At 30.8% G+C, this 71,563-nt stretch overlaps 7 protein-coding genes across 12 annotated transcripts in view; 5 read left to right on the top strand and 2 right to left on the bottom strand.

Annotated features, from left to right (window-relative positions):
- LOC118046236 (pentatricopeptide repeat-containing protein At3g16010) overlaps positions 1 to 2,959 on the top strand; it is a 6,011-nt gene extending 3,052 nt beyond the window's left edge. Inside the window, exons 3-4 of one of the 2 annotated variants that reach the window (XR_012168857.1) lie at positions 581 to 674; positions 1,347 to 2,959. The gene's annotated coding sequence lies outside the window, so the exon portion shown is untranslated. The remainder of the gene's footprint in view (positions 1 to 580; positions 675 to 1,346) is intronic. The other variant, XM_035055055.2, reaches the window with a different exon arrangement.
- A 4,782-nt stretch (positions 2,960 to 7,741) lies between these two features.
- On the bottom strand, positions 7,742 to 9,931 carry LOC118046237 (trihelix transcription factor ENAP2). Its single transcript, XM_035055056.2, has one exon. The coding sequence runs from the start codon at positions 9,117 to 9,119 to the stop codon at positions 7,917 to 7,919; it is 1,203 nt and encodes a 400-aa protein (XP_034910947.1). The 5' UTR covers positions 9,120 to 9,931; the 3' UTR covers positions 7,742 to 7,916.
- Positions 9,932 to 27,317: 17,386 nt separating this feature from the next.
- On the top strand, positions 27,318 to 30,323 carry LOC118046238 (FCS-Like Zinc finger 10). 2 transcript variants are annotated; one of them, XM_035055058.2, is made up of 3 exons: positions 27,318 to 27,519; positions 28,692 to 29,726; positions 29,810 to 30,323. In XM_035055058.2, the coding sequence occupies exons 2-3, from the start codon at positions 28,756 to 28,758 to the stop codon at positions 29,961 to 29,963; spliced, it is 1,125 nt and encodes a 374-aa protein (XP_034910949.1). In that variant the 5' UTR covers positions 27,318 to 27,519; positions 28,692 to 28,755; the 3' UTR covers positions 29,964 to 30,323. The 2 variants fall into 2 exon arrangements, with proteins under 2 accessions (XP_034910949.1, XP_034910948.1); XM_035055057.2 differs by having other exon boundaries at positions 28,683 to 29,726.
- Positions 30,324 to 37,366: 7,043 nt separating this feature from the next.
- Positions 37,367 to 43,531, top strand: LOC118046240 (MAR-binding filament-like protein 1-1). 3 transcript variants are annotated; one of them, XM_035055059.2, is made up of 5 exons: positions 37,367 to 37,743; positions 39,509 to 39,601; positions 41,030 to 41,073; positions 41,180 to 41,320; positions 41,527 to 43,531. In XM_035055059.2, the coding sequence occupies exons 1-5, from the start codon at positions 37,467 to 37,469 to the stop codon at positions 43,333 to 43,335; spliced, it is 2,364 nt and encodes a 787-aa protein (XP_034910950.1). In that variant the 5' UTR covers positions 37,367 to 37,466; the 3' UTR covers positions 43,336 to 43,531. The 3 variants fall into 3 exon arrangements, with proteins under 3 accessions (XP_034910950.1, XP_034910952.1, XP_034910951.1); XM_035055061.2 differs by having other exon boundaries at positions 37,368 to 37,743; positions 39,504 to 39,601; XM_035055060.2 differs by lacking the exon at positions 39,509 to 39,601 and having other exon boundaries at positions 37,368 to 37,743.
- Positions 43,532 to 44,724: 1,193 nt separating this feature from the next.
- On the top strand, positions 44,725 to 47,097 carry LOC118046244 (uncharacterized). Its single transcript, XM_035055067.2, has 3 exons — positions 44,725 to 45,266; positions 45,386 to 45,612; positions 46,637 to 47,097. Exons 1-3 carry the CDS (start codon positions 45,043 to 45,045, stop codon positions 46,642 to 46,644), a joined length of 459 nt encoding a protein of 152 aa, XP_034910958.1. The 5' UTR covers positions 44,725 to 45,042; the 3' UTR covers positions 46,645 to 47,097.
- A 14,173-nt stretch (positions 47,098 to 61,270) lies between these two features.
- On the top strand, positions 61,271 to 62,283 carry LOC140955466 (uncharacterized). The gene is made up of 2 exons (XM_073408452.1): positions 61,271 to 61,616; positions 61,719 to 62,283. Exons 1-2 carry the CDS (start codon positions 61,284 to 61,286, stop codon positions 62,238 to 62,240), a joined length of 855 nt encoding a protein of 284 aa, XP_073264553.1. The 5' UTR covers positions 61,271 to 61,283; the 3' UTR covers positions 62,241 to 62,283.
- Positions 62,284 to 64,896: 2,613 nt separating this feature from the next.
- On the bottom strand, positions 64,897 to 69,520 carry LOC118046242 (probable sulfate transporter 3.4). 2 transcript variants are annotated; one of them, XM_035055064.2, is made up of 13 exons: positions 69,156 to 69,520; positions 68,570 to 68,618; positions 68,233 to 68,440; positions 67,763 to 67,934; positions 67,417 to 67,482; positions 67,208 to 67,321; positions 66,979 to 67,095; positions 66,656 to 66,782; positions 66,293 to 66,579; positions 66,021 to 66,211; positions 65,721 to 65,806; positions 65,406 to 65,482; positions 64,897 to 65,307 (listed from the first exon to the last, which is right to left on the bottom strand). In XM_035055064.2, exons 1-13 carry the CDS (start codon positions 69,474 to 69,476, stop codon positions 65,113 to 65,115), a joined length of 2,010 nt encoding a protein of 669 aa, XP_034910955.2. In that variant the 5' UTR covers positions 69,477 to 69,520; the 3' UTR covers positions 64,897 to 65,112. The 2 variants fall into 2 exon arrangements, with proteins under 2 accessions (XP_034910955.2, XP_034910957.1); XM_035055066.2 differs by lacking the exon at positions 68,570 to 68,618 and having other exon boundaries at positions 69,156 to 69,258.
- Between the last annotated feature and the right edge of the window lie 2,043 nt (positions 69,521 to 71,563).

Here is a 71,563-nt window from a genome sequence, read left to right as displayed (position 1 = left end):
TTTGTAGTTTTTTGGAACCATGCCTCGGCTTCTGATGACATCTAGTCTTGCATGATTAAATTGTGTCATGAAAGACTTCCTGAAACTGCATCTGTGGTTTGGTCATCATCATACCTACCATATGGCCCTTGCATGATTAAATTGTGATAGACTTCCTGAAGCAGTTTTCTGTTTTTGGACATCATTGCATCTCTTATACTGTTGTGAAGTGATGGACTTCTTGAGTGCATGTCAAACTGCTAGACATGGTTCTTACAATTGCAATGAAAACCAATAGAGCAGCGTTATTTTCAACTACTATAAATGTGTTATAGAGGCCCACCAAGCTCCAATAATGGATTCAAAGTCAGTATTCTTCAAAACAGCTGAGCACCTGTAGTGTTGTTCAAATATGATGTTGTGGAAATTTTGTTTGTTGCAAAGTAGAAGAGGAACAAAATCTCTCTATCTTTCTGAAAGAAGTGGCTATGTGCTTCTTGCTGCTGTGTGGTATTATTTATCCTTGCTCTGTTGCTCCATTTTCTGCTTTGTCTTGTGGGATGAATTAAAGGGATCACAAATTGGGTCATTCAACTGGCAGATTCTTTATGGTAACGGGCCCTTTTGGTTTGTTCACCTAGACTTTGGAGGAATGCAATCTTCACCAAGTTGAAAAAACCCTTAACAGCTTAAGGGTATATATCCTTCCACTTTCATCAGATTGCTGACCTTTTCTTTTATTGCATTTTTCTCTGCAGTTTCATTTTTTTTCCTTGTTCTTTTTGTGGTTTCATTTCTGGTTGTGTTTGTTTTTCTTGCAATTTTATATTTTGATTCTTAGATTTTATTATTGTGTTGAGCAATGACACTAATAAACAGTGACATGCTTATTTGATTCCATTAAGAGGTAATCAATAAGCTTGAACCAAACTTAATTCAAATGCTGCTTATTTGACGAATGACAATTTGAAGCATGCATCAATCATGATTTATGGGTCTTGCTGCTTTCATGGATTTATTTACAAGGGATTTTGAGTATTGAGGCATATGCTGATGACTCTAGTTACAGTTATATTTGACAGTGTGCTTGGGTTGTGCATGCCAGTATAATGGAATTTGAATGGCTTGCGACTCTGAAAAAGAACGAAATTTTAACTTATGTTGATGATTGCATATTATCTGGGTGTTATTTTACATTCCAGGGTGATCCATGTTTCATTTATTTCCACTTGTGAGATTGTTTGTTGATGGATTGTAGTAATCAGTCATGTAATCAATCCATCAACAATGATTTATAGTGATTATGTTCTTTTCTCACTGCTTCAATTATTCTGTAGTCAATTTTGATTCATGATTGCTTTATGCAGGTTGCCCCTTGCTTTACTAGGACCACCAGTTTATCAAATAAATCGACGAACTTTTTACCAAGCATGAACTTTCACCAAGCACGAGTGTGATTGGTTTTGATTTGGGCTGAGAACTGCACTGTTGCTGTTACCGGGCAAAGTGGCATTAGTGTTGTGCTTAACAATGAATCAAAGCATTCGGAAATGGAGGGATAACTGGTTAGAGGGTTTTGGGCCGCTGGAGCAACATGCTACTCAAATCATTCCGGAGGAGTTGGTTAATGCTTCTGTTGCGGATACGGTGATCAATAATGAGCAATGGAGCTGGGAATCTTTTCTCACTTGCTCCCCATGCAGATAGTGTTGATCATGGCTAATTACCTTCCCCCCTCAAGTGGTATGGAAAAGGATGCGGTTTATTGGCGAAACACCACATCAGGTACATTTACTACTAAGTCTGCATATGATGCACAGATTAATGAAGTGAATTCTAGTCATCGCAAGGATCCTATTTGGCGATTGGTTTTGAAATGGAAAGGTCTAGAGTGGATCAAGGCATTCTTATGGACAGTGGCTCAAAATGGTTTGTTGACAAATGAGGCTATAGTGCGTTGACATTTTACAGAGAATCCTAGTTGCCATCATTGCTTAGGGTAAACAGAGAGCATGTTGCATGCACTTAGAGACTGCCCTATTACTACTATTATTTGGAATTCTCTTGTTAAACCACGGGACAAGGAAATGCTTTTTAGTGCAGGAGAGACTACTTGGCTGTTAAGAAGCCTCTTGGCTTGTGATGAGGCCACAGCAGTAGTTACTTGGTCTACAGTATTTGGAGTAACAATCTGGTACTGCCGGAGGTTTAGAAACCAAAGAATTTTTGCCAATGATTCTATGTCTCACACTTGTCCCTTGAACGTGATTCAGAGTCTAGTAGCAGACATAAAACGTACCAATGAGGTAGATGGCGGAGCTTGTAGCAACATGAAGTGAGTTGGATTGGTTGGAAATACCCTCCAAGGGAGTTGATGAAGCTTAACGTTGATGATAGTAGAAAGGGAAATTCTGGGTGCTCCGGAGCAGATGGACTCATTCGGGACAGTAATGGATCTTGAATTGTTGGATTTGCTATAAATACTGGTGTGGGAATCTCAGTTAGAGCTGAGCTATGTGCAATTACTGCTGGATTAGAGATTGCATGGTCTCGAGGTATTACCAAACTGATTATTGAATGGGAATCTGAGCTGGTGATAGATTGCATTAAAAAACAATTACAAAAAACCATCTTTAAAAATGCAAAAACCCTCTCTAAAAATGCAGACGTCAGTGCCAATGAGATTGCTGGAGTTGGCCGGTGGTGCTGTTCCGCCAGCTTCTACAAAACCAGCGGTAATACTGAGAAGTCAAAGCAACAATAGAGCTGGTCGGTCACCTTCATTTGAGAATCTTGTTGGTAGAATCAAAACTACTTCGTGCTAGAGAATAGAGATAAACTATCCAGACGGCTGCCATGAGAGAGAGAGAGAGAGAGAGAGAGAGAGGATAAATTTCTTGTTCAAGAACTAATTATGCTAGTGAAAGTCCGCTTGAAAGTGGGAAGTATTTTGGTTTATGCAAGTAATTATGATTTCTCATCTCCGAGTTTACTTGACAAGCAGTCCTAGCTCACCCACATTTTTCTATTGGCTAGAGTAAAAGTCTTCCTAATACACCTCCAACGTATTTTATAAGACTTCAAATTTCTTTCGGAGCAAGAATTACTACTATTCTTTTTAAAATAATATAAATTATATTTTAAATCTCATTTAATAATTTAAATTAATTTTTTAACATAATATCATAACTCTTCAAAAATTTTATTTTCATCCTATTTAATAGAATTTAAAAACAATACTGTGCTTGTTTTGGTTTCAAAATCATTATTACTTTTATGGTATGTTATAAATTTTAAAAATTTATAATAAAAATTAATGTAAATCAAATTAAAGAAAAAACATGATTTATCATGAAATTTTATTAAGCAACTTATAGATTGAAAAAACTATAAATAAAAAATAAAAAGAACTTAAAAGAAAAAAACAAAAAAAAAACATGATATTTGACACATAATATTCAAATTAACTTAATTATAAGTTATTCAAATTGATGGAAAAAACAAAAATAAGTAACAAATAAAAAAAAATAAGTTATTCAAATGATATGTTGTCTTTCCCTTAAAAAGATTAAAAAAAATAGGCCCAAACATACGAGCCTAGACTTGAAAGCTCATATAAACTCTTTCTTAAAATGATCAAGTGTGTTAAATTTATTTGTCGACATACTTATCAGACTTTTCATGCATTATTTAGATACTTTTATCAAATCATATAATAACTTGAAAGGCTTATGAACTTTTTTTTCTCCGCCCAATAACAAACCTTTGATGTTATTTCATATAGATTTTTTTATCGGCGTCACCTTTTAAGAAAGCTATTTTTATATTTATTTAATATATTTTAAACTTGTTAATAGTTACAATGACTATTGATGTTTATATGAAAGTTGTTCTTGACGCGAGTGAGAAGGTGTCAAAATAGTCCAAACCTTCTTATTATTTAAAACATTTCACAATAAGTCTTGTTTTATATTTATCAATAGTTTTATCAACTTTTATCTTTCTTTTAAAGATCTATTTATGGCCTAATAATTTACTTCTACATGGAAGATTCACTAGTTCACATTATAATTTTGCATAATAGATTCAATTTATATATTGATTTCCTCTTTCATATAAGAAGCTTCAAGATAAGACATGACCTCGGAGTAGCTTTAAGGTTCATTTTTAGCAAGAAAGTTAGAAGATCATGATCGAATGTTTTATTTGTTTTCATCCTCTTATCTTATCTCAATCTCATCATCTTCTATTTAATGATTACAGCTCAAGCTTGTCTCATTCGTCTGTTTAAGTGAATGAGTTTTTTATGTTTCTTTAAAAAAAAAACACATCTTCAAATAATATAGCATTAATTGATTATATTATTATATTAGAATGAATATTCTCAATACTTAACTTGTGACAAGAAACAAATATAAACCACTATTATAAAAATATCCAATGAATACACAAACCATAGATTTAGGTCCTATATGGAATATTTTGGGATTATGTATTGCAAAATACTTCCATACTTTAAGGCATTTATAAAAAGATCCTATACCTTTACATATCTCATATGATGTCTTTTTTAACTTCTTATGAGGTATTTTGTTAAATATATAATTCGTAGTCAAAATTGCAACTCATTCTTGCAATTCTTAAACATTTCAGGAGTCTTATCTTTGTTTCTTAACAAATACATATAATAATACTTTTTGAATCATTTATAAAAGTAATGCAATATTTTTTACCATCTTTATTTTTCATAAATTTTAAATCACTTATATTAGTGAATTAAATCTAGAAGTTCGTAACTTCTTTTGTTTGATTCTACACAAACTTCACATTAATAACTTTTTCTCAAAAACTATAATTAATAATTCAAGATTAATTGATCTTTTAATATAATTATAATTCACATGTCCAATATGTTGTGTCACATATCTTAAGCAAGTAAGAACAAAAGACATTCTTATTATTATTAACCTCATCATTGATTATAATAATCATTATATAATTTAAAAGGTAATCAACATAAATAACTTTTTTCTATAAATATCTCACTTTAGTGAGTATAAATTTATTACTTTTAAATAACATCTTATAACCTTTTTTGCTCAATAATAAGTTAGATACAAAGTTTTTTCTAATGTCAACTATATGAAGCACATTGTTAAGTGTTAAGGACAAGAAGCTTTTCGGATGTTATTTTTAAAATGACATTTTTAATGCCTAGTATTTTAGAGAATAATAAATTCCTCATGTATGTTCACCATCTATTTCTTTGTAAGTAGAGAACATCTTCTTCTCAACTCATATATGTCTTATAGTACTAGTATTAACCCACCACTACTTATAGTGATTATTGATTAGATTGACTTTGAAGGTAATTATATACAAACTCATCCTTAACATTTCATTTATGATGTTATCGACCTCAAATACATTAGCTTGAATAACCTGTAATCTCTTCATGTTGCCTTGTTAAGTCTTGCTTTTACAATCATTAACTTGATATTCAATTTTATTGTAGATGAAATACAATTGTCCTTTTCTATTCTCAACTTTAGCATGAGATATTCAATTTTCATCTCTTTTTACTCATGTTTAAAGTAGTTATTGAAGTTTTTTCAAGATAATGATAATTTCTCAATAATAATAACCATTGTTAAAATATTCTAGTATCAATTTTTCATTCATCCTTGTTAACATTTCATGTTAAAGTATTTATTTTGCATAACAATTCAAGTATTTATGTTGCAGAACAATTTACAGCAAATCTAAACCCAAATTATAAGTGGATTCTAAAATTAAATTGATCTCAGATATACTCACTAACCTGCTTTTAAACCAATTTTTCTAAAAACTGTTGGGAGACACTATGGAATCGCTCTAATTCAGTTGTGAAGGCGCGATACTTGAGCTCTAGATTAACTTGAGGATTCTTCAGAACCTCCAAAGGGGTTTTAGTAAGTATCCCGATGGAAGCACTTTATATTTTCAAGGTCTTTGTTGCGTATCAAAATAAGCCTTCCGACATCGTTAGCATTGGAAAATAGGAGCACGCTTCTTCGTTTTCTTGCTGGTTTCAAGACAGATAAACAGGATGAACAATTTGAGACAAACAAAGCTCAAGTCATGAAAGAAATAGTTGCTCTTGAGCCTAGAGATCAGCGCTATGATATGAGGGAGATCGGTTGCTGCTTGGAGTAATCTGGTGTTTTTCACATAACTTTGTTTTTGTGTCAAATTATGTAAAAACTATATCAGTTGAAAGCGAAACATAATATTTTTTTTACGAGTAATGCTGAATGTTCTTTATTTTTTGAATGATAAAGGAATATAAAGAGATCATTGAAACATGCATCAGTATATGATTTATCGCCTTCACTACTTTCATGGATTCATGTGATTATGCACATGGTAAATGGTTCTGGTTACAGTTCTATTTTATGTTGTCCATGGCAACTAATGTACTGGAATCGGAATGGCTTGCATGGGAAGGTAATATCTTAATTTATATATGCTGATGTTGAATGCATAGTATCTGGTTGTCAGTTTCCTTTCAAATTCAGCGTGATCCATGTTCATGTGGTTTGGAAGACTGTTTATAAACATGTTGAATCCAGGTGAAAAGATGCAGATTCATCTATTAAGGTACTTGTTTCCTTCCGATTGTGGTTGAAGAAGCCTGATGATGCACAGATTGTAGTAATCATTTATCCAAATCAATCCCTCAGCAATGATTTATTGTGATAATGATCTCCTCTCATTTCACTCATCCTTCTGTCGAGATTCCATTTGTGATTGTTCCATGCCGGTTGCCCCTTTGCTTTATTGTCCAGTAGTTTATCAAACAGATAGGAAAGTTTTTACAAAGTGCAAATATGGTTGGTTTTGATTTGGACAATGAGATCTGCACTCTTTTTTGTTGCAAGGATTAGTAGAATTGATGTTGTGCTTGACAATGAATCGAAGTGCGAAACTTCCAATGTTGCATGCTCTCGCTGCTAACAGCTGGTTCTTTGGACTGCGGGAGAAGGGGAGTTGCCTCTGACATTGATGAGCCCTATAACCTCCATCTTGCATATCGAGTGTTCTGTTGGCTGCTAACTTTTTATCCTAAGTTGCAAAAGGTTCTCAAGTCATCGCACTTTGCTGCCACCGGAGGTTTGTTGTGATTCATTTCTCATGTCATTGCAGTCTTCTGTGAATTTGGGACCAACTTTGGATATTGATAACCTTAAAGATCCAGACCAATTCTTCTTCGCTTTTGAAAGGCTTGAAGGTGAGTTTGCACATTGTTGTTGTTTTCAAGAACATGTTTTGCAATCAGTTGTTTGTATTTGGTTGTTGTTTAGATGCTGACTTTGGAGCCAGTTAGAAAGCCAAAGTTGCCAGTGGTGAGGTTCCGCTAGTTTCTGCAGAACCGATGAAGACTGTCAACAATGTCGAGCTTGGTGCTCCGGTAGCGTTTCCCAGGAAAGTCGAGCAATAAAACTCATTTTCCTAATTTATAAAGGGCATTCAGTGCGATTGTTTACTGGACAAAACTCAGAAAGAATTAAAGTATTAAACTGATTCTTATCATGAAACATGATAACGCAGATTTAGGGTACTGAAATTTACTATGGCATCTGCACTTGCATGCAAAGAAACTAGCTGAATTTATTTGCTGCCAATGTCAGAGAATCAAGGGTGCTCAAGTATCAACAAACCATAGACAGATATCCAACCACAAGTAAGAAATTGAACAAAGAAGACACCATAACCACAATCGTCAGGAGCAATCATCTTCTTTTCCCATTTCTTCTATTACAGCGAATACAATAAGCTATTCAATAGCGTTTACAACATGGGAACGAAAGAGCAAAAGACCCCAATATCGTACAGCTAGAAGCAGAAAGTATGCTAATTACATTTTGCTCAGAAAACCAGATACAGAATCACGCATGCTAAGCACTATTGGCAGAGATGCTGTCCTCCTCTTCACCGACTTGATGGATTTTGGCTATCGCTGCCTGTGCTCTCTCAATGATTTGCCTCTTCTGCATTTCCAAATCTCTCTGAAAATCCATCCTCATCTTCTCTAGTTCCAACATCTGCTGCCTTTTACTATTCTCAATCTTCTCATATATCTCACTAAATTTATAAATAGAATCTGCAAGCAATCCGAAAGAGGACTGCTCAATACAATCTCTTCCAAGCCTTCTCTTCTTGGGTGGGAGTCCATCTGAATCATCCTCATCACGAGCTAATTCTGAATTCCCTGGACTATCCCTCATCTCATCCAACCCATTGGAATGGTTTGAATATACTCTTGGGTTCATGGAAACATACTCTCCCGAGTCCATCCCACAAGAGAGTCCACCTTGCTGAGCCGATGTCGACATTAGAACATCCATCTTCTTGAAATAAACCCATTTGCTAGCACCACCACCATCCTCTGCTAGCTTAATCCTCTCAATCTTGTACTTCTTTTTCAATGTATCCAAACGATTCCTACATTGTGTGTCTGTCCTCTCAATCTTTGATTTATCCGAAACCTTCTCTGCAACTTCTTGCCATTCATCAGATCGAAGACTCTTCTTCCCACGTTGCAAAAACTTCTCACCCCAAGCATCTAGCAAAACAAATGTTTCATGCTCAGTCCAGTCTGTAAGTGGATTTCGTCCACCAACTGATGGTTTTGGCACTGCTAGAGCTGCAACAGGAGGTAATGGAACACGAGGAGCAAATTCATAACTAGAAACTAAACTCTTTAGTTTTCGCTTTTTCGGATGCCTTTCTATATCATCATCCTCCTCCTCCTCGTCATCAATCCCCCTACTATACTTTTCATTATCATCCCCATCCTCCTCATCATCAACACCCTCCTCCTCCTCCTCCTCATCATCATCATCATCATCCACATCTTTTTCCACATAATGGATGCCATTATTCTGATTATTCTCCCCATCTTCATCTCCTAACTCATGCTCACCTTCTTCTTCATCATCACTATCCTCATCTTCACTAACAGCATATTGATTATCGACTGGCCTAGAATAGGTAGCATTCCCCACAGGAAGCTTGTGACGGTTAGAGCCATAACTCCGCTGGTTGTTCTCACCGTATGGATTTTGTGGGTACCTTGCATCATCCTCAGTATCATCCATTTTTACACACGCTTTAAACTCAAACGATATAAAAACCCTAAATTGTAATCGCCAAGTAACTCTCGAGACCAACTACAAACACCCGATTTCACCTAATCAAATGATCAAAACAACTCACAACAAAGCTCTTTCCACCCTAAAACGCCACAATTTCAACCCCCAAATCCAAATTCCCTTACTTTCAAGAAATCAATTATACCACAAAATCCCAGACAAAAATTTTCCTATCTCGAGATCATTACCTCCTCCATCAAACCCAAATCTACCAAAACAACAAAGCCTCAAACTTTCTGTTTCAAAACACTTTCAAAATAAGAGCTCCAAATTTACCACATCCGCTCTTCACAAATAATCAAAACTCTAAGAAAAGCAAAACCCATGATTCAATATTATCGATAATGACCTCAAGAATGCAAGATTCTGAAGCCATATCAAAATCGAAGATAAATAAAAACCATGGTTGGTTCTTACCTCAGAAAAAATAATCACTTTCGAGAGTGGAAAGAAATCCAAATTGTTAGATTCTCTGAAGTCAAACTGTAAATGAAGCTTCCAAGAAGGCCAAACTTAGATGTTTCAAAGAAATCGGAACTTATTTATAAAAGCGCAAATCAAAGATGTGAAAGTGAAGAGAGACGGGTTTGAGGGTGGTAATCAGAGGATCTCTTCAAAGGGAGATGGAAGAGAGTGGCCTCTAACACACGCCCTGTGCTTTCTTTCAGATGTGATTTTGATGGAGGCAATAATAGTTCGTCCCTGTAGTTTATTGAAACAAGTTGAATAATTCTTTCAAGTTAGATAATCCCTTGACCATCTTTTTGTTTCAAAAAATTCATTCTTGCTAATCAAATTTTCTCAAATTCTATTTTCTCTTTTATATATTGCAACAAAAAAATAAATTAAAAAAACATGAAATTTAGGCGAGCTCTAAGTTATGAACACACTTAAAAAATACATATTTTAACATTGATAAAAAATAAATTAACAAAACAACTAAATGTTACGAGTAATTTAACTGGTCGAATTAATTTGATATATTAATTTATAGCATGTTTGACAATGTAGTTATAATTGATTTTCAAATAATTTTTCGTGTCAAAATACATGTCAATGATATTTTTTTTATTTTTTAAAAATTATTTTGGATATAAGCGCATCAAAATGAGTTGAAAACACTAAAAACATATTAATTTGAAGTTAATAAAAAAAATTAAATTTTTTTTAAAAACATTTTAAAACACAAAAATAAATCGTTAGAGTGTAGGTCAAAGTCGAGGTTGCAGGTTTGAATGGTGGAAGGCGTAGATAACGTTTTGGACACGTCCAACCTAGCATGATGTGGCTCCTATTTATTGGCTAATTTTTTTATCTTTTTTTTAATTTAATTCTTTATAGTATAGTTTTTATTGAATTTTATTTTCATAGATGTTAAATCATTTTTTATTTTATTTTTTTATCATATAAACAAATAAAAAAATTAACTCAACCCAATATATTTTATAATAGAATCGCGAGTTTAATAGGTTAATTAGAGTTAATTTTTATTTTTTTGGATTTGTTTAATTGATAAAGTCACATCGATCAACTTTTATATAATTTAATTTAAAAAAAAAAAAAAACAAAAACTTAGATGGACTTTTTTTAAGTTCTAATGGTTATACAGTTTCAATAATAATACTTAAAATTTTATATAATTTAGATATTATTTTTATTTTCAAAACAATTTTAATTAAAGTCGTAGCTAAAGTGAGAAATAAACTAGGTAAATAAATAAAGGAGAATTGTGTTTTATTATAGATCTTTCCTAGCAGTAGTCATTTATACTATGAATTGTTAATATTATTTAGGGGAGTTTTAAAACGGGTGTCATATTATTAAATAATAAAAAACATTATCGTATCATTAAGACTCATAAACATTTTCTCTCTTTCAATATTTTTTTTTTCTCATTTTCTTTTAACATACTCTTTCTCTCCATCTCTAACTGAGTCTCTTTCTCTCCATCTTTCTCTATTTAAACAAGTAAATTTTGATGGGTTTTCTTGTTAATTAATAAAAAGCGTGAATTAGGAGTTGGATTCACAAAGGTAAAAGGTAGAGTTATAGTCTATATTTTTCGAGTTTGTTTGAGAATGTAGTTACAGTTGTTTTTTAAAATATTTTTCATGCTAAAATATATTAAAATAATTTTTTTATTTAAAAAAAATTATTTTTAAAATCAGTACATCAAAACAATCTAAAACATATATAAAAAAAATATTTTAATTTAAAAAAATATTAAATTAATATTTTTGAAAATATAGTTAGAACCGCATTTCCAAATATTCTCTTCATCTACTTTAATTTTAGGATTTTAATTAAGCGTCCAATTGACATAAATAAATGTTGTTGTTCTTTTCATTTGTTTTCAATTTTTTTTTTTTTTTTTTTTTAAAGATGGAGAGGAAGAAATGGAGGGAAATAGAAAGAAAAAGAATATGTGTATGTCTTTCTAATGATGTGACAGTTTTTCAATTTTCTTTAATGACGTGACACCAATCTTAGTGGGGGATCAATTTATAGGACTTAATTAGCTATAATGGAGGAGGGAGAAAACAACATCTAGTTATATTTTGGAGAAATTTCACTGGTTTTTATAAAATAAATAAATAGTGATATTTTGTTAATTATTATCTAAACTCACTTTAAAAATTGATTGGTTTTTTTTTTAGTATTTTTAGTTAATCAAAATGCAATTTAAAATCAGAAATGAATCTTTAAGAATTTATGGGATGATTTTGGGTATTTGGCGTGAAAGATAACAAACAAAATGGGTTTTGAGAGCCAAAACTTGCAACTCGATTTTTATGTGTTTTTAATATATTTCTACTTTCTTAAATCTTTTAGTTCTCATAAACTAATTCCTATTTGTACATAACCTTGCAATATTTTTATAATATATTTTACATGATGTACATCCTTATTTATAATTATTTATGGTTTTTAAAATATTTGTGATAATAAATGTTGAAAAGGTTACTATAACACCAATATTGTTTTTATGAAAAAACTAGATTTATGTGAAACAACTCATAGATTTCCTATGAATTTAAACTATATATATAACAAAAGAACGAATTGGCCCTATTACTCAACAATAGAGTGTTCACGGTTCGGTTCGGTTTGGTTTAAACTTAAAAAACCAACCGAACTGAATTATATTAATTTTGTGAAATATTAACCAAACCAGACCGAAAACCAGTTCAAACCAAACCAATCCGGTTCGGTTAAATCTGGTTTTTTTGGCAAAAAAAACCGGAAAACCTAATCCTAGGCACATAAAGAAGATAGATTTTACAGCCATGGTTTCCACTGTCATTAGTCCCATCGATCTTAGCCACTACCATGAATAGTTACCACAAGAAAGACAACTAAAAATGAAAAGGGAGGAAAGATAAGAACAAGAAAAAGATACAAGTGACAAAGATGCGCAAAGATATTGTCGTAACTTTGTTCTTCTCCTATGGAGTGTTTATAGCAAGTACATGCTACTATAAATTTTCAAGTTACAAAGGCTTATAAATATACAGAAGCAAGGGAGAGAAACAATTGTTAACTCCTATTTTCTTTACTATGCTTTCGTTGAAGATCACTATTGGATGTGTATATAATGTTGAAAACTATGACCTTCGCATTGAAAGCTCGTTCAACAACCTGCTCACTGGAAAGGAAGATTGGGAAACTGAGAAGGAAGATTTGGGAATTAATTGAGAGGAAGATTGAGAATTTTTCTAGGGCAAGCGGTGACTTGTTGTGAGAGGTAGGAAGGTTATATTAACTTTTAGGGTTAGGTTACATTTTAAGTATTTATACCTCAAAGATTTGTGTAACTTTTGGCTTTTAGTGGGTCTAGTTCGATTTGAGTCGGTTTCTGGTTCAAAACCGAAACCGAACCGGACCTGTTAAAATTTATGGTTTTGACAATCGGTTTAATCGGTTTTTCATTTCGGTTCGGTTTTTTCAGTTAATTTTTTTTTATTTTCTCGGTTTTCTCAGTTAATCGGTTATTTTGAACACCCCTACTCAATAATATCCATAATTCAAATTTCTAGTCCAAAAAACTAGGAAAACAGCTCTCCTGGCCTCTGCAAAGACTAAGAAAGACTACCTCCTTAGAAATTATACAAACCACAACTTTAAATCAGTTTTGAATAAGTCTAGCTCCTTCATATATATATATATAAAAGATAATGTTGAATTTGTTCCTCCATGAACAGTAAACACAAAGTAACAAATATAATACTTACCCTCAACTTGAATTGTGTTCATCTAGAGACAACGATGAAGCGATTTGCAATTCCATTCCATTCTGCTGTAATTAATTTAAAGAAATATTATATACAATAATAAAATTTTTATTTTATGTGTGATTTTTTTTTTAACTTTAGTTGTAATTATGATATACCTCAAATAACTTTAGATTTAATGTCCGTAAAGTTCTATTATAATTACTAATTAAATTGATACAAATACACTAAAGTTAAATAAATGTTGTTAAATGTATAATAAAGACAATTGCTATAAATATCATTTCATAACATGTACTTACAATAATATTTTACTCAAATTCTATAGCTATGGAATGATTAACAAAAAATAAAATAAAATTGAGAGGCAACACTGTTCACTTGAACATTAAACCTCCTGCCCAGTTTTTTATTCTTAATTTTTATTTTCTTAAATTGTCTCATTATAGTAGAAATACAAAAATAAAAGATAATTGTTAAACTTTTTTTTTTCTTTCAATTACATCCTTTTACAATCTAATTATATGAAATTAGGTTTCAAATTATAGTTGAAATAAAAATTAAAAGGTAGAGGACTAAAATATAAAACACATAAAAAATACATAGCTTAACCCAAAATTTATGATAATATTTATTTTGATCTAAAAATTTATTTTGTTTATTTTCTAGTTTTTGAGTTAGAAATAGGAGAAAGAGAGAGTTGTTGAAAAACAATGAAAGAAAAAAAATAATTGGTTGTCGCAATTCTAGCAAAATAAATTACCAATCTTGGTGTCAACAGATTCTATTTGATAAGGAAAGTTCGATGACAAAAAGGTTTTCCTTGTAAACATTCCTGAAAAGGAGACCGAGTTTTATTTTGATTTATAGGGTTCAATTGATTTTGGTTTTCTTGAGTGATTTTATGATATTTTGAGTTTAGTAGGTGATTTAAAAAGGCTTTTATGGTGGTTATTAGGTGTTGTTTGGTGAAAATGGGTTGAAAAATGAGTTTTTAATTAAAAAAACCTCACCTCACAATTCTTCAACCACCACAGTGATGCTCGAATTCTAAGTTGGGCAGTAACAGGTAACCCATTACATGTTTCTTTGTTTTTCTTTTTAAAAAAATAAGGGACAGATAACATGTCGTTCGTCCTTTATAATAGAAAAAAATGGCCAAGAATCGCAAGCTTGACCTAGGCCTTGCCTGGGCTAAAGATGGTCAAAAATATTTTTTTGACACGACATAGAAAATATAATATAAACTCGGATCATAAAAACATATTGTAAAATTATAAAATCATAAAATAATGTTTTTTTATACATGGTTCATACAAACAATTAATAAGTTATTCAATGAACAAAGATGTGGTGTATTTGTTCATGCATGATAAAATTCTACCAAGCAAGATCCAAGGGAAAAAGTCAGAAGTAGTTGGTAAGACTCTGCATCTAAAAAAAAAATATTGAAAATAGATGTCTTCACAACTATGCTTCTTTTTTGGCGAACAACAGTTTCAATGCTTCCTCCAAATGCATGACCATTTGTCATGATAGTTTAAACTTATCTGATGTCTTTTTCCTTGTTGAAAACACATCACTTTTAGATGTTGTTATGCTTTTATAAGTTTTAGATATTATTTGTTATACACCATGAATCTCTACAAATAGATTAATAAAGAATTGTAGGCTTTATACGAACTAAAAAGAATGAATCAAACAATTTAAAGTAATACCTTTTCTTTTAATCTTAAATTCTAGTTTCTTGTTAGATTATGTCTTAAACAAGTTATAAGATTTTCTATAGAGAAATCATAATGTTGTAAACTTGTTGAAAATAATATGGTATTAGACATAAACACATAATGGATCATACTTCAGAGTATCAGCTATCACTCTTGTCTGTAAAGAAATCCTTATGGAATAAGAATTTTCAAAGTCCTCTCCTATAATAATTTTTTATTTTTTGTTAGGAAGGGTTTAAGCAATAGTATATTTTCTTTATCCTTGCACTATTGATTGAAGAAAAAATTCATGGATATAAGCACTTGTGAGGCTCATGTGTTAGTGAGTAAACACAAGATTATGTAGCGAGGAAGACAAGAATTTGGAACTTGGAATTGTCGTAAAATCATGGTTTTACTTGATTTTACATGATTTTACACAATTTCAGTCTAATTTTATTATTTTTAATTTTGACATGATTTTGCACGATAAGTACATGTTGACTCGTAAAATCATATGATTTTATGAGTTAAGTTGTGATTTTAAAAACCTTGCATAGGCTTTTTTAAGGATCTAACACATTAGGCAACTTAGGCTCGAGCATAGTATGATCTTTTTTTTTTTAACCTTCAACATTGGGTTTTTTTATGAATGTTTTTATTATTATTATTATTTTGCTCACTTTCATCTTTAATATTTAGTTTATTTTGAATTGGCCTTCATTTTTGTTTTATCAAATAACTAAAAAAAAAAAAAATGTTTTTGCAACCATTACTTGGGACATAGATCTGATAAGTTAGCCCGGCTTGACCAAAATCGATCAAATATGTCATTGTCTCAATGTTAAAAAATATGTCAGCTTTAATGTTTTTTTTTAAGTCAATCGCTTTTTACCGGTCATCTATGTTGCTTTTGAACCCACACATATAGTCTTTTTTGTCATTTTTTTTGTTCTTTGATTTTTTTTTCTTTGGATGTGATAAGTCGATTAGGTCACATTAGAAATGACATAAATTATTTTATAAAGTAAAAAAATAAAGTTTAATTTTTCAGAATTGTTTTGTAAAAAGTTTTCAAAAAAATCAAATCTTTCTGATTTTAAGTAGATCCATGAGATAATGCAAGGCTATGAGTGTTTATTTGCAAGTATATAAGAAAAAAAGAGAGAGGAAGAGCATATAAAGAGAATCTTTGGTGAAAACTTCCTTTTATTGATAAGATAAAAACTTGTACACTTATACATAATACTTCTTTACAAAATTAAAATTTATAGGTCTAGACAAATCTTCTCCATCCGTTATAGTTTGTATGAGTGTTATTCCTAAGAAAATTTTCTTTACCTCATGTAGATCCTTATAGTTTGGTGCTTATTTACTTTGATTTTCTTTTAGTAATGGCATAATAGTTTTCAATACCAATTCTTCTTCTTCAAACTCTCTTGAGCAAACTTTCTTATTATATGTCTTATCCATCCTTTTCTAGTATAACAAATAGTGACAAGTTACATCTAACCTTGTTTTATTGATCATGTTCAACTACTCATGTTGTATTTTAGCATATTCTGACTCTTCTAATTATATTCTCATCAAAACTCCTAAAGAGGGAATTTCTACTTTAAGAGGCATCATTGTGTTTATCCCATATACATGTGAATATGGTGTAGATCTAGTTGATGTCTTTAATGCATTATGATATACATAAAGAGCATAGAAAAACATCCAATGTTGGTTTTTACATGTAGCTACCATGTTTTGGACAATGTTTTTGATGTTCTTGTTGGCATTCTCTATAATATCATTCATATTTGGCATGTATGGGTTGCGTTCGAGTGTTTAATCTTTCTCAAATAACCTTACAATCATCTTTCCATTAAATTTCTAGGTATTGTCTATTACTATAGTTTTTTATTAGTCGTGTTGGTAAAGCCCTTACAAATTGGATCTTATCTTGGCCCAAATGTGTGAATGTTATTTCCTCAAATTTATTTGATACGGTATAAGATTTTAATCTTTAGTTTATCATTCACCTTTTACCTAGTAGATGATTAACATTAAATCTCTGTATACATCTAGCTTCTAAACTCATTTTTCCAAAAAAAACCCTCCAAACTATGAATACATGCCTTATATTTAGCTTTATTATTAGTGTAATCAAGGTGTAACTTGATTAAGATGGTGTATTGTCTTCTACATGGAGAGATTATCATTGTATTGGTATCATTCATGGACATATTTATTGTATTGTTAAAGTACATTGTCCACTATCCATCTTTATATGAAAAATAACATTCAATGGCTCATAGTCGATAATAACATTGTCTACAAGATGATCAACAGTGACACTACCTTTGTTTTTTAGTTATGTAGACAATGTCATATTCTTCTAGAATCATCATGTTGATCTAGTAAGCAACCTATAATTACTTTAATCACCGTTAAGTACAAGAAAAAGGGCTTTCAAGGCACATGTGGTATTAAAATATGTGTATTTGAGATGAAGAAAAACCATCTTTGATAGATCATTCACAAATAAAATATATCCATTGTTATCCCTCTTTGAATCTAAAATATGCTTTTTTTTAAGTAACTCATACTAGGATCACCCCTCATATTGGGAACAAGTTTTGGAAATTCTTTAAATAAAAAAAAATCATTAAAAGGACAAAAATTCTTACAAAAGAGAGCAATAAAAAAATATTAGCTCTTTAAAGTGTTCTAATGATGGGTCAAAGCCCATAAACATAGGCAAAATATCAAGTGAGATCAATTACTAAAATATCAAAATCGAGGTAACAGGCCTAAAAGATCACAATAGATAAACAAGTGATCCCATGTTTATATACCCCTACACACCTTTTAAGCCTTATGCATATCCTATATATATATATTTTTTTTTCATAAATATAAAACTTAGCCTACATTAATGTTTTTAAAAACCCTTTTTAATCAAGGACAATTTATTTATGTTTATAAATAATGGTCTCTAAAAAGAGACGAAAATGTTTTTCAAAAGAAATAATAATCTATTGCATGTTACGTATCATTGTTTATGACATTAAATCATGAATTCTCACTAATAAAAAGGAAATCCACATAGCAAAAAGTTATGTTTCATTCTTTTTAAGAAAGTCAAAACTATTATTTTAGAACCCAAAATTTTTTATTGGAGAATTAATTTGAGACATTCATATACAAACTTTTAGGGTAAATGTTAATTTTTACAATTTCAACCAACAACTATTTCATAATATATCTATATCCATATTTGCATCTTAGCACTTAAAATGACATGTTTTAGAATTTAGACCAAATAAATTGAAGAACCTATTTGTTGAAAAAACTTTCAAATTTACATCTTAATTATTTCATTTTAATAATATGACCTATGTGGATACAATAATTATAATTTACGATTTAGTCCCAAAGCATATATAATGATATTTTACAACAAAATTTTATCCTTGACTGAATTTGCAATGTTTTTTGCAAAAATATGCATTAGACGACTACTAGGGAGATAAGCATAATTAAAATATTTAAGGGCAACTTTGATCGAAAGATTTCTTGTGATGACAATAGTTAACTAATATTTTAAAAAATCCCATTATAAGATGAGTGATAAAGAGAAACCTCTATATAGTGGTATAAAAAATAAGCATTAATGAACACATATATTTTTATTGTACTTGAGGTAAATAACATGAAAAATCAATATGGGCCAAGTTAAGACGATGCATTAATCATACATTTCTAGTGGTCAGAGACAAAGAACATAGAAAGACAAACTTATGATGAGCCTACAAGTTATTTATGTCACTTAAATAATTGAAACAAGTTAGTGACTAAATTCATAGATACTAAGGACCAAAGATCTTTAAAGATGCAAATGATATAAAAAAGAAAGACTGAACTTTAAAAATATATAATTTGTGTTTTCCCTCAACTATAGGTAGTATCACTCAAAGATAAGATCAGAATAAGTCGTTACATATAAGACGATATCAAAATAATAAGGTAAATAACTAGTTTAAGTCAAACTCTACAATCAGGACATCTTTGACAACATCTCATTGCTAGGTAATTCAAACTAAATTCTTCAATAGAGACCATTTTTAAATTTCATGTCAAGGTTAGTTACTTAACAATTTGGACCTATTTTTTAATTTTTTACATTAAGGTTTGTCACCTAACAATTTAGATTTATTTAAATTCCTTTTTAAATTATATACTGAGGATGGTTACCTAAGAATCTAAACCCATAAAAAATATCAAGATTGGTCACCTAACAATTTGGACCTTAAATTTCATGTCAAAGTTAATCATCTAATAATTTAGATCAATTTTTAAATTTTATATCAAGGTTCATCACTTAATAATTTGAACTCATTTTTAAATTTCATTTCTAGGTTGATCATCTGATAATTTAAACTCATTTTTTAATTTCATATTAAGGCTAATCTTCTAACAACTTAGATCTATTTTTAAATTTTATATTGAGGTTGATTACCTGGTAATTTGGATCCATTTTAAATTTCATGTTGATATTGATCACCTAGTAATTTGGACTCATTTTTAAATTTCATACTTAGGTTGGTCACCTAATAACTTGAACTTATTTTAAAATTTGATGTTGAGACTAATCACCTATTTTGACCTATTGAAATTTTTTTATTTCAATGTTGATCACTTAACAATTTGAGCCATCTAAATTTCATTTCAAGGTTCGTCTCTATTTCTAAATTTTAATGTCAAGGTTGATCATCTAACAATTTGAACTCATTTAGATTTCATTTCGAGGTTGATCAACTAACAATTTGGATCCATTTTAAAATTTTATTTTGAAGTTGGTCACCTAATAATTTTAACCCGATTTTAAATTTCATATCAAGGTTTGTCACGATAATTTAGACCCATGTAAATTTTATTTTTTTAGGTTGATCATGTAACAATTTGAACCTATTAAACTCCTTGCAGATTTCATGTTGAGGTTGGTCATCTAATAATTTTGATCCATTTAGATTTTATGTTGTGTCATGCTTCTTTTCTTTATAAACTTAATATACAAAGTTAAAGGAAAATGAAATCTCCAATGTCTTGGTATCACAAGTAATGTAAAGAGAAGATAATTGTCATAACCTATTTTGACCCCTTGATTTTATAATGTATTGTCAAAATAAATAAATAAACATAATAAAAAAACTATTTGGGAGTGAAAATGACAGGCAAGAAAAAAGTTGATCAAGATATATGGAATCAAATAATATAATATAATAAAGGAAAAAATAATAAAATATGGGAGGAATTAATATTTATATAAATGAAGAGATTTTGAACTTAATGAGAATATTACATTATTTTTAAAAAGGAAGTGAAAAGATCTAGCCCTATCTAATAATGGAAAATTTGACTTTTTTTGAATTCTTGCACAGGAAAAATAAAATATGATAGTTATTGAAAAAAATAAAAATGTTTTGTGCATTTAAAATAGAATTTTCACTAAATAAAAAATAATCTTTAACTAATTTTTTCATTCATTCATTATTGATTTTGACATGATAAATATGGAGAAAAAAAGTAAAGGGCATTACCTCTTTGGCAAAAGAATCTACCATAAAAAAAAAAAAAAAAAAACTTTTCCTTTTGCTAAATTACCTAACTTATATGTATACAAAAAAAAAAAAAAAAGGTTTCTTCCTTTCACATTTTCTAAACCCTAACTGCCAACCATAATCTACCTTTCAGTTTCGTAACTCTAGCAACCATTGCATTTTCTCCTCCCTCTCACGCATTTCCCAAGCTATACATCATTGATCATAAGCCTCATAACAACATGCCAATCTCTGCAATATAAACTTCCTTTCTTCTAACCACTGTAACAAAATCATGGACACCATACCATGATTACCATTACCATTACCATCTTTATCTCTTTCATTCATGTTAGCTACTATCAAATCTAGTAACAACATTGATTGAGCCTCAATCCTCTATTCTCCTTGAACCAAATTCTTGACCCCACAACATCATCAAACCATACTAAATTTTTTTACCTCCATAACAATGCAGGCCTTCAACATTTCTCAGCCTTTTCATCCCCTATCAACCAAAACACAATTTTAAAGACAACACAATCTAAAAAATATACGTGAGGCTCTTTTAATTTTAAAATCTTAAATGAATTGGAATTCTTGTTATATACCCCATGAAAATACCATTGACATGTTGGTTCATGCTTACATTGTAACTATGCATAAGTTATGGTTATGCATTACACATTGTATTGTAATGAATTCTTTATGTGTCATCGCTTAACTGCATTAATTAAAGCCTTGGTTTGGAACATTTATCCAACCTCCAACTCAGTAGTTAAGTTTGAATTTATATGACATAAAGCCCAATCAAAGCTTATCTTACGAGCAAACCCAATAATGTCCTCAAATTTAGAAATAGAAGGTCTTATTATTTAGTTTATTAGCTTAGCTTAGCTTGCTTATTTTCCTCTACTACATCATTGACATGATAATTATCTTCCTTAACTATATAATTGGCACAACAATCATCTTCCTCGTCACTCAGTTTAGATTTGTCATAATAATTTAGAGTCATTACCATACTTAACTGTGATTTCACATGTATATTTCTTGAGTCAATGTTAGATTTATTGCATCACCACCTTTCGTAGATAGACCTGTTGCGTATGATAATTGTGTGGTTCTTTAATTGTAATTTGAGATCCAGATTAACTCCAAACTTTAGGAGTTTTCTTATTTAGGTATGCTATTCAAGTATAGCTCTAACATATGCAACCTATTTGAGGTGATCAACCCAATCATTGTATTAAAACTCACATAACTGGTAATAGACACAACGACATGACATTTCAGATAGCCCCCACCTTATTAATTTAATATACCCTGTAACCAATCGGTTGGTTACACGTGATATTATTATATTAATGTAAATATATATTTATTATTAATAAAAGATTAATTTATATTTAATATTCATATAATATTATATTAATGAATTTAGAGTAAAGATAAAATTCATAGGACAAAAATGCTTTGCAAAGAGAATTATAAAATTGTTATAACTATGAGATTTCTATTACATCAAATCATTATTCCTAAAATGTTCCTAGTCGATGCTTTTTTAAATATTGGGCATTCATTAGAGCCATAAAGACTTGTACATATTATGTTCTTTCATTTATGAAATGAAACAATTGTTCTCATAAGTTGAGGTATAAAAGACACCTAGAACTAATATGTAAGTGCTTGTCATAAGATATGTATACTAAACTGATCTACATGAGAATACCATGTAAAGAGATCATCTATTTTTATAGAAAGGCTCACGTAATGATTGTGTTCATGATCCTTATACTTGAGATCACTAAGTCATCTTATATAGAAAATGTTATGCTTTAATCTTGTTACATGTTATCTTAATCAAGGTAACGAAACGGTAGATATTAGGTATAATATAAACTATATTAAGGTACTTGAATGATCAAGAGAGGATTCATCATTCTAGGTGAATTAAAAAAATATTTCATCTATTCGCAAATAGTATTGACTGAGAAATCTTTAGCTAAGGTGGAATGAGATTTGAAAAGAGTTTCAAATCTTATTCAAATGATCAATGACTATTATGTAGAAAACAAGCATGATTTAACATGACTGACATACTCCATGTTTTAATATTAAATCAAAATATTATTGATGAAATGATATTAATTATACCGAAAAACCAGTCACTGAAAGGTTAAGTCAAACCACTAATGACTTTTTTTAATATTTTGGAGATCATGACACATTGCTAGACAATGCATCTAATCTTTAAATATAAATTGATCAATTGTTGAATTAATAATAAATTAAATTATTTAATTAGAATTAGAATTAGAATTTTTACTTAGGTCAACATATTAGGAACCTAATGGGTCACACACATTAAGAACCATTAGTTAAAAATTAAACTAAGATGATTTAATTAAGTATGACTTGATTACAAAATATATTTTAGAACTTAAGGACTAGAATATAATTGATACATGGATTATTTTTCTAAACCTAGAAAAATAAAATAAGGATTTTATTGAGTTCATTTCTAAAATTGACTTGAATTAATATATGGATATTATTTATAGGGAAATTTGATAATTTTCCAATTTAAAAAGTTTTTTAGATTTTTCTATAAATAGTAAGTCATACCTTTTATTTTAAGTGGAAAAAAAAGGAGTGGTTATTTGTCACACAGAAAAACTACATAAACACAATATTAGAGCTAGCACTCTAGGTGTAGCAATCCCTCTCTTATAAATAGGAATTTAGAAGATTTTTCATGGGTGATTCGTGTGGATTACCATTAGAGGCTGGACAATTGGACGACTTGTGGTTTATAATAACCTAGCCTTTAAAAAAGTATTCAAAGCCGAAGAAGATTAGATATTCATGTAATAAATCCCTAAACAATTCTAGATCTATCTAGTAGGATCTTAGAGAATCCTGAATAATTTTGTTTCATAGTTTTTACTGCGTATATGATATTCGAGAACCCAACACACCCAATATTCTCCAATAATGTCAACATAAAATTTAGATAAGTCTCACTCAATCCCTCGACATACCATATTTTTAAGTTCATTAGATGAATTGTCTAACCTCAAACTACATAACTTGGTACTTCCTCAATGGTAAATAATACCATTATTGGTATTAACAATTGTACCACTATAATAACATAATATTTCCATTATAGAAGATATATTCTATGAAAATCACAACAAAACACAATGCTAATTTATCAATACAGCAAATTAATTAAGTTACAATATAAGTGATACATTAAAAAAACCCTAAATTAACAAAAACTATAAACTAAACTGTAACCCTAACATAATCAAAGTAATATAATCCATTGATTTCTCTCACTAGATAATGCAATTTATATATTTAATTGACTAATTTTATATCTAATTAAAATAAATTATAGTTAATTTAGGTAGAATCAATAAAAACCCTAAAAGCACAAATTAGCTAAGCAAAATAACAAATTAATAGAGGGGAAAGATGAATATACCTCAAATTGGTTAAATAAGGCTTTTATAGGTAGGGGCAATGGTGGTAGTGAGGGACAAATTTTGTCATGGGTGGATAGATACAGAAAGAAACAATAGTGGAGAGAGAAAGAAAAAAAAAAAAGCTAAGGTTTATTATGGTGAAGGGGGAAGAGAGTTTGTTTTTTGCATTGAAGAGAGATATCAAATGGGCTAAGCTTCGACTAATATTGGAAGGAGGGAAAAGAAATGGGAAGAAAGAAGTGAAAAAAAAAAAAAAAGAGAAAAAGGGGACATGGGTTATGAAATTTGGAATTGGAGAGTTGTGCGTGTACTACATACCCAATCAAATTATTATGTATGTGCTATGTCCGCAACTAGTTGTTGCGCATGTGCTATGTGCACTACCAGTGGTGATTCTTGTAGAACATGTGTGTTTTTATAGGTCGTGTATAAAGGATATGCACGACTCTTGTTGTCATATTATACAAAGCAATATTTTCTTAAATGTGCTAGTTTATGAAATATCTTGTGGCACTGTGTTAATGAGGGAAAAAACTTAATGCTTGCACACATTTGTTTGCACTACATAACAAGCATGGAATATCTATAGATTTTGTACAACGTGCCTTTTCTTTTTTCTTTCTTTTTTCTTTGGTCCAACACAAACCCACCACCACTCCACCTATTTTTGACATGATAGTCAATCTCTATAATTATCTTAGGTTGTTATGCTAATCATCTTTGTATATCATTTCAAAAGATATAGATTCATGTTTTAAATTTATTTGTTTTTTTTATTAAAAAACTTGCTTTTTGTATGAAAAATGAATGATAACAAATTTTGTGATATATTTACCATTTTTATAAAAGATAAATAAAATTTGAGCATTCTTGTAACAACAATCATTTTCATAACTTAATTTTATATCCTTTATTTTTGTATATTTTGAAAAAATAGAAAAATAAAAAAAAATCTTTTTAGTAGTTTTAGTTAATTTTAATCATTTCGTTATTTTCTTTAATTTTTATGTGTAAAAAAATCTCAAAAATAAAAAAAAATACAAAATAAAAAAAAATACAAAACCAATTATTAAAACAAATACAAAAAATAGTAGGGGTTTGAAATTAAACTGATAATTGAGGACCACAAAAAAAGAAAGTTTGGGAATATTTTTGCACCATAATTAAGATTTCAATTAAAAAGTGATTTGATAAAAAAAAAATTAAACTGATTTAATTTAACTAAGAATAAAAAAGTTAAAGTTAAAGAATAATATTAAAACAAATAGCCAAATAAATTCCAGTCAACTTAAGTTACTCCTGGATTGGCTTTAGATTGTTTTTCTGTTCAAAGAATAAAATCAAGTTAATTCCATCCGCTAGGAGTCGTGGTCTTAATAAAGTGCTTCCTCGACACTGACAAGTGACAAGTGGAATAATAACTTCTCATTGTTAACAAACCTCTAAGGGGTCTTTTGGTCTTTCTGTGAAATACGTGATCATGCTATTTTGGTGGCATTCCTTTTTATTTTATACTTGCAAGATAACAGAAGTTCATTATCTAGAATAAAAATAGCAAATGTTCTTAAGAAATAAAGAAACTTTACGGCCAATGTTTTTTTTTAAATAGCATTTTTGTATGTTCTATCATTGCAGAAAAAAAACATTTGTCTTTCTAGATTTTTTTTATTTTTTTAAGGAAATAAAGATTGTTTGTTTATGGAAAAAGAAAAGGAAAAAAATTATTTTTTATTTTTTTAGCATTCAATAAAAAAAATTATTTTAGCATAAAAATCCAAGAATCTTTATTTCTCATTAGCCTTTGTATAAAAATATCTTTGTGTTGTTTTTAAAAAAATATATATTTATGAATTTATATTTGGATTTAATAATAAATTTATTAAGTCTATCAAAACTTGGTTAAAATTAAAAGACCCGTTAAACTAATATATTTAAATTTCAAAAACTCATCTCTCGCCATCAATACGAGTTCAAAATTCATTTCTCATTATTTTTATGGGCCTCAAGCCCAACTCTTATTATTGTTACGGTCCAATGCTAGTGATTAACAATTTCAAGGTAATTTTTTTTTATAGGGATAAATATTATTTTTTGCAAGTCTTCTATTATAGGGATCGATATCAAAGTCTTGTAAAAAATAAGTCTTTTTTTTATGGGACTAATGAAAATTTTTTGTTAATTACCAGACCTTTAGGGACCGACATCAAATAAGCTAAAAATAATTAATATATTTAAAGATAATTAAAAAATATAAATTTATGAGAAAATACATGATAAAACTAACTTTTTGTAAAAAAATAATGCTGTAAATATTATATTGTTCTTTCTTTAAATACAACCAACCCCCATACTTGAATATATGTGGAAGTAGTGCTGATTTAAGATTCTCAATTTTTTTTCTAATTACTAATTAACTACTCTAATTTTTCACTATATATATGTTTTGAATCCGTACCATGATATGTTCAAAAGTGTGACAACAATTATACAAACAGCTAAATAAATCTAAGAATTTCATATTTTGAGGAGTTGTAATTATCCAATATAGTACATTTAACAACAAATCATCATATGTAATAATGCATTGCAATAAGGGTAGATGATTGATCGAAAGATTTTGCTTGTGCAATTACCTTGGTTGGTAATGATCTGTTTTTGTGAACGAATATATTTTTTCAAAGGGTTTTATAATTTTTATTATTTGTAAAAATATTAAATTAATATTTTTTAAGAATTTAGTTTGTTTTAATATATTAATGGAAATATATTTTTAATTGAAAGCATCCAATTATCAAAGACTTTCTAAACCTACCTTAAAGGGGGAAAAAAAAAACTAGAAGTGAGAAATTCTATATAAAAATATTCTTATTATTTTTTATATGGCATAGGTTTTATTTATTTTTTATAAATTTATGTTTTTTAAATAAATTTAAAAAATAACTAATAAGATATTATTATGCAAAATTTTCATACTCGTATAAAGGAAATGATGCCTCACCTTTTATCTTTTAAAAAAAGGAATATACGTAGCATAGTATAATACTGTGTACTGTACGTATATCTTTGACAATCATACATGAGAGAGAAAGAGGAGTGTTTTATATATCAGAAGCTCGGTGACACCCTGCTTTTCTGATTTAGATGCAAGGGAAGTTGTAAAAAAAATGCAAAAAAAGAAAAAAGAAAACAGAGAGAGATAGTGGTGCTACACGGGGAAGGGAAGGGAGTGTTGGGCCAGGCAAGGCAAGTATTGATGAAGTGTCTCTTCCTGCTTTTCAGTTCCTCTCTGTCTCTTCTTTGCAGTTATGAAAAGATAAACCAAGGTGGGTTTTCTTTCTTTAACTTTTTGTTCTTTGTTTGATGGTTTATATCACTGATTTTTTTTTTTTTCCTTAGTCATTGGATGTTCTTAAAAGCTCTATTCTTTTGGTCTTGATTTGATACCATCTGTTTTGTTCTTCATCGTCAGATGATATCTACTCTGTTCTTTAATGTTTCTTGAGGTTCTTTATGGTGGCATGTGTGGATTTTTTTTCTTTTGAACATTGATCTGATATTACTTTTAAACACCCTTTGAGGAGGTTGAATGATGAAGTAATCAATTTTCTTCATTGGGGTCTTTGTAAATTTTTTATGTTTCTTAGTTCTTATGCATGTTTGATTCTTGATTTATTTTTTCTTCCTATAACACACTTTATGGAAATCTTTCTCATGTGTAGAAAGCAACTCTCTTGTGGGTTTAGATAACAAACCTTTCTCATTTAGGGTCTTTTGGGGATTCTTGATCGTCTATTTTCGTTCTCGTCTCAATCTGGATCATCAATAAGTCCACTGTTACTCATTCAACAATGCATGCATGTATTAGTCCTACTTTGATGTGAGAATTTATGATCATCGTTTCCCAACTCTTTGCCTCGTATTGCTTCATTCTTTTGCTCATGTTGACTGTTAGTTTCCTCGTTGATTTGAGATTTACAAACCTTTGTAGTTTGTACCATTTTTTGATTTTTTTGGTATCAAAGCTCTTTGCAATTACATCATCTTAAGAGTATTTAAGGACTCTTTTCATTGTTGATGCTTTGTTTCAGATTCGTTCTTCTGTGATGTTTTCTGTAAGCTTACGATGTCTTGGTTCATTCTAGGGCCTTCCTGGGAATCAATTTGTCATTATTGACGTAATTTTTTGATACCTTGTTTATTCTTAACTGTTTGTTTATGGTGCTCATTAATTAAAGTTTTAGACTCTTAGCAGTGTTTCCATATCTTGGTTCATTCTGAGCTTTTTTTTCTATGTGAATAAAGCTGTCTTTATTGACGCAATTTTGTGATATCTTATATATTAATTCCTATGTCTTAGATGTTTATTTCTGCATGCTCATTGATTAAAGTTTTAGCAATGTTTCGATCACTTTTGATGATTTATGTTTCTCATTACTATAATTGCCAATAACTATTGCAGTTAGTAATTGCTGGTTTGTATTAAAAGTGTTTACAGGTTCTTAATGTTGCTTATGAGGAGAAGCAGATCGCATTAGAGAGGGGCATGCATATTCAATCCAATGGCGGATTCTGATACAGAGACAAATTCTCAACCCGATACATTCAGTCTGAGACATTTAAGGAGCTCATTTTTCAATATTCCTGGTTTCTTTGTAGGATGTGGTTATAGAGGTTCACAAGATTTTGACTCAGTTAGGAGTCCGCAATCTCCACTTGATTTCAGTTTTTTCACAAATCTTAGCAACCCATTTAGCAATAGGTCCCCCAGATTGCCTTGCCAAAATGTCCAAAAGAAATGGGACTGCAACAAAGTAGGTCTTGGCATAGTACATTTACTTGTTGATGAAACCAAACCTACCGGTGAAGTTCTTGATTCAGATAAGAGAAAGACTATAATTTTTGCACCACAAGTGAAGACCTTTTCTTCTGTGAAATCCAATTCTTTACCGAGAAACTACACAATTTCACTATCCAGAACCAAGACTTCCAGTCCCCGACTAGGTAAATCAGATGGTGCCTTTGGGAGTGAGGGAGTGCTATTAGAAACTAAACCGTTTGAAAGCTCTTCTGTAATTGGCTTAGCAACCTCCAAACCCAACTTGAGTTCCCAAAAATTTTATTCAGGGAATAGAACTACTAGCACAAGAAGTTTCCCGCTGGAAATCTGTGATTGTTCACAAACAAACAAATCTTTGGTGATCAAACCGAATTCACTTCCCATAACCGTTGGCTCTGGACAAGGATATGTAGGTTCTCTGTCTGCACGTGAGATTGAGCTATCTGAGGACTATACCTGTATAATTTCCCATGGTCCAAACCCTAAAACAACTCATGTTTTTGGTGACTATATTTTGGAATGTCACTCAAATGAGTTGTCCAATTTTGACAAAACAGAAAATCCGGGGGTCAAATTGCCTCAAGAAGCTAAGCACCCAAAGCATCCAACCCCTTTTCCACCGGATGAGTTTTTGAGCTTCTGTTACTCTTGCAAAAAAAAATTGGAGAAGGCAGAAGACATTTATATGTACAGGTATGTCCCCGACATCTCTACTTAAAATCCTTTGAAGGCTAGTAGCTATCGCTGATGTTGTTGTGTCTTTCAATCTTTTGCAGAGGTGAGAAAGTATTTTGCAGTTTTGATTGCCACTCTGAGGAAATTTTTGCTGAGCGGGAAACAGAGAAAACTTGCAACAAATCCTCCAAAAGCTCTCCCGGGTCAAGCTACCATGAAGATGTTTTCCTTATGGTTATGCCTATCGCTGAATAACATGACTTCCCCCAGGGTCTCATCTGTTCATGAAGAGCTGTTTATGTTATTCTGTTTGCAGCCATGGATGATCACGAATGCGAATCATGCTGTTTGATGATTTTCTTTCGGGTATCATGGTGTTGGTGAGTCCTGGATAGGAGAACAGCATGCAGTTTCTTCTCATTGAAAGTTATATTTGCTTATTTTTATTAGATGTGTTAGAAGTGGCCGAGAGCCTTCACCCATCGGCTTTCTTTTCATTTTCTCTAATCTCCTGCCTTTATTAATAACGCATGTAGCTGCCTTCTGAACTTGTTACGTCGTCAGTGAATGCTCGCAACTTTTACGTAATGAAAACCACTCTATCTTGTATATTAATGTCTGTTCTTTCTAGATACTGGAACGAAGAAACTGTGGTTGATTTTATTCCTGCCCCCTCTTGTGATTGTGAGTTGATGAACAATGAAACTGCGTTTTTCCGCAGCAAGAACTCAAGTAGCGCCTCGTTCTCTACTTTAGTTGAGTGTATCTATTGGACAAATTCCCAGGCCATTAATGTAAGCTAACAATGCCTTTTGCGACAGATTAAGACCATCCAAACCTATAAAGAAGTATTATAGAACCTTGAGATCCATCAACCTCCTGTTTTCACGAGATTCCCCATCTTATTAAACAAAACTTCAGCGATCCTTCCATGAATTGGCATTAAGCTTAGGGGTGACCAAATCTTGGCCAAAGCAGCATGACAAGTGTCCTTTTAGATTGCTTTGGTACACCTAATTTCGATCTTGTCGAAACTTGCACGGGTTGCATCATAATTGATGCTCTTTAGGAGACACCAACTTGGTGAAAAAGACATTCTTCATCATGCGGGGTCGGATGGAATTGTTCGTCACTGGGAGTTTTGAGCCCCACACGTCCCCTCTCAAGGGCTGAGAAACCACCTATACGAGTGGTGGGCTCATGGCGGTCAGTAGCAGACACTGCCCAATGGCTACTGATAAATGAAGAATTTTATACTAATCTTCTTTGAGATGATGCCATCAGGTTCTCTCTCTGTTCCTAAGACTAATCATCTTTTGCCGTCTTCTTTTTCTCCCCTTCGAGTAGATATTATTCTGATCTCCATAAAATTATAATTTTGCATCACATGGAATCGCTTCATGCTCTTCGAGTGGTTTATGCATTATAAGAAATCTTTATAAAAATATTATTATGTCAATTATCAGGTATTGCTGTGATGCAAAGAGATGGAATAATAAATAGCCGCTGAGGATAGAATTGGGCTCAAGTAACATGAAACAGCACTGGTCTTGCCTCAGGCTCCAAGCCGGTCTGGATCACCGATGTCATGACCTTGGGCTCCGGTAGGAAGCCCTAAAATTGTGTATCCATTCGATTCGTACGTATCCCAACTAGACTAGCCCACTTCTGCTTCTTCTTCTTCTGCCATAGCCTCTTTATCCCAAGTAATCATTCAAGAAAAGAAAAGAAAAAGCTTAAATAATAAAATCAAGGAAAATGATTCAAATGTAAACTAGATTTTTAGCCGATTTCGATCAAATTTTTGTTTAACTGTAAGAAATAAAATTTAGTCATGGCTAATATTTAAATCATGTAGGATTGACCTCATGTGATTTATTAGATTTTGTTGATCAAAAAACAACTTGGATAAATAGTACAAATATAGTTTGACATAAAATAAATATTCAAGATAAGATTTTTTTATATATATATTGAGATGAAAATGTATTGGATCAACTTGGGTTAGCTTGTCAATCTATACATTATGTCATGAGACCATAATAACCTCATAGAAAGTATATCAAAATAAATTATGAAGATCAATTTTCAATAAAACCAATATTAATAAATAAAATTGAAAAAAAAATTAATTAAAAAAAATGACCCGAGTTAACCTTGATTAACCTACTAAACTTACAACTTGAGTCAGAAGACTAAGATAATCCAATAAAAAGCAAATTTATATAAATTTTGAAACTCAATTCCCAATCAAAATTAGTGTTCAAACTCAATATTGAAAGATTAAATTGAAAAAATATTTGATTAAAAAAAAACATAAAAAACAGCTCAAATCAACTTGGAATAGTCAGCCAAACTCGTGACCCAAGTTATGAGACAGAGATTACCTCATAAAAAGCAAACAAAAATAAATGATAAAGCTTAATTCTTAATCAACCTAATGTTAAATAAAGATTTTGAGAGAAAATTAAGAAGAGAAAGGGGAAAAATACTTGAGTCAACCCATCAAACTCATGATTCAAGTCATGAAACTGAGATAACCTCATAAAAAATAAAATGAAAAAAATTATGAAGCCTAATCCTTAATAAACCTAATGTTGAGCGATGTTCCTTAATAAATCTAATATTGAAAGATGTAATTGAAATTAAAAAAAATTATTCTAGGGAATAATATTTTATGAGGGGTATAATAAATTCTCCTATTCTTTGAACTTTTCATTAACTAGTGTCATTCCCATGCTTTTATATTGGGTTTAGAGAGTGTTTTGGTTTTTTACTGAGCTTGTATTTTAAAGTGATTTTTTAATTGTCTTGAAAATGAATTAAATTGATGTTTTGATGTCAGAAAACAAATATCATTTTAATACATTTTCAATTAAAAATCATTTTTAAAAAGCATTATATATCGTATTATCAAACACACGTGAACATAGCTCATGATTGACGATCATTAGGTTAGAACTTTCACATAAAATAGATGTGGTGAATAACGAACGCCTTGAAAAGAGGATGAAAGAATATTGAAATTTTTAACTTATGTCATTATAGATAAAATGCAATAACATTATAGATACACTTTGAATTAAAAAGAATTCAAATGAAAATCAAATAGTCATATACATGTTAAACTAATTTATTTACTAATTCAATCAACTTATATTTTTGAATAATTCAGTGTATAAAAAAAATTATGGATTATGAGATACTATTATTTGTGAAGGCATGCCAAAGTTTTTACTTAACGATGTAGCTATTAGTCTAGCTTACTCTATTATTTTTGTTATTATCTAGAAAAATAACTATAAATAAATAAATACAGTTGGTCTTTCTTACACCAACTATAATGGTTGTATTTAACAACATTAAAATTTGTAAAAATATTTCTTCGTTCACATGTTTAACTTGAAGAAACTATAACAATTAAAAACTTTTTTTTTTCAATATCTTAATAATTTAGAAAGAACAAATTACTTTATCTTTAAAGTCATGGTAGTTTTAAACCCATAGATCAAAATAATTTTATTAAAAAAAATAAGTTCAGCAAGGAAAAAGCTCTTATGACATCTTGTGCATAAATTCTCTCTAAGAACTATAGAGCATAAACATGATAATAATTATGATAAGGAAAAAAGTTTAATTGGTCAAGTAATCAACCAAACAATTTGTTTTTTAATCTAGTTCATTGATAGTCATAAACAATATAAGCTTTTGCATATTAAAATATTAACACATCCCCAAATTCATGTCAAATGATTTAAAAAAAACAATGCATTGTAACTTGGAACAATAAAAAATTAATAGCAAGGATACTTATAAAAAATAATAAATTATTTGCAAGGCATAATCAGAATCATTAAAAACAATAATTAAATAAATATACACTTCCATTCCTTAGTAATTATTTTTTATAATATTCAATATCCTCCAACTCATATATCCATAGCTAACTCATTAGGCTTATAATCTTTGTTTGCATATGAATTTATTTTTAATATGAGATGAACTCATTACAAATAAATAATTGCAATCAATGAGCATACAATAATAATTCAACTTAAATAAATAAATAAGACCATGAACTTGTAGAAGGATTTTCTTGATATAACGAAGTATCATATCAACTACAACAAACATAATAAGAGAGACAAGAAAAGAAGGGAAACAAACACTGCCTATATAATTAAAGCATAATAAAAATCAAGATAAAAGACAACTTATACAAAAACCAATTAAAACAAAAAGCTCAAGCTAATAAATATTTAAATCATTTTTATTTCCATCAAAGTATATAAAATCACTAATATATTTTGAAAAACAAAATAGTTAAAATTAAAACCTAGCACTCCTTTCCTTTTTTCTGTTCTCTAAAAAATAACTCTTTTCATTTTGAATATTCTAAACATCTAGTATTATCTGTTATAGAATTGTTGAACAAAAGCTGCATCAAATTTAGTCATGTTAAGGCTAGGTAATTTTTAGCCCATAATCAAACCACTATATCAACATTACTAATAAAATTGTCAAAAAAGATATTTAAATCTATGCAAAATACACTATATAACTACTTGAAAAAAAAAAGTTAAAGCCCAAATATATTTTAAAAAACCCCTAAAAATAATGAATATTTAATCTATAAGAGGGGAATGATATTTAAATATTCAAATTCAAATTTAAACAAGGATACAACAATCAAAGCATCAAGATAGAGTTGGATTCTAAGTTGTCGACAAACTTGAATGTAGAAAAAAAAAACCATATCAAAACAAAAATTCATGAACTGTCTAAGAAAAAGTGCATTCAATAGCAACTTGTTAGAGAAAAAAGTATTTAAATAGTAAAAGATGAATATTTATTATTATTATTTTTGCAAATACATAATTACTTCATAATTATCGGAAGTTGAAAAAAAAAAAGACATGGAAAAGGCAAAAGTCACATTGCCTTGTACAAGCTTAGTAGTTTCTCATTTGTTAACATACTTAAAGACAATACTAATTCTATAGCTGAATTAAAGAATAAAAAAATAATCTAATTTAATTAACTAAGAAATTATAAACATTGTCGATTATAAAAGCATATCCTTACATCTCTATAACAAAAATCCCCAAAAAAAAGCAAGCAAAATACATTAACTCTACCACTTTCATTAAAACATGGATGTAATTGTTTGGGGAGAAAATCCATAAATAAAACTAAGTAGTTTCTAGAAATGAATATGACTAAAGATATACCATATAATACATCTCTTGTCTCAGTATGCTTAAATTCAGAAAATGAGTGTTAGCATAATGTTAAACATTATTTTCCCTCATTGTATAATCTAACAACATATAAATTAAAAAATTTAATGAAAAATATAAAAAAAATATTCAAGTTCCAAAAAAGTGGTATGTACCTAGTATTTCGTGAGCTTCTTAACTTATTCTCTTTTTTCTTCTCCTAATTCCTTAAAAAGTAGTTGCAACACTATCGCCATAATCACCAATGATAAATAGCACTAATCAAAATAAAGTTAAAGTGAAAGGGACATGGAGTAAAACTATAAACGAGATATTTAAAAATATTTAAAAATATTTTTATTTTATTTTTTTATGTATGTCTAACAAGTGGGGTCTTGGATGATCTTTATTTTGTACTTGGAGCTTTTTATTAGGTGGTGGTAACCTTCATTTTATAAAATATAATTTATAAATACTTCTTATTCTTAGGCCTTTTATTTAGTAGGGGTCTTGGACCATTACTACCTTCATTATTATAACCACAATTACAATCACCTCTATTACAACTATAAGCACAATTAAAGAGATTGGTGGATAAAAGTAAAAGATTGAGAAAACAAAATGTTTCTCCAACTTCCTGTTTTTTTAATGCATCGTCTCAACTCTTATTTTTTCAATGTTTTTTCCCTTTATTTTTTTTCATCTTTCTCCTATGCCATCAAAGTGTTTGGGTTTATTTATGAGCAAAATTATAATTTTTCTTAGGGGTTGTGTTAAATATGAAACCATATTTTAGGGTTTATAAGAAATTTTAAGGAAATTAAGGTTTTGAAAGATGGATTAAGAGGGAATTAGGGTTTTAAAGGGAAAAATCAGTTTTTTTAAGTGGTATATAAAGCTTTATAAAATGTTGTAGGAGAATGAGAAAACAAAGATGAGCAGTTCAAAGGAACAAAAGTATGTAGAGAATGAAATTTATAATTGAAAAACCTTTTAAAGATTAAAAGATAATAACTTTATTAATACCATCACTAATAACAATAATAGTAACATAAACCACACTGAGGCTTGTAGCCCAGCGGTGGCAAGGGCTTCCTTGTCTCTGCATCCTGGATTCAAGCTTCAGCGTGTACGTCTGTCATCCCCGCGGTGCTTTACATGCTCACTGGGTTTGCAGAATGTTCAGTGAGCCGTGGGATTAGTTGTGGTGCGCGCAAGCTGGCCCGGACACCCATGTAAATAAAAATAAAAAATAAAAAATAGTAACATAAACCTAACAACCATCACCATAATCATTTAATACAATAACATTAATACCAATGCATTTCTATAATCGAAACACAACTTCCCTAATCACCACCTCCATTATTGTAATTACGATCACTTTCACTATAACAACTACTTCTGCAATTAAGGAGCTTGGTAAGTATAAGTAGAAGATTGAGAAAAAAAATGCTCCTCCTCTTGTTTTGTTTTCTTGTATTTTTTTAACATCTCATCCTTCTTTTTCTTTAACTTTTTATCCTTGTTTTCATTTTTCTCACTTGCCAACAAAATATTAAGAGATATGATGAGTTATTGACTCTGGGGAATTGGAGATTGCAATCTTATATTATTACTAACTAAATTGTCTAAATAACCCCGTATAAAAACCCAAGTTGTGTAAGAAAAAAAAAAAAACAAAGGAAAAAATTATATAAAAAAAAAACCACAACATAAAAAAAAAAAAATGAAGTTACAACCCAACCATGTTGTAGTATAAAGAACAATTAGATGAGCATGGGGTGAATAGTAATATTTCATCCTTATTTATTTTTTTTTTTTAATTTTTAATTATCAATTGTTATTGTTAATTATTAATTATAAATTTTAGTTAATGAATTATACAAACTAAAGCATGAGGTTTTGAATTCTCTTGTATTACCCTTGCATTGATTTCTACCATTATATAGATCATCCGTGCTCTTAAGCTTGATGTTGTTTTTTTTTCAAAGCAAATGTTTTTTTTTTTATTAGGATAATATTATACAATAGAAACCAAAATTAACATATTTGGCATGAATATATACAATAACATGATTTGTAATATTATATAAATTTTAAATTATTTATCTTATCTATCTATTTTGTGAAATTTTAAAACTTTTGTTATTGTTTTCATTTTATTTATTTATCTTATCTTATAAATTTTTCTCCTTCGAGATATATATATATATATAAATAAATTTACAATTTTGCCACTAATTCGAACATTATTTCTTATCGAACCCTCTTGTCATCGGGGAAAGGCTCCGAGGGGGTGGTTGAGCGGATGCTGGCATCCTTAAGTAGCTGCGGTAACTGATCGCATACACATTTGGCAATTTTTTCAGCTTTGAAGGGCCTTAACGTCATTTGCATACCGAAAGTAAAAATAACACACAATACAGGAGGAAAGATAAAAGCTTACACTGTAGTGAGGCAAGAAAAGAGAACCACTGAACCACAGCACTGATCCTTTCTATCACAAATTCTCAATCAAGAAACCGAACACAAAGCCATGACCATGAGCTTCTCAATGGGAAGCTCTTATTTTTTACACTCTCACTTTCCTTCCTCCACTTCTTCTTCTTCTTCTTCCCAACCTGTTTCCTTTCATGTGAAGAACAGCAATAATAATGAAATGACCGGGAGGAGGAGAGTGGTTTCTGCTTGTATGGGTCAAGAGGATCCAATGGAAATTGTTTTCAGAAGGAAGAGAGCTGTTCTTTTTTTGGGTATTTCAGTTCTTCCTTTCTTGCAACTCAGAGCCAGAGCTCTTGAAGGTCTTGTTACAAGTGAGTTTAATTTCTTGGTTTTTGGTATTAGAAATATGGAGTTTTGCTCTTCATTTTATTTAATTGTTGTACATGGTCAAATGGGTTTTCTCTTTTCATCCCATGTCTTCAATTAGTGCATAACAAGTGGTTTGATGCGAGTGAGCTCTTGCTTTCGATTATTACTTGGTTCTTGTATTTTATCTGGTGAAATGGGGGTCACATCTTGTCTTTAAATTGTTTATATTTTAGAGAAAGAAATTTATGGATTTGAAAATTCTAGTAATTGTATTTTGGCATTAGCTACATCTCTATGCAGCTTGGTGTTCTTACTTCTTGGTACAGGACGGTGGGCATGCATTTTTGAGTATGTCAATGCCTGCCTTCTTCTACTGTGTTCTCGTCTTATCAAGTGGGTACTTTTGGGGTGGGATACATATACAAATAGCAAAACTGGGAAGTGAGATGAAATTTGAGAAATAATGTCTGATTTCTATCAGGGTGGTGGTTTTAGTTAAATTCCAATCAAACAATATTGAAATTGTGTGAGCATATATGCTGTAAATTGGTTTAGCCATGTCATCAGGAAACCTAGGAAGCAGTCACATGGATGAATAAACACCCCCCCCCTTTCAGGGACAAAACGTGTGTGAGCTCCTTGACCAATAAAGGGAATCGGGAGAAAAATATGCGTGTGCTCTTTCACTTTTAGGAAGCTTAGCTAAGAGTCTGTTTGTTTATGGGTTTGTATGTGCTTTTCCGAAGTCTTTTTGTAGTGCTTTTGAATGACTTCGATGCGGGAATGTCAAGTACAGTAGCAAACACAGATTAAGTGATGTGCTTCCTGGTCACATATTCTAGGCATACGAGAAGACTGTGTTCTCTGAAGGAGGTACACATCTGTAGTAAATCCTCTAGATCTCTGCTGCCAAACAGAAGCGTGATCTGATTTCCCCTGTGAAACTGTATTTATCAGTTTTGAGCAATCAGTCTCCACAATCACTTTTCCCAGCCCATGTCCCTGAGATGAAAAGATTGCATTCACTCCTGCTCTGTGGTTGTCTCCTGCCTTCTGTCTGTTTTGTGAACCATCAGTATGATCAAGTCTCATACTTGAAGAGAATTATCATTATCAAAACCACAATTATGGAGATGGAAAATTGTGTGTATATATAGATATAAAGGATTAGTGTAAACTCAACAACAGTCTTTGTTTACATTTCATATTTTTACTTAATTTGAGAGCTTCCAATATCAAGAGAAAGAGAAGTCCATTTGTAGTATGATTGTTATGAACCTGCTTTCCCTTTGTTTAGCCACTGGTTCACAGAGAAAGCCTAAAGCATGTTTAAAGGTTTTCGGTGAAAATAAAAAATGTGTCTCTTTGTTGAAGAAACATGTTCACCTTTGGTGCCTTTTTAACCTTTAATCCAGAAACCTGATTTCTCATCCCACACCCATGCATTTGAAATTTCTTTGTCAAAATTCATCCTTTGAAACCTTCTATTTCTCTGCAGATATTACTGAATGTAAAACTTCTTTGTGTGATGTCAAACCTCTTACTACCTTGCACGTTTGTGTTTCAGTTCTAGGAAAATTACTTGGTTGATAGTTTTGTTGGCTTTTACCTTATTTTTTAATTTGTTTATATAACATCTAGAGACCAAAGATATTCTCAAATCATGCATTCTTTCTTACTTTTTATCTATTCAATTTGTGTTGCGGATGTTGTGTGAATAAGCTTCTATTTTGATGAGAATTTCCTATAACATCTGATGTAGGACAGAAAGAAGAAATTTGGGAGGAGAGGAGAGAAGAAACTGGAGAGAAACTAGAGGAACAGAAAATGGGGAAACCGTGAAGGAAACGAATGAGATAGGCAAGAATTTTTTGTCAATGCTCAAAGTTATTCTTTTAATAATAATAGTGTATATTATTAAAAATGAAAAGGAAGTACACAAAAAGGATTGGAAATCCTCCAAAAGAAGATACATAAATTAGGAATCAACAAAAAACCAAAATGAAGATAAAAGGGCACTCTGGTTTCACTGAATTGTAGCTAAGGAAATATCTCAAAAAGTTTCAAAACTTCACACCATGAAGGCATTGCTATCTCACCTATAACAGCTGTTTGGAGAGGTGATTAACAGATTCATGTGTTCTGCTCTGTCTAAAATCTAATTACTTAAGATTACAATAAAACATGAAAGATTTCCGCAAATCCTCCCTTCCTTTTCCATCCCAAAAGCCACTAAGTACATCAACAACAAATCTTCAATTCTACTCAAGGGACCACCACCGCTCTCAAAGGCAAAAAGTCTCTTCATATCCCAAGAAAAGATGAGAAAAACAAAATAACTTTCTTTTCCCCAATTAAGAGATATAGCAAGCTTTGTGAAGCCTCTTCATTTTCAAAAGTCAGTGTTGATCTTATCAAGCACCACTGTCCAAGTGAATGCCTCAATCTTACATGGAAAATGAATGTCAAGGTATTTGAGATTGAAAAGGCTTGCAAGAAAAAAGTATTGGACCTCTCCGAAGTCTAGAATTTGAAGAAGTACAATGATATCTTGTGTTTCCCTGTTATTCACGGGACTGGGAAAAAAGAGATTCCAAATGACCGCACTTCGTCCTTGTAAAATTTAGAGATTGGAAGATTGTGTGATTTATGTATCTTCCCTCTCATATATCCTCTTCTAATGAAGGAAAGAAACGAGTAGACACAGTGATATCAATTTTTTTGGCTTACATGAATGACAGAAGAGCCAACTTTACATCCCACTCCCTCCCATTAGAGTGAGGCCATGGTTTACTAAATGCTCAGCCATTTAGCAATTGTTGTCTTAAAATGCAATAATGGATTTCCTTATCAAAAGCCCCATTCCCTATAGGGATCCTAAGTAGAAAACCAAAATCCACAACACTCGATAGAAATATAATAAACTCTAAAAAGACTAATTTAACAGATAAAAGAACTCCTTACCAGGTAAAAATCTTTAATAATTAAACATCAGCCTGAGATGTCTTGCTTCCTTCTCCATCAATGTCGAACGCACATGAATGCTGAATGATCTAGGAAGTCTTGTGGGATTAAGTGAAAAGAGGTGGAGGTTTAAGCTTAGTCACAGAAAGGCATGAAGAATGAAGTACATGCCACGTATTGTCTCTGATATAGGTCTTGAGTGTCCTGAATGATTTTCTGTTTTTCTTGGAGGAGTAGTTTTTCATTATTACCACTATTGTTTTTGCTGTCTTCTGAAGCATGCCTGTCTTTTTATCGATTAAGCATTTATTTTTCTTACTTCAGAAGAAGCTACACTCATGGCACCAGAGGAGGACAAAAAAGAAGAGGTTTTGATCTGTGCTTCATATTTGAATAAATCCTTACCATTTTTATTTTTTAAGATTGCAATAGTGAGATTGGAAATTTTTTAAATTGAGCTGTGTTTGTGAACAGCTAGCAATTCAAAGATATACACCGCCAAATCCCTTTCTGTCTCTCCTGAATGGCCTTGGCATATTTGGTACTGGTGTGCTTGGTGCACTCTATGCATTGGCTCTGAAGGAAAAGAAAGCTACCGATAAAACAGTAGAATCTGTAAGTCACTGTTGACCTTTTCTTTCAAGTTATTTTTACACCCTGATTTTACTAGGATTCATTTGGACTTTCAAAGGGGAAAAATGCCCTGTATTTTCTCCTTAGGTTAGGAGGTTACAAAGTCTTAACTATTTCTTTAATTTGTTGTTGTGATGCATTTTTTATGGCTATATGTTTTAATTAACACATGCACTGGTTGGGCACAGATGATATCTAAACTGAAAGAAAAAGAAGCTACCATTGAATCCTTGGAGAAAAACTTTGAATCAAAGCTATTAAATGAACAGAAAGAACAGATGAAGCAACAGAAGAAGGCAAAGGAGGAACAACAGTTTTTATTGAGCCAGCTAAACTCGGCAAACAGTATAATTGCAGGGTTAGGACAGGAGCTAAAAAATGAGAAAAGAATAATTGAGGAGCTTAGAGTTCAAGCAGAGGGTCTAGAAAGCAACCTCTCAAAAGCTGGGGAAGATAAAAAAGCTCTTGAACAACTGTTGAAGGAAAAACTCAGCATGATTGAAGCCTTACAAGATAAGATCAGCTTGCTTAGTTCGGAGATCAAGGACAAGGAATATAATGCTCAAAATCTCAGCTCTTCACTTGCTGAGAAGGAATTGGAGCTAAAGAACTTGAATTACACGCATGAGCAAACAAACAGTGAACTAGCGAAAGCATGCTCAGAGATCAAAGGATTGAAAGATGAACTACTGAAAAACAAAAAGGAACTAGAAATGAGGAATTCTGTGGTGGATGAATTAAATTCAAAGATCAGTTCTTTAATTGTTGAGAGAGATGAATCTAGTAGGCAGCTTAATACTTTTCAGGAGGAGTACAATGATCTGAAATCATCCTCTGAAAAGAAGGCTGCCCTGGATGCTACACTATTGAGAGAGAGAGAATATGAGCTTCACGTGCTGAAGGAAAAGCTTGAGGTTGCTTTGAATGAAGCAAGTGGCAACCAAGCAAGGATTGAGGACTTGACTCGGGAAAGGAATGATTTGAGAAGAATGCTTGATGATGAAGTGAGCAATGCCAAGAATCTAAAAGATGAGCTCCATATCACTCACGAAGCCCTTGAGAAGTTGAGAGAGGAGGCCTCTGATCTGTCAGAACAGCTCGAGCATTCACAAAACCAGTGCACTGAGCTTCAGGCTGAGGTCTCAAGGATTCTGGCTGAGTTTGCTGAAGTTACAGAAACCCTGCAGAAGAGTGTTGAGAAGGCAAAACAAAATGGTGAGCTGTTAGCCAGTGAGCTTACAGCAATGAAGGAACAATTGAGGAAAACTAAAGAGGAGCTGCAAGTTATGTCACAAGATCTGGAAATGGTGACTGAAAATCGTGATAGCTTACAAAAGGAGTTGGTAGATGCGTACAAGAAAGCAGAAGTCGCAGCCAATGAATTAAAAGCAGAGAAGAATATAGTTTCTTCTTTGAATAAAGAATTGCAGAACTTGGAGAAGCAAATGTTGAAGGACAAGGAGTCAAGAAAATCACTTGAAGCAGATCTAGAAGAGGCCACTAAATCCCTTGATGAGATGAACCGAAATGCTTTGATACTTTCTGGAGAGCTGGAGATGGCTAATTCTCGGATTTCTAGCCTTGAAGACGAGAAGCAGGTGCTTTACAAATCCCTAACTGAGCAGAAGAATGCAGCCAAAGAGGCCCAAGAGAATATGGAAGATGCTCATAACATTGTGGTGAGGCTTGGGAAGGAAAGGGAGGGTTTGGAAAAAAAGGGAAAGAAACTTGGAGAAGAATTGGCATCTGCTAAGGGTGAAATATTGCGATTAAGGAGTAAAATAAATTCTTCAAACACTGCTGTAAATGAACAGGAGAGACAGAAAACCGAAGCTGAAGACTTGCGATCAAGGAGTAAAACAACAAATTCATCGAGCCCTGTTGTAAATGAAGAGAAGTCAGAGGGAACTGAAGCTGAAGAGAAGGTCACAGTGAATGCAAAGAGAAGTGGTAGAACTAGAAGGAGAAGGGCTAGTTCGCAAGGAAGTAGTGCCTGAAATGTTGCCATGATAGTTTTGTTTGTTGAGTTGTTTCTTCGTTTTTACGTCCTTCCCGAGGCATAACATCGAGGAAATTCTTGTTCGTAATCTCTGTTTACTTTGTCCAATTGCTTCTACTTGTAGAGTTGAGTGCAATCCTGTGATCTGCAGGATCATCATACTGTGATTTTGAATACATGTTCTATTATTTAAATATTATAATTTACAATAGATCTTGGTAGAAAATGAAACAAATTAATGAATGGTTTTTATGTTCTAAATCAACTCGTAACCTTATCATGGGGCTGTCAACCTGGGTCGGCGGTGCCAACAGGCATATTAAGGGTGATTTTTTGCATTTGCGTGTAAAAACACAATAAAATGTTCGGTAATGTGTTTTATATTGTGGTGTTTATTAAAAAATTGAGTTTAAAATGTAATTTTTATAAAATAATTTTTACATGTTATTTTAATTGAATTTTGTAAAATTTTATTTATTTTTATATTTTAAAAGCGTTTTTGAAAAAATTAATAATTTTTTTATTTTTTTATTTACTTCAAATTAATATTTTTTGGTATTTTTAAATTATTTTGATGCACTAATATTAAAAATAACTTTTTAAAAATAAAAATATATTATTTTAATGTATTTTCAAGTAAAATTACTTTGAAAAACAACCACAATCACACAATTATCAAATATTTTATACATATTTTTTTACTGCATGTAAAACTCAACTATAATTTTTATAAAATATTTATTTAAATCTAACTAATTACACCTAATCATATTTTTTAAAAATCATAACTGTAAAAACTATCTCAAAAATAAACACTCCAAATTTTCTTAACTTACGTTGAATATTTAATAGATTAATGTGTTTTCACATTTATTTATTTATTTATTTTTGAAAAAGAATCTCATACATTGAATCACTGTTTTGTTTTTTAAGAAACCTTTAAATTCTCCTCACCTATTACCCAGAAAAGGCAGCAGCCAGAGGGTGCAACTGGCTCCTTGCCGTTTGAAGCTAGTTAGTTTAGTTGGCTTCAGATTGTGTGAGTGGTTGAATTTATTTTTTTATAAAATTTATTTTTTTGAATATTTTTAAATTGTTTTAATGTTATATTAAAAATAAATTTTAAAAAATAAAATAAATTATTTTAATATATTTTTATGTAAAAAATACTTTGGAAAATCTCCTTTTATATATTTGATAAAATGGTACAAGTTGCAGGTTTTTCTTTTTAAAAAATTAATATTAATATATTAAAACTTCAAAAGAAATCTAAAAGTAGCGATTTAATAATTTTACCAGTAAAATATATTTTAAAACACATTTTAAATAACGAATTAAACAAGAAAATAAAAAACAAACAAGCACTCTCCCTCGTTTTTCTAATAAAATAAAAAGTGAAAAACAGTAACAGGAAGAGAGAGAGAGCCTCTCAAGTCTTTTTCTTAAAATCGAACAAAAATTGAAGAAGCAGAAGGATTGTTCTTCTTGAATTTTATCTTGAACGGCCCTTCTTTTCCCTCCTCGTCTATTTAAAAATAAAAAAAATTTAGGGTTTCAAATCTCTTAAACAGAATTTCAATTGCTCAATCGGATCTGATCTTTCTACTCGCCAAATCAACCAACCGTTTCTTTAATGTTATAAATCTGGAAAATATAATTATATATAAATAGGGTTGTTTGATTTTTGGTTAGAAAAAGAGTCGTCATGTTCTATGGCGCAGAGGTATGGGATCCATGGCTAATAGCAGCCCAAATCGTATGCCTTCAGTGCCTTTACTACCTCACTCTTGGTTTCTTTTTATCTTTTCTTGTTGGCACTCGCGTCTCTCGCTTGACTCTCGTTTATTTCTTTGATTTCGCCACTATCACTACCTCTACTGTCACCGGTAGCTGTGTCATTGCCTCCCTTCTCCTTTCCTCCTTTGCTGGGTAATTCAATTTATGTTATACTTAGTTTTTTATTTTTTTTCTTAATTGGGTTTTGTTTTGCCTCTTAATTGTTGTTGTTTTGCCTCTTTTTTTGTGTGTATATTTTTGTTTTTATGTAGAGCTGGGTATATGCTGTATTTGATTGAGAGGTCAAAGAAGTGCTTAGATTTTTCAGCCACCCTCTTTATCATCCATTTGTTTATATGCATCATATATGGAGGCTGGCCTTCCTCGATAACATGGTGGGTCGTTAATGGTACTGGGTTTGCTGTGATGTTCTGTCTTGGTAAACGTTTGTGTAGGAAGCGTGAACTCCGGGAGATTCCCACTTCGCGATATCGATCCAGTAAGAAATCTCTGCACATGTTAAATAAACTTCTTAAAAAGAACCTTATCTGTGAAATGCGTTGTGCTTCATTTCTTTTTCTAGTTTTCATAGAGTGGTTTGTGCCTTTGGGGAGTAAATAAAGTACAGTTTTGAGTTACTCGGACCGAAGTGCTCAATGAACTTGTTTATGCTCATTTATTTAGCAATTCTGCTGGTGTTAACAGTAATTTGGTTGTGAAATGCGGATTAGATTTGGCTTAAGTGCACAAATAAACAGGCTTTCAGTGGCAAATGTTTAATTTTCTGTTCAATGAATGTATACTGATACGTTTGAAAGCTTGTTCTACATCTACATGCATGTTGCGCCAACTGCTTATTTAGTTTGTTTTTAGGTCTTTCCCCGTGCTCTTAGAGCAGTTTCGACTGTAAGGAATGTAGTGGGAAATGATTTAGTTTAAAGATTGAACGTAAGGATAAACTGCATGTTGATCAAGCAATACATTTGTTTTAGTTTTTAACTATTAATTCAATCTCTTTCCACAACTTTTTGGTTTTTATTGTCTCTGTGATATATTTATTGTTTAAGGTGATAGCCTAGCTCATTCTTACCATTCATATGGCTACAAAGTTATGCATTATGAAGTGATACCATCCTGAAACTAGTTTCAACCTAAAATTTTAACAAGTTCTGATATCAACTGGTTAATGTGCTTGGTTTTGATTCTGAATCGATTAATACTGATTGGTGGGAATTTTATTTCTTGTTTTACTCCAAATGTGTGTTAAGGCAGTACAAGTGAGCCATCTTAGCCAATATGGATACTGGTTTGTCTCTTGCAGTATCATCTTTTATACCAATTCCTTTTCACCATTATCAGAGAATTAATAACCCTCCTAACTGACCTCATCCTTCTTTTTCACAGTTTGCCTTGCTATCCTATCAGCATGCATGTCTAATGCGGCTGCTTTCTTTTCATTCTGTCCTTTTGGTTTCTAATTTTTGGTCTTTCAGAAATAATAATCTCAGACTATTTGCCTGCAGATGTTTGACCAACAAGAGAAGTCAACAGGAAGAAAAGTTTTTTTTTTTTCTGGGACCACAATGGTGCTTGTTCACAGCTTTCAAAGAGCTTCTGTAACCTGTATGACGTTTGAGGGATATCAATCTAGACTGTGATAGTGATAGTAAGGTATATATAATCAGTTAAATTCTGTGCTGGTGGTGATGATGGAGAATGACTGAAGAAATTTGAAGATGGTTCTCAAATGACATGTAGACGGATCACATGAGAGTGGGTACGCATTGTATCAGGAAACTCTTAATTTACAGTTTTAGATGGTTCTTGGAAAAGTTGATGCTTGTTTTCTTCTAGTATTGCTTTCTGGTATAGCGTTGTATTTTGATATGACAAATGGTTAAGTTTCCATGCATGTCCATGAACTAAAAGAAATTTGTTGTATCATGAGACATCTTTACAGGCCCAGCAAGCCAATATCATTGCACTGGAATCACTGTGTCTTTACATTTTTTCTTTTTACCTTCTCTTTTCTATGATCACGCTGCCATAGTTCATCAATCAGACTTAGTTTCCTGTCCCCTTGGTGTTTAAGCACTCGGAGATGTAATTCTGTACAATAGGTCCTGTTTTCAAGGAAGCTAGCTACAACAGGTTTGTTTTCAGCCTGAATGACATGCTGGCTTTGGTTTCTAGGTGACCATCTTGCAACATCGGCCTTGGTTTCCTAGGTTGCATTGCTGTTTGAGGTCTGGGAACCTTATACTCTGTTCCCCCTGTGTCTGCATACATGCTGTTGTATTCATGGCATGCACCATTTCCCTTACTAATGGGTTCAGGTTCATGGGGAAGTGCATTTGATGCACACCTCCATAACATTTTCTCAACACTCTTGGTTATTTTGTCAAGCGAGCAAGCTTGAAGCTCACTTTATAGCAGATTGATTTAGCATAGCAGAGAAAGGGTGCAGTTCCAAACAAGTAGCGTATTACTCTTCCCGTCTCTGATCTTTTGTTTTCCTTTGCTCAAACAACCAAAGTCATAAACATTCAGGTGCTTGATACGATTATGGAATGTTATCTTGCCATTAAGCTCTACATAAAGCCATGTCTTCAGAAGTACATTATCACATAGCTGACAAAGTCCCCCAATATTGGTTAAGTTGTTTTTTCTTCTCACCATGTTATGCTGCCATTCCAACAGAATGGTGGAGCTTGAGTCGTTATTGCTGTATTCTGTCTTTGTGTCACGAGCGGTTCAATCTGATATCGTTTTATCCTTCAGTGCAGCATTAAGTTCTTTTTCTTCATTCTGTACAGTACTAAAATGTTGTTTGTTTAGCTTAAAACACAGTTCTCTCTCCTCGGAAGTGCTTTACGAGTGTGCTTTACTTAGGAGTTTGTTTGCAAATTAGCATTCAGCGAAGTGGATTCAGATTCTTACAGTACCAAAGAAATCTACTTTCTCTTTTCTTCTTCCACTGTTATCAGTGAACATTATAATTTCTGGAACACTTGTCTGTTGATCGGTTAAACTGCCCTTTCTAATGACTGGTTTGAGCACGTTAAGAAACAAGAAAGTACAAAGGTAAGTTAAGGAGGCTTTTGCTGATATATTTGTCTATGCCTTGGTCTTTTTTATATGCATTTCAAGTGTTCTTTACCTGCTAAAAAAACTCCAAATCATATTAATATAAACGCTTGTTGCCATTGCTGTCTCAAAAATATTAAGATTGCAATTGAAACTCGGTGATGTTTTTGTTTAGTTCTGTTACGGTAATTGCTCCAACTTGGAAATCATGATAGGAAAGAACTGAGCGGTGAAGGAATCCCCTTCCCTTGTTTAATTTCCAACAGGGCAACCCTACCATTCTATACTATTTTTATTACTTGGTTGTTTTTATATTTTAAAAGTACTTTTGTTTTTTTTATTATTTTAAATTAATATTATTTTGGTGCTTTCAAATTATTTTAATATGCTAATATTAAAATAATTTTTTTAAAAAAATAAAATTATTTTAATATATTTTTAAATAAAAAAAATTTAAAAAAGTAATTACAACATTACTATATAAATCCAAATCCAAGAATTCCCGATCACTATATTAATCTTAAATCCAAGAAAAGTATAGCCGGGAGGAATATTAAGAGAATCCTATGAGTGGGCTTGGAGGGTGGTAAAACAACCTATGTGGACAATGGATTCCAAGTCGCAGTGAAGTCAGAGCATTACCCTTAACTCTAAGCCCAGGTCACTCGACACACATAAAATATAAATATGTTGGCTCAACCATTTTAAGCAAGCTGTAGTACAATCTACTTAAATTCGAAAAGTACAAATTTAAACTCTAATTTAGTATTGATTTTTACTTCAAGTTAATCTAAATCTAAAAGATATGAATAGAAAATAGTTTAAATATTTTTTATAATTGTTACGAAACATGTTCATATAAGATTTTTTTTTTTTTTGGCTTGTACCTCAAATCTTTAGATATTTCTTTTCTAAGATGCATTTTTTTTTTCTACCAAAAGGTAGAAACCCTTTTTTTTTTTAATATATCCATTAATATCTAAAATCTCTTAAGATGATGTCGTTCGCTAGAATGTATCTTTTTTATGTTACTGAATATGTCTTGTAAGCAACCAGTTGGTTACCCATAACATTGATTTTATTCATTTTAAATATATTTATCATTAATAAAATATTTATTTATCTTTAACATTTATTTATATTAGATTAATGAATCTAATATTTAATTAATTAATCTAAAGTAAGGATAAAGTTCATAAGATAACAATATTTTATAAATGAAATTATAAAGTTGTTATAATTATGAGATTTCGATTGCATCAAAGCATTATTCTTAAGTGATCCTGTTCAACGTTCTATTAAGATTAAATATTAATTAGAATTATTGAGACCGGTGCATATTTTGTTCCTTCATTTATGAGAGGAAACAACTGTGCTTATAAACTGAGGTATAAGGGATACGTATAACTAAAATACAGTTGCTTGTTAGATAACATGTATACTGAACTGACCCACAAGAGAATTTCATATGGGGAGATCACCTGTGTCTATGAAAAAGACTCACATGATGTTTGTGTAAGTGATCCTTAGATTTGAGATCACTAAGTTATCTTATATAGGGAGTGTTATGTTTTGATCCTGCTATACATTGTCCTAATCAAGGGTAACAAATAAGCAAATATTAGGTATAACATAAGTTATATGAAGATATTTAAGTAATCAAGAGGGATTCTTCACCCTAGGTGAATTAAAAAAGAAGTTATATATATTCTTAAATAGTATTGATTGTGAAATCCTTGGTCAAGGTAAAATGAGTTTTGAAAAGAGTTTCAAAATTTTATTTAAAGTATCAATCACTATAATGTTGAGAGCTAATATGATTTGACAAAACAGATATACTCCATACTATAATGTCTTAATCAGAATATTCTTGATGAAGAGATAATAATTATATTGAAAAACTAGTCACTAATTAGTATTTAAAAGTACATTTGTATCAAGGTTTTATATTATCATTTTGCATTTGAAGTATTAATAACTCTTTAACTACAGCATATTGTATAATAACATGTCTAATAATATAAGATACCTTTAATTTATGGTAAATGTTCATCTTAAATGCAGGCCTCTCACATAAATAAAAGGATTGATTGATGACTTTAACTATTGAAATTAAGAAGACAAAGAGAGGGCTAAGCTTAGAAAAGATATTCTGGTTCAATCCAAACTGGAACACCATTTGGTTATTGGATCATAACTGAAGCTGTAGAACTTGGATTTTGGTTTGGTTTATATGTATGGAAAGCTAAGACACAAGTCTAAAACTTTCATGAAAAGTCCAAGATTTAAAAGTGTCATTTTCAAGTTCAAATGGTAGCAACAATAGAGAGGTCGAAATCTGTCCTGCAGCTCAGACACTGTTCAATGTTGAGCCCATATCTCGAGTTTTAGAAGTCTAAATGTCCCGATTCTTATTTTATTAGAAAGCTGAGATAATTTTCCAGAACTTTAATGAAGACTATATGTTCAAATTCTAATGTTAGCAATGACGTTTTGTTTAGACAAGAAGATAAGGATTGTCACAAAGTCAAGATGTGGCCACCCACTCAACAATTAGTCATCAAATCAATAGTTTTAAATTTTAGCCTATAAAATAAGGCATTTTCCATGCATTTAGGCATCTTGGTTTTCAGATCAAGATCATATTCTTGCATTCTTTCTTTATATTTTTGTAATTTTTAAGTTTTGCTTTCATTAATATCTTGTTTATGATTTTCATCATAACTATGTTCTTATCTAGTTTATTTATGTTTCTCTTCTTCGCAATGTTTAGCTAAGTTTATTATGTCAAGGTGAAAAGGTTTCATTAATGGTATTAGAATATGTATAATATAAACTCTACATGGACTCCAATGTTTATATCCAAGAAAATTTGTTATTAACATGTCTTATCTTTTCATCTTACTAATTCTTAATAACTTGCTTGTTAAATGATTAATCTAGATTTTTGTTGTACAACCCTTGGTACAACAAATACTTGGCACTTTCATAGCATACTGTATGGTATAATCGACACATATGCTATGAAAGGGACTTGATTTGTTGTTAACATAAGTTAATATCATGAGTTCCTGACAATATTTAAAAGTATAGTGTTACTAAAATAAGATAATTAATATGATCATGTTAAAAATTTATTATGAATTATTAAGGATAAATCATCCGATTGGAACCTCTTTTATGTGTGGTTTCCAATTGATTGATAAAAAGAGTTTATATTATACTTATTTCTAATACTGTTAGTGGATCCTCTAACCTTAACAATTGCTTTTATCTTTGATTAATACTCACATTAATATCACATCTCAAAAGTTCTCTTCAACTCCTTTTCATTTGTTATTTATAATTTTATATAATTCACCTCTTTGTGGTTCGACCTCACTTTTGTCGGTTTGTTTATTACTTCGACACTCCTGCACTTGGAAGAAAACATTAATCTTTTGGTTGTGTCAGTCACTAAAAGGTTAAGTCAAAACCACTTATGATATTTTTTAATATTTAGAGAATCATGACAGGTTACTAAACATTGTACTTGATCTTTAAATATAAATCAACTAATTATTAAATTGATAATACACTAAATTATTCAAATTATTTAATCTTATTTTATTTATAATTACGATTTATATTTGAGTCAAATTATTAAGAAACCTAATAGGTCATATATATAAGTATCATTGATCATAAATTAAAATGGGATGATTAATTAGTGTGACTTGATTGTAAATAAATTTTAGAAATTAAGGATTGGAATGTAATTAATACGTGGTATTACTATTCTAAACCTATAAAAAAATTAAGTGGGGACTTGATTGAATAAGTTTCTAAAATTATGCCAAAATAATATATAATATTATTTAAGGGGCAAATTGATATTTTCATTTATAAGGTTTTTTATGTTTTCCTGTAAATAGAATACAATGCCTTTTTATTTTCTAAAAAAAAAGGTGAGAAAAGTATAGTACAAAAACACTTAAAACACACATAAAAAACAAGAGCAAACACACTAAAATATAGCAATCCATTTCTCATAAAGGGTTTAGGAGATTTATCACTAGTGGTTCATGTAGATTACCGTTAGAGGTTGAATATTTGGACGACTTATGATTTGTGAAAATCTAGCCTTGAAGCATATATTTAAAGCCAAAAGAACACCTGATCTTCAGTTAATCTTTATATAAACCCTAAACAATTTTAAATCTATTTAACGAGATCATTGAGACTCTAATTTTTTTTTTAATTTACCGTTACTGATGCATATATATGTTTTAGAAAACCCATTATTTTCAACAACAAATTCAACCAAATAACATTTTTTTAAGGTTCACACACAAGTTGACTCCTCTTTGATTATATATTAGGTGTTTTTTTATTTGGAAGCAAATATTAGTAGTGATGTCATATGGAACACTTTTTTATAGGCATTTATTAATCCACTTTGGCTTGGTTGTACAGACTTTAACTAGTTAGTTGGTTGTGCATTGTTATACAATGTTTTTTTAAATTAATATTGTTAAACATAATCTTGTTCGAGAAGTCAACCTAATGATCTCTTGTCTTTGGCTTTAGTCAGGGTTCAAATTAAACTAGCTAGAAATTGACTTGATAAATCCATTTGTGACTTGGTTGACTTGATCAAAACCTTGTTTTACTTTTTTTTTTTAAATGATATCATTTTAATAATGAAACAATAATGTTTTGGTTTGTCCCGAATTAATCTACCCAACCAATGACCTAAGTTATGGGCCTAACTGGGTCTAATAACTTTGATTTTTTAAATATATTTTTTATTTATTTATATGATAATAAAAATAGATATTTGTAGAAAACACAACAAATAAAATTATGGAGGAAAATGCATTTTTTTCATTAAAATTGTCTTTTTTGATTCGTGTAATATTTTTTTATTTTGACAACAAAATAATTCATTAAATAAAAATTAATATCAATTAGAAAAAAATATTTGTGAAAACTATAATGAGCTAAACTAAAAAAATGTATTTATTTTTAATCAAACTAATTTTTTCTATTCTTGAATTTCTTTTTTATCTCAACAAAAAGCATGCCCTTTTTTTATAAGAAGCATATTTTTAATTAATTTTATTTCATAATGAAACCAAGTTTCAATTAAAGTTTTTTAAAAAATATAATTTTAAAAGGGTGAGTCACCTTTCAAAATAGACTAGTTTTTTAATTTCAAAATGAATAGGTCACCCATGAAAATATACCAATTTCAGGGAATCATGGATGCTTGTTGAAGTTCTTTTAAGATTTAAAAGGGTAGATCATTGTGAAAATATACTAGTTTTTTAATTTCAAAATGGACAAGCCACTCGTGAAAATAGATTAATTTCAATGAAGAATGAACACTTGTTAAAGTTCTTATGAAATTTAAAAGGGTAGGGGGCTCGTGAAAATAAACTAGTATTTTGAACTTAAAAATAGATAGGTCGCTCATAAAAATAGACCACTTTCAAGGAAGCGTGAATGCTTGCTGAAGTTCTTTTGAAATTTAAAAGGGCAAGTTTCCTGTGAAAATAAATATTTTTTTAATTTCAAAATATACAGGCCGCCCGTGAAAGTATACCAATTTCAAGAAAGCATGGATGCTTATTGAAGTTCTTATAAAAATTAAAATAGCAGGTTGTCTATGAAAAAAGACTAGTTTTTGAATTTCAAATTGGACATTTGCCTATAAAAATAGACTAATTTTAGGGAATTATGAACGCTTGCTAAAGTTTTTTTTGGAATTTAAAAGGGCACGTTGCCCATAAAATTAAATCAATTTTTAAATTTCAAAATAGATAGGTCGTCCGTGAAAGTAGATCAATTTCAGGGAAGTATGGATGCTTGCTGGAGTTCTTTTTGAATTTAAAAAGGGCAGATCGCCCATGAAAATAAACAAATTTTTGAATTTTTAAAGCAAAGTTTTTAAATGAGTGGATCACCTAATAAGTCGGCCAAACACTTTTTTTTTACAAGCTCATTATGCAAAACCTTGATGAGATTTATCTTTATAAACAATGTAAAGAGAGGACATTTGTTATTACTTATTTTTTACCCATAAACAAATCAAGGAGGAAAAAAAAAAGAAAACCTAAAAATACAAGAGGATAGACATGAAGAAAACTTAGAAGATTGCCCAAGTTGGAGATGAATGATAAAAATAACAAGTGAAAAAGTTAAAGGACCACAATGTACAAGATTGATGAAATTGATGACCTAATTCTGATTGATAAAAGACCCATTTGATGAAAGTATTTTTATTTGGAGGTAAAGAAATACAATTTGGATGAGTAAGAACTTAATGAAGATTTTAAAAGGCTTAATCAATTTTATTAAGGACTTGATTAAAAGGAAAAATAGTTTTTTGAAGTCAATTTAGGTTTTAATTGGAAGAAATTGAAGTTTGGAGACTAAAATTGGACTTCGAAAAATTTAAATGGTCAAATTAAAGGTTTAATTGTAAAAAAATAAGCGGTTTGATTAAAGAAATTCAAAACCAAGGACTAAATCGTAAAAGACACGAGACTTCAAAAGCTGAAATGGACCAAATCAAGAGCCAAATTGAATAAAATTAAAAGTTTGAGAGTTAATTAAGGAACTAAATGCACAAATCAAGAACTAAGAACCAAAATGAAAATGACGCAGAACTCCAAGTTTGATGATTGAGTTTGGTAGGGGTGAAATTGCATGAAATTAAGAGTTTGAGAGGCAATTAAATGTGTAATTAAAAGCAATCATAAGAACAAGGAGTAGAATGAAATCTACCATATCCCAAATTAAAAACTCTAATTTCTAGGGATTTAACCTAGATAATGCATCGTTCAGCCTCTATTCATCTTCTTTCTTGGCAATTCGTGATGATCAAGTTGGCATCTTCCAAAGGCTTGTTGTGGAGTTTTAAACCACCAAATGGAACACAATGTTTTTTGTGGATGGAAAAGAAACATCCCCTCTATAACCTCATTTCCATGAAATTGAACGTTTACATCCAAATTCCCTAATCAACCATAACTCAATTTTCAAATTATGGACTAATCGAGTTGACACCTTCAAATGAGTGAATGTGGAGTTACAGACCTTCAAATTAAACAAGGTTGGATCGAAACAAAATATGTGCACTCCTTCTACCAACTTCAGATGGTCTTTAACAACGATAATTTCAAAAATGCTCCGACAAAACCTTAAAAGTGGCTAACCTAGTCAACCTTGATTGAGATACCTATTTTAATAAAACCACCTAACTTTTTCATGTGTTCGCACTTAAAAATTTCTAGAGTGTTCTTATTAAAGGTTGAGAACAATTCTCTTAAGATCAAAAAGCTGAAACACTTTACTTTGGACTTCAAGCTTGATCAAAACCACCTAAATCCAAAACCATCTATCATATGATAAAACCAACCTAGTTTTGGTTTGTTAGAACCCTAGCAAACTCATCTAGAAACTTTGAATCAGCCTATAAAAGAAGAGGGAAAAAAAAAGGGAAAAGAGGAAAGAAATTTAGTTAAGGTTTTAAGGATCCAATACTTAGTTCAAGAGCTTAGAAAAGGTTCAAAAGTTTGGCCTTGTTAGGTTTAGAGACAAAATGAAAGAAAAGCAGCGGTAGAAATCTACTACTATTGAAGAATTCAAACTTAGAAGGCAAACTTTTGCAAACTTTAAAGATGAAGTCCATAAAACTTGCTGGATTCAAAACCCCTTGTTTATTATATAATGCAATGCTTCTTTTTTTTTTAATATATTGATGTGAAGATTGGTGTCCTAGTATGTTAAGCTTGCATTTAGTTTGATTGAAATTTATCAAATATAGCAACAAGGTGTTTAATGCTTTTCCTGTTTGTTAATGTATTGTTCTAGGCTCCTGAGTTTTGTTTTAGTTCTATAGAGTGTTAAAGTGTCAATTTTAAATCTCAAATTGGTTAAGCATGCTTATTGTTTTAATTTGGTAGTTTTGGAAAATGGAACTTAAAGCATGTGTATGATGATTTGATGCTTTTGTTAGTTTCTTTTAATTTAGCTATGCTTGGGATTGATAATGTGATTTGTGAGGACTAAAAACAGTAGATTTAGTGTCCGTTTGGGAATGCGGTGCAAATCACATTCCTAAAAAAATTTAATTTTTTTTTTTTTGCAAAAAATTAATTTTTTTTTTATGTTTTGATTCGTTTTGATATGCTGATTCCAAAAATAAATTTTTAAAAAATTAAAAAAAATCATTTTGATACATTTCGGCACGAAAAGTTATTTTAAAAGCAACAACAACCACACTCTCAAACACCCTCTTAGAGGCCTAAAACTCCATTTCTGGGTTTGGCAGCTTGTTCTTCAATTCTAGGCTTTTGTTGGGCAATATTCTTCGTGTTCTTGGGAGAAACATTGTCTTAGGTCCATGATTTAAACTAGTTTTGGTCTATTTATTTGTAGTAAATCATCTAGGCAACTTAATTAGTCAATAATTTATGATTTATTTGCATCATTAACAAGTTTTTAGGGGTTTTAATCCTAGAATTTTAGTTTTGACCTGAAATCCATTTTAATCAATTCGATGGATGTAGAGGTTTGATTCTTGATCTATGCATTTTTAGGGCAAGTATCTTTCACCCCAATATACAAATTATGGAAAACCCTTATGCCTTCTAAGATAGAAAAGCTCTGTTAAGGCACTTACATTGACCCTTTCCATAAAAATTTATCTAGACATACGAGCATATAATAAATTTAAAATATCATATTTATTCGTAAGAGTAAATCTTTATCCTGAGCCATAGACAAACTACCAATTAGAAACATGTTAAAACTTTTAAACCATATATAGACCACACAATACAGCTTACCTCAGGTAAAATACGATAAGGGTGATAATACATTTCTTAACTACAATCAATTCCTTACCTTTGAATTTTAATAAGCCTAGTACACTCGATAACTAGGTGGTGACTAACATTGCTTGACCACGTGTGATAGTTGTCATACTTAAAAGATTTATGATAAGCTTTCTTCACACATGTTAAAGTGACACTACTTTCAAAATGATGGTGAAGCTTGAATAGACGTTGACTAGATATGTGTACCAACACTATTCTACAGGATTGTTTTTTTTTTTTTTCACATAAAAAGTGAAGTTTAGGTGCCACAAGCATATTTTAAGAAGGAAGAAAAATCAACAATTTAGGTTATTGATATCATTAGGTCAAATAAATTGATTTTATTTTAATTAGATGATAAAAAAAAAATAAGCAAAGATAGTAAGTGAACCAAATAAAACAAAGTGATAATAATAATGATAAAAATGATGAAAAATAATTTTAATAAGAAACATATTTTGAATGACAAAATTATATAAAAAAAAAACTCTTAAAAAAAGAGACCCTAGATGTGGAGCAACAACAAAAAAATATCTTTTTTTTTTTTTGGCAAAGAGTAGCACTTTTGCTACTAACAAAATGAATGGTCAACATGAATGTTTAAAATTTAATCAAACTAACCCGAGTTAACTTACCAAACTTATAATCTAGATCATATGATCGAGATTATCCGATTGAAAAGAAATTAAAAAAAAAATCACAAAGCTAATTATTTATATAAAAAATTATGTACTGTTGATGAATAAAGAAAAAAAAAGGTCATTGTTTGTACTTGATTAAAATGGTTCTTATGCTTTGTTTGTTTCAAGGAAAATGAATTCCAGGAATTCATTTTCCTCACTTTCCCGTGTTTGGGGACAATGCAGAAAATAAGTCAACGGAAAAGCAATTCCCGTCAACTAAAAATTTAACTTTCCTCACAGGAAAGTGTTTTCCTTTTCTTGTCAAAAGGAAAACACTTTCCCAAACTTTGGCTCCGTTGTTCTCCTCTCTGTCCAAAAACAAAAACAGAAAAAAGCAAGAAGATTTGTTCTCCTCTCTGCATCTCTGTCCACATACGTTGAAGAATCACACTCTTCCATTTCAGGTATTTATTCCCTATTTCAGTATTATTTCTGTATATTCTCCGTTTGTTTTTATCTTCTTCATATTTTTTTAGATCTGCAAGAATAATAGCAAAAAATTGTTGATTGTTTATCTGTCCCGAAAAAAACTTTTTATTTCTATCTCTCCCGGATCCTCAATTCCTGCCTTTAATATCTCCTTCCTTTTCTCTTTTCTTTAGTAGCTCTTCTATTTACCCAATTTTCTCTAGTTTTCTTCTTCATCTCCTCCCGTTACAAATACTACAAGATCTGCAGAAAACCCCAACCAATTTATCATCAAAATCAAGCCATAAAACACACATTTTTCATGCCCATTCGGCAGCTTATTGAAAGGATAAAAATCCCCAACAACACCCAACCATCCCTATACTATGACGAATCCAGCACGAAGAGAGAGACGCAAACCGTAGGAGAAAACTGTCGGGTGAGAGAGGGATGAGGAGCAGATCCTTGAGGTGTAGCCTCCTGCTCCTTGCCCCTTCAATATGTGATGGTGTCCTGCTTCTTTAGAGAACAGGGGATCTATGATTGAGAACCGGGAGAGAACAGGGGAAGAGAGACGACCGAGAGAGAAGGATTTGTGATGGGCGAGAGAGAATGATCTGTGTGGGCGAGAGAGAACGAAAATAATTAGTGGGAATGAGGGGAATCAGAGGGGAATGAGGAATTTGAGAAACCAAATTGGGAAGGGAATGAGAAACCGATTGCCAGCCAGGGGAACGAGAAACTGATTGCTAGGGGAACGAGAAGCTGAATGAGATGGGAATGAAACCGAATCAGAGGAGAAACCGAATGATAATGGGAATGACAGGGGAATGAAACTAACTGAGGAGAAACCGAATGATGGGAAGGGGAATGAAACTGAAGGGGAATGAAACCGAATGGGGGAATGAAACTGAAGGGGAATGAAACCGAATGGGGGAATGAAACTGAATGATGGGAATGAAACCGAATTCGAATGATGGGAATGAAACTGAATGATGGGAAGGGGAAGGGGAATGAAACCGTTTAGTTTTATGGGAGATAGAGATAGGCGAGAGAACATTGAGGTTTTTTTATAAATCAATGTTGTAGTTTGTTTATATTGTGCTGTAATATAACTCTAAATATAGGTATTTTTCCTCTACAAATAGATATTAACAATAAAATCTCCTTAATTTGTGACTAATGATTGGATTGATTAGTTTTTTTATCATACAAATGTTATGGACCAACTTTACCTACCTATTAGTGCCTAAACTCAACAATCTCCATGATTATAAATAACAAATCAAAATAGAATAGAATTGAACCTAGCCATGAACTTGATTGTGTGTTGTGTTGCCGCATACGATGTGATTTTCGAAACTTATGTTTATTTAATTATTCGATAATCACAGTATTTTTTAGAATTAAAATGATTGATGTTATTGATCGTTGTGAACTTCTGAATTGTATATTGTTAGCTTCTTTGAGCATAATTTATTGTATTTATTGTGTAAGTATTTTATATGTTTTTTTAATATTTATTTCCCTATATTTTTAGGTTTTGTTATCAGAAAACTTCACTTTCATGTTATGGATAGTAAGATAATTAATGTAGCATGCATGGGAGCAGCTGTAACTGTGATAGCTACAGGGGTAGCTATTATTGAAGAAGAAAGAAATAGAATTTATTTACCAAGAGAACCACGTATAAATGCAATTGCTCAACGAGAATTCTATATTGACAGCATTTTGAATCGAGGTGATCGACATTGTATTGAACAAATTCGTATGAAACCTGTTGTCTTATATAGATTGTGTGATGTTCTCATAAATCGTAATCTATTACGATCAACTCAAAATGTGTCTATTAGGGAGCAAGTAATTGTGTTCTTACAAATTATAGGCCAAAACCAAAGATTTCGGGTTATTAGTGGTATATATTATAGGTCTGTTGAAACTATCCATCGTTACTTTAGAATTGTTTTAAAAGCAATTCTTAAGCTATACAAGCACCTTATTAAAGATCCAGAGGATACAGTTCCAGCTGAGATAATGAATAATCGAAGATTCTATCCTTATTTTAAGGTATGAGAACAATACTAATATTTTTATACATTAATTAATTACATCTACAAGAAAAGTTTATAAATCATTTTTTCATGTTTATATAGGATTGTGTGGGAGCAATTGATGGTACCCATGTTCCTGCAAATGTTCCTGTTGAGATTCAAGGAAAGTTTCGAGGTCGAAAAGAAGGAACAACACAAAATGTTTTAGCAGCTATAACTTTTGATTTGAAGTTTATATATGTTTTAGCTGGTTGGGAAGGAAGTGCACATGATTCACGGGTTCTAGGTGATGCATTATCAAGACCTAGTGGTCTAAAAATTCCAGAAGGTATATAATAAATTATTTTATTATATACAATAAATATATAAAATGTCTTATCAGATAAAGATAGTAATAGGTTTTATTTTTTTTTAAATTTGTAGGGAAATATTATCTTGGTGATGCTGGTTACGGTATTCGAAAAGGAATCATTTCTCCTTTTCGTGGAGTTCGATATCACTTGAATGAGTTTACAAAACGTGCACCAGAAAATGAAAAGGAGTTATTTAATCTTCGACACTCTTCATTGAGAACCGCTATTGAGCGAGGGTTTGGTATTTTGAAGAGTCGTTTTAGATCAATTGATGGAAAATCTTTTTGGTCCTATGAAACACAAGTAGATGTTGTGCTTGCATGTTGTATTATTCATAATCATATAATGGGGGTTGATCCTTATGACTTTATTATGGAAGAAATATGTTCGGATAGTGAACCAATTAGACGAACAATCAACTTAAGTCAACGGGAGGAAAGGGAAGAGAATAGGGAGTGGATAACAAAAAGAGAAATGATTGCATCAACCATGTGGAATGACTATAACACTCAAAGAAATAATTAATTGAGTGTTAATTATGTGTTTGTTTTTATTATGTATTGCTTGAGTTTGTGTTATCTTTGTTATGTATTTGGAGTAGATTTTGACTTTATAATAATTTCTCTTTTAATTAGTAATTGTAGTTTTTATATGAAATTTATTAAATCTAAATATTGTATGATTTTATTTTGTATAAATTTATAATTTCTTTTTTGTAGAAATGAGTTCCACGCAGAACGAAAAATGCAAGGGCAAGCACTTCACATGGTCTAAGCCTATGTCTCACATGTTGCTTGAGATATTAGCTGAGGAGGCACTTAAAGGAAGCAAACCTTCTTCCACCTTTAAAGCAGAATCTTTTGTTAAGGTGGCTACAGAAATCAGTCAAAAGTTCAACGTCCAATGCGAGCCTAAGCATGTGGACAATCATCTCAAGACTGTGAAAAAAGAATGGGGAATAATAACCAAACTTAAAAATAAAAGTGGCTTTGGCTGGGATGATTGTTTAAAGATGATTACAGTTTCGAAAGATGTATATGATGAAGAAGTTAAGGTATGATAAATTTTATACGCTTTGTAATTTTTATATTTACTTTTGTTTTTAAAATGTTATACAATGAACTAAAAAATTGCATTTTCTAAACTTTATGAACAGGCACATCCCAATCATGACAAGTTTCTCAACAAAAAACTTGATATGTACGAGGCAATGGCAATTGTTGTTGGAAAAGACATGGCAATCGGAAATTATGCGAAATCATATGCTGATGTCAACTTGGAAGAGAACACTGAAGAGCAATCAATTTCAATTGAAAATGAAGGTGAATATGAAGAAAGTTATAAGGGAAAAGAAACATCTTCCTCTAGTACACAAAAGAGGCAACATAGGAAGAGAAATCGCACCTATGAAGATGATGGTATTGAAAAGTTGTCTAAACAGATTGGAGATGTAGCATTTGCAATTCAAAGCCTCAGCAAAAATCAACTTGATGTTAATGCACTATATACGGAAGTGATGAAAATTGAAGGCTTTGATGAGATCACTCTTGGGGATGCATTTGATCATTTGGTCCAAAATGAAATGTTGGCAAAAGCATTTATGGCAAAAAATGCTAATTTGAGGAAAATTTGGGTTCAAAATTTTGTGAACCAACACTGCTACAGGCCTGCTTGCTAAGATGGTTTGACTATGTTTAAAATTTGAGTTCAGACTATGTTTGTTATTTAACGAGTATGTTTACTTGTTTAATTCAGTCTAGCATGTTTATATTTGTAATTTGAACTAATATGTATGTATATGACATCGAAACTTAATATTTATGCATAACTATGTTTGATGTTAGATATTTATATTTATATCTTGATGTTTATTTGATATATATTAAAGGGATATTAAAGAGATAATTGTCTTTACCCGTACAAAAAAAATATTTATCCAAAAACCCATAAAAATATTTTTTGTATGTATAAAACCTAAATATATAACTCTTACCATAAACTAATTTGGCTTTCTTTATATGGAAAAAAAAAACTTATTTTAAGCTTTTAAAATTGAAAAAATAATATATTAATAGGTTTTACGTAAAAAAAATTTCACAATCTTATTTCTCTATAATATAATATGATATATATAGTTATATTTTATAAAATAAGCTATATATAAATATAGGATATACTAAAAAAAATTCATCATTATACTTTTTAGATTTCATTTTTTTTATTGTAAGTGATTAAATATTTATATTAAATATTTTATATATATTAGATAAACCTGAAAAAAAATTAATTCATTAATAAATTATTTTCCAGTTCATTTTTCCATAACACAAACAAACACTGGAAAGTGTTTTCCAGTTCATTTTCCATAACATTACCAAACATCGGAAAATACTTTCTCGGAATTCACTTTCCAGGAATTCACTTTCCCCGGAATTCACTTTCCAAAAGAAATTCACTTTCCTGCAAACAAACGGAGCCTTAATGTGGTGTGTGCCATGTGCTGCAGGTTTTAGCTTGCAAGAATGTGGTGTTTCCGAGGTATCATAAGATTTTGCTGTAAGAAAGAGTGAAGTGATTAACACTAAGATTTGAAGGACTAACTGCAAGAGATTTTTGTTCTTCAGCGTCAGGTTGCAGGTAATATTTAAATTCTCCATTCTTTACACGAAGCTCATTTTGTCTGCTTATTAATCGATTTCCATCATCACCAATTGCACCGAACTTTACTTCTTTTCTTTGATCAATTCACTGAACTTGAGCAGCTAACTCAATTTCTGGCGTTTTGTGGACACGTTTATTCAAGAAAATCTGCAACTTGGAGATCATTGAAGAAACAAAACTAACATGGCGGCTAGGATTAGTAAACTGCTATTTAGATATGCTAGAGATAGGATAACTTTTCAAATTCATAATTTGAATTTTTAGACTGAAAGCACTTATCTAAAATAATCACAATGTTTAATTTTTAACTAATTAAATATTAAAAAAATAAAATTCAATTATACAAAAGGATTCATAACAAAAAAAAATAGCAAATCAAAAAATAAAAATCAAAATTGAAATAAAAAATAAATTAGAGGATAGCTAACAATTTTTTATTGAAGGACAAAAAAATCAAAAGAATGAGGATCAAATTGAAAAAAAATAACATATCATAAATTGATATTAAATGATAAAATTGAAAACAAATCAACATTTTACAAAAGAGTCAAGAAACAAAATTAGAAATAAAAATAATAAAGATCAAAGATAGAGTACTTCTCTTAAATGTTGAATATTCAACACAAATTTCGAGGAGAAAAAGATGAAGGAAAAGAAAATATTATTAGTGAACTTTTTTTGACATGACACGTAATATGCAATATAAACTCGAATCGTAAAATTATAAATAAAATTTTTTTAACTAATTATATATTAACAATGTCAGTCAAGTAGTAATTAACAATATAACACAATTAAACTAAAAATAAAATAAACAATAGAAAAATCCAAACACCTTTATTTTATTCACATTGATTCTTCTACTTCTTGGACAAATCGACTCACTTACTTAGCCATTTACAAGAAACGAGTCCCTTCAAATTTTTGATAGACAATTTAATATTAATTATTCCAAGGGTCAAGCATGCCAAATTACAACTTTTATTATATATATTTGCCAGCTAAAACAAAGTAATATGCCAATTGATATGTTAATAGTTTACATAAGAAATTGTGAAGAATAAATAAGTATTTTAATTTTACGGAAATGAAATCTACAAATAACTTATATCGTTAAAAAAATTATAATAATTATAATCAAAATCAAGCCCTTGATTATCAGATTGCACAAGTTTTGCAAGATATAAATTTAAAACAATGAAAATGTTAAGATACAGATTACCAGCACATATAATTTTTATATTTTTTTCAAAGTCGGAAAATCAGTCTGATTTTACCAAGTTGGACCGAGTTTGACTAATTTTACTAGTTTTGGAGTTTTAATTTAATTTGACACGTTAAATACATATTGACTAGTAAAAATCATAAGATTTTAAAAATCAACTCGTTTTTTTGCCAACATTGTATCTCACCATTGATGCTATGCACCCCCTAACATGAAAAAAGATGATGCAACCATTTCAACAACATGGTGAAAAAAAATTTAGCTGCTAAATGATACCGCACACCCTGTTGACGTCCCTCCTTTAATTGCATGTGCTTTGCACGCACCAATTAATTTAATTTTTTTTATTATATATTATATTTATTAAAATATAAAAATTATTCATTAATCAACTTGAATATAATGACAAAATCAAAATGAAAAAGGAAAAAAAAAACCCAATGCACCATTTAAACAAAATATATTTTCAAGATAATATAATCATTTCATTATATTTTTTTAAATATAAAAAGACCAACTTGTAATGGTCAGCACATGTCTTTCACCTATTTTAATTAAAAGGAAGCAAAATTTGCATGGCCATACACTCCCTTCAAAAGGGAAAAGAAAAAAGAAAACAGAGGAAAAGTCCTTCGCTTAATGGGCTTTAACTCCGAATGTGAAGTCATCTCTTCGTTTCTCTGCACTGCCCCGTCTCATTGCAGTCCTCCGGAAAATCAGGTTGAGATTTCCACAACGCAGAAATATCAGCCACAGCTTCACCAACTGCAAGGTATATTCCATTCAAGCCAAACGAGTCCAGCATTTTAGACTGATGTAACTTTTCCATCACACTTCCGACGGGATTTGTCAGCACAAGCTACATGAGAAAAGTACAAACTGAATCAATGGAAGAATAATTTGGTTTTAAAATGGCCGACACACAGCTAAGTGAGACTGATTTGGAGACAGTCTTGCCTTGAGGGATCTTTTCTCCAGCATCTTCCTTAGTTCACATAGCAAGTCAATACCACTTGTGTCTATGGCCGTCACCGCTGAAAAAGATAAAAAGATTTACAAGTCATAGGATAAAGGGTGATACCAACTATATTTTCCTTGAGCTTGAGTTCGCTGCTTCTACATTTCTAATGATCATATTGTCATGTTGTAGCTTCAGGTTTTCGTAACAAAATTCTTGTTTCACCAAAAGAGAGACGATCATACTAATAGTGTTCCAGAACTAAGATTGATTCGCGGAAATGACCAAAGAGTCATGGGGCAAATGGAACCCACCTGTCATGTCCAAAATTATGCATTTTAATGGACTCCCGTCATTTGCTTTTATCCACTCATCTTCCTCACGAATCCACCTTAATACCCTGCAAAAAGAAATTCCTTCCATCAGAAAATCCTAAAGTATTCTCGGGGAAACTTGGTGTCAATGATAAACCAGCAACGTGAAACTTACAATCTAATCTTGATAAAACTTTGAGATATGGTTCACATTCCATATCAATAATGATCTTGGGATGGCAGGAACTTCTGAAATACCATATGTACTTTTGTAATATATAAAAGAATGAAGGTACCAACCTCTCTTGGAGGTAAGTGGAATTTGCGAAGTAGATGGGTGACTCAATAGCAAGAATGAGAAATGAAGGAACCCTTGAAGCTTCCTTATATCTGCTGAGGCTATGGTATATCTGAGTTCCTTTTATGTTCCCCATAATTAAGGAGTTTGGACGGGTGACATGCAGGAGAATTTTGAATACTGAAACTCCAACCTGAATTCCAACAAATTAAGGAGTCAGGCATCGAAACAAAATATTAAACATTCATATAAACGTGAGAGATTGAAGGCTTACAGCGATTCCAAGACCCAAAGGCACTGAAATGAAAAGAACACCGAAGAAGGAGCACAAACAAGCCAAGAAGTCAAGTTTGTCTACTTTCCACAGACAATACGCAGCCTGGTAATCTATTAGACCAATTACTGCTGATATGATGATGGCTCCCAATATAACATTGGGGGTGTAATAAAACAGTGGCATGAGAAACAATAGAGTCACTAGCACAGCTGTAGCCATTACGATGTTTGAAACAGCTGTCTGTGCTCCAGCGTTATAGTTTACTGCTGACCGCGAAAATGATCCTGCAAAAGTAACAGAAAATTCCAGTTCAGAAAATTTCACTATCACAAAGCCACCAAGAAAAGGTCAAAAATTCACCTGTAGTAACAAAACATGAAGAGCAAGAGCCGGCCATGTTCATGAAACCAATAGCCATCATTTCTTTGTTACCATCCACCTGGTAATTTTTCAAAGCTGCGAATGTCCTTCCCACAGAAATTCCTTCCTGAAAAAGAAAAGAAGAAAGAGTAGAATATTTAGCAGTGGAAGACATTACCATGATTTTTCAGAAATATGATACTGCAATAATCAAATAGTAGGCAGGAAAATATATAGAACTAGTATTTTTTTTTTCCTTTCCTGATATAGTGTTACTTTAAAGAAGGCAAGAACCCCATAGTTTTAACTTTCATCCAACTTACAGTGAGAGCCAGAATTCCAGTTACAATGCCAGTTTTGATAGCCAGTTCCAGATCAGGACCACTAAAATACAGCATGTTAGCTGAAGGTGGATTCAAACCCTTTGGCAAATGGCCAATCTGTTGAGGGATAAAAAATTCAAATTTAGAGAAGCTACCCTTAAGGACTTGTATAGGACTAACTGTTTGTGTTTTACATCTAAAGTTGCAAGCTTAATATGCCAAATCTTACAAATGAGATATTGTGAGTCTTCGATCTGAGGCAGAACACTAAAAGGGTTGAGAGAATCACTGATGTTAATGGTGCTGCTGCTGACACCCAAAATAGCTTTGCTCTTTTCATGCTCTGCGTCAATCCATCAATATCCAACTTTTAAGAACTATACATTGCAATGTAAGAAATCATTATACTATCTTCATAAGCTAAAAAAAGATACATACAATATGCCTTGTCGTCAACATAAACACCAGGAAGCTGAAGCCCATAACAATTGTTTGCCAGGACCACTGTAAATTAATTGTAATCATGTCACCTTATGAAATCCTTGTGGTGATAAATAGCGCATGGCAAGTAGAATGATGTTAATTTAATAAGAATTAAAACAATCTTTTAAATAAAAATATTTTGGAAAACAATTTGGCACCTTTTCCCAATCACTATGATTGTTGAGTTATTAAAAAAATGGTTGAAAGTTAGCAGATTCCTGAAGATGTTTCTTGTCATTTTATTATTATTATTTTTTTGTATTCGAATAAAAGCTTCCTTGCACTTAATTATGCCACTTGCCTCGTCTCTGTGTTTGAAAACCGAGGACATTACAGGAATAAATTGCATCTTGCTAGTGAAGTGAGAAATTCCAAGCAATCCTTTTAACTGCTGCAGAGATACTATCACAGCTGCACCAGACATAAATCCAACAAGAGTTGCCTTTGAGAGAAAATCAATTACAAAGCCTAACCTGTAGCCATCAAAACAAAAGCAGTTAATATTCAAGAGGGGGAAAAAAAAGACAAAACATAGTATGCTCGAATTGTAAATAAAAGAAGTTGCTACAAGTTTCTCCATGTTGATTTTTCCTATTGAAAGCAACCATTTTTTTTCTAGAATTATTGAATTTTGCTTTCAGAAAGCTTGTGATAAACATGAAGAGATTAAAATTGACTTGTGCTTTTGTCACAAATCACAAACAGAACCACTTCAATCCATTTCGCAATCAAGGGAACTTCCCAGTTCAATACCAACTAATTTATTTATACCTTAGAAGGCCTAGAGAAGCCTGAAATAAACCAGCAAAGAAGGTTGCAGTGAAGGCTAATTTCAGATAACGAATAGGCTCATCCCTAGGAGAAACTGTTTCACTTAGCATGGATCCCATGATTAATGATGCTATAGAGACTGGACCAACACCAAGATGGCTAGAACTCCCAAGGATAGCGTATATCAAAGGGGGCACAAAGCTTGAATCTGCACCAAACCAAAATTATTATTATTAATCAATTTGACCGTGAATTGAAAAGGTTAAAAATCACTCTTGTATCTGTTCATAAATGAATTCCCATCTGAATACAGAGTTGCCATGGTATTGATACTAACATAGTCCCACTATAGGTGGCAAATTTGCGAGTTTTGCATAACTGATTCCCTGCGGTGTAAAAATTATCTGTCAGAAGACCTAAAATATTATTGAGTATTAAATTCACATGAAATGTTGAACAAAACCCATCTTCAAAGTAAGACAAGAAAAAGAAAAGGAAAACCTTGATTCTATTAATAAAAATAATTTCTTTTTGATTAACAAGTTGATCACTGATAATTAAAGATAACCGCATTTTACACTGCCACTTTCCCACTAAATTAATTAAGAAAAAGGCCTGGCCCCTCTAATGATCCAAAAAGAAATGGAATATATGCGCTAACCCCCAACTCAGAGTGCTTTGTCCATTAAGGCTCAAAAATCAGATGATGACAAACATCATCAACGCAGCACATGCATAGATAATGTCCGTATATACATACATGCATGTTCTATTTCCATATATGTATATACAGACTTCGCTTTTCTTGGGTAACAAAAACTAATCAGTATCATAATTACATTTACATAACAAAAAAAAAACATGGGGGTGCAAAACGATGTCTGAAAGTCTTAATGCATTTGTAGGTGTAAGCTGATTCTAACCTGTGGGATTGCAAGGCTAGCGATGGTTAGACCGGAGATGATATCAGACCTCAAGAGTTTTAATCTATACTCGGGTGCCCATTGAAATATGGGAAACAAAAATTGAAGACCCAGAAGCAGTTTCTTGCGCCAAGTTTGGTTCTTGAATCTGTAGAGAGGATCATCAGGGAAGAAGATCTCAGAAAGCCTTTGCTTGAGTTTTTGGAGCGTGGTTTTTTTGGGTGATAAGCAAACAGTGTGTATCTCTATGCCTGGCATTACTGACTCAGTGTTGATTCTATGGCTAGAGAAATCTTCTACTCTGTTAGAGTTGACACCCATTTTTTTTTTGCCAAGGCTAAAGGTTACCAATTTGTTGAAGAACCACATTAGCATGGCTTAGAATTTATAGAGAGAGATGGAGTGGACGAGGGGGGGCATGTGTCAGGAGGGTGGTAGTTATTGAGCAGTACTTGCTGGATAGGGGTATTTTAGTCAGAAACAATATATACAGTGGCAGGGGGCTTGGTCGTCTGCTTTGGGAACAAAAGATTATTTGATTTTGTATCTTAAAAGTATTTAAAAAAATTTTAAATTTTTTAAAATTAATTTGTACTGAAATAAATTTTAAAAATATTATTTTAATATATTTTTCAATAAAAATATGTTATCTGATAACAAATAAACCGGTTAGTATTTTTAAATCATTTTAATATACTAATATCAAAAATAATTTTTAAAAAATAAAAAAAATATATTATGTTAATATAAAAATACTTTAAAAAATAATTACAACTACAATTCCAATCACAAACTAATACTACCACTGTTTTCAATTAATCATTCTAATTCTTGGAAATTTGGGTAAAGTTGGACGTGCTAATTTATGTATTAACCAAAAATACAGTGTTTTTACTTCTTCATGAGGGATGATAAGAGGGTTAAGTGACAGCACAAAAATTATAATGGGTCTTATACAGCACCTGCGGAATTATGGCAACTAGTTTATTGTACAGGAATATATAATTAATTATTTGAAAGTGCAGTAAAAATTATGTTTTAAAATATTTTTATTTAAAAATATATTAAAATAATATTTTTTATTTTTAAAATTATTATAATAAAACAATCTAAAACTACTAAAAAACTAATTTGAAGCAAAAAAAAATTTTAAGAAATTGTGAAATGGTGGTTTAACCGCAATGTCAAATAAAGCCTAAGTGATGAGATTTTTTTGAAAATTATTTTAATTTATTTATATAAAAATTAAAATTGATACATGTAAAAAAGGTGATAGTTAAATTTATGGAGAAAACTATATTTTATTTAGTCAAAATTACATTCTTTCATTCATGTAATATTTTTTTACAATAATGTGTCTTTTTATAAACAAACTTTATTTAGTAAAAAGCTAATGGTAATTAAAATAAATATTCATAAGTATTCTAATGACTTTAATTAGAGAGGGAAAATGTATTTTTTTTTTAAATAGAAAAACTCCATTTCTTTATTCTTGTATTTTATTTTTATTTTTTTTTTTTGAAGAAAACATGTTTTTTATAAGTATTTTTTAAAATAAAAAAAAATATGATAATTATGAATGAAAGTTTTGATAAAAAAATTAAACGAATCACGAAACGATCATTTCTATGAATTTATATGATTAAATCTAAGAATAAGAAATATAAGAAAAATTATATAAAAAATAGCAAAATATACATAATATTCTTATTGAATATAAAGGATTAAATTTTAAGAAATTACACTTATTAGATTAATATATAAGTAATATGAAAGTCATTATTGATATTACCAGAAAAAGCTTTAATGCTCTTGAGAATTATTGTATAATTGAATAATTATTTAATAATTGGAAAGTTAAGGATCAAGTTTTTGAAACTTCAAAACTTATTTTTCAACTTGTTTTGACATGAAAATACCTGAAAAAGATATATTAGGGATCTCATTAAACACATTTTAACCCTAAAGTCCCTTTAATCAATTAAAAATTTCAAAATCAAACCAAATAAAAACAAATTCTCGAGCCTCCTACTACCTTTTTTAACAAGATGAAGGCTTCATTTGGTGTTGCACTAGAACATCAAATACACATGAAGAATATAAGTCATCTTTATGAAACTCTTCTCTCCAAGACGAATTAATTGACACTAAGATTGGTCTTATTCATAACCATAATGTGCTTGGTTAACTTCTTTCTCTTTCCCTTTTTCTAGCAAACTTCTCTCTTTCTTCTCACAACATTTAGAGCTTGAAAAGTAAAAACAATAAAATTGAGGACTGGAATGTTAAGTCCATAAATTTTAAGGATAGTTTATTTCATATACAAAGGTTTCAAGGACTAAATTATAGTTTTACATGTCTTTTCGGCATTGGACTTTGTTTTTATTTTATTTGTTTATTCTATCCTT

Source organism: Populus alba, chromosome 1, assembly GCF_005239225.2.
Source record: "Populus alba chromosome 1, ASM523922v2, whole genome shotgun sequence".
NCBI lineage: Eukaryota > Viridiplantae > Streptophyta > Magnoliopsida > Malpighiales > Salicaceae > Populus > Populus alba.
This window is presented reverse-complemented; position numbering and strand designations above follow the sequence as displayed.

What these genes read in the sequence shown, in the direction of transcription:
- LOC118046237 (XM_035055056.2), bottom strand. Translation starts at nt 9,119, where the DNA reads ATGGATGATACTGAGGATGATGCAAGGTACCCACAAAATCCATACGGT.
- LOC118046238 (XM_035055058.2), top strand. Translation starts at nt 28,756, where the DNA reads ATGGCGGATTCTGATACAGAGACAAATTCTCAACCCGATACATTCAGT. An exon ending in GAAGACATTTATATGTACAG is followed by an intron (nt 29,727 to 29,809) that starts GTATGTCCCCGA and finishes AATCTTTTGCAG; the next exon opens with AGGTGAGAAAGTATTTTGCA.
- LOC118046240 (XM_035055059.2), top strand. Translation starts at nt 37,467, where the DNA reads ATGACCATGAGCTTCTCAATGGGAAGCTCTTATTTTTTACACTCTCAC. An exon ending in TCTTGAAGGTCTTGTTACAA is followed by an intron (nt 37,744 to 39,508) that starts GTGAGTTTAATT and finishes GATGTAGGACAG; the next exon opens with AAAGAAGAAATTTGGGAGGA. An exon ending in GAAGGAAACGAATGAGATAG is followed by an intron (nt 39,602 to 41,029) that starts GCAAGAATTTTT and finishes TTCTTACTTCAG; the next exon opens with AAGAAGCTACACTCATGGCA.
- LOC118046244 (XM_035055067.2), top strand. Translation starts at nt 45,043, where the DNA reads ATGTTCTATGGCGCAGAGGTATGGGATCCATGGCTAATAGCAGCCCAA. An exon ending in CTCCTTTCCTCCTTTGCTGG is followed by an intron (nt 45,267 to 45,385) that starts GTAATTCAATTT and finishes GTTTTTATGTAG; the next exon opens with AGCTGGGTATATGCTGTATT.
- LOC140955466 (XM_073408452.1), top strand. Translation starts at nt 61,284, where the DNA reads ATGAGTTCCACGCAGAACGAAAAATGCAAGGGCAAGCACTTCACATGG. An exon ending in TATATGATGAAGAAGTTAAG is followed by an intron (nt 61,617 to 61,718) that starts GTATGATAAATT and finishes CTTTATGAACAG; the next exon opens with GCACATCCCAATCATGACAA.
- LOC118046242 (XM_035055064.2), bottom strand. Translation starts at nt 69,476, where the DNA reads ATGGGTGTCAACTCTAACAGAGTAGAAGATTTCTCTAGCCATAGAATC. An exon ending in GCTTCTCTAGGCCTTCTAAG is followed by an intron (nt 67,935 to 68,232) that starts GTATAAATAAAT and finishes TGATGGCTACAG; the next exon opens with GTTAGGCTTTGTAATTGATT. An exon ending in CTGGAATTCTGGCTCTCACT is followed by an intron (nt 66,783 to 66,978) that starts GTAAGTTGGATG and finishes TTTCTTTTTCAG; the next exon opens with GAAGGAATTTCTGTGGGAAG.